Source organism: Triticum urartu, chromosome 3, assembly GCF_003073215.2.
Source record: "Triticum urartu cultivar G1812 chromosome 3, Tu2.1, whole genome shotgun sequence".
NCBI classification, from domain to species: domain Eukaryota; kingdom Viridiplantae; phylum Streptophyta; class Magnoliopsida; order Poales; family Poaceae; genus Triticum; species Triticum urartu.
This window is the reverse complement of record NC_053024.1, coordinates 609,185,067-609,257,155: the sequence shown is the minus strand read 5'-3', so window position 1 is coordinate 609,257,155 and position 72,089 is coordinate 609,185,067. Positions and strand designations below refer to the sequence as shown.

The 72,089-nt window shown below is 45.8% G+C and overlaps 1 protein-coding gene across 9 annotated transcripts; it reads left to right on the top strand.

The window, feature by feature from the left end:
* The first annotated feature begins 36,323 nt into the window (after nt 1–36,323).
* LOC125545321 (E3 ubiquitin-protein ligase BRE1-like 1) lies at nt 36,324–49,793 on the top strand. 9 transcript variants are annotated; one of them, XM_048709221.1, is made up of 19 exons: nt 36,324–36,807; nt 39,611–39,772; nt 39,854–39,941; nt 40,195–40,398; nt 40,508–40,675; nt 41,475–41,668; nt 41,754–41,837; nt 42,308–42,427; nt 42,516–42,702; nt 42,797–42,957; nt 43,050–43,121; nt 43,280–43,356; nt 43,650–43,844; nt 44,014–44,086; nt 44,162–44,248; nt 46,334–46,471; nt 46,550–46,752; nt 46,838–47,003; nt 47,186–47,567. In XM_048709221.1, the coding sequence occupies exons 1-19, from the start codon at nt 36,805–36,807 to the stop codon at nt 47,315–47,317; spliced, it is 2,514 nt and encodes an 837-aa protein (XP_048565178.1). In that variant the 5' UTR covers nt 36,324–36,804; the 3' UTR covers nt 47,318–47,567. The 9 variants fall into 9 exon arrangements, 6 of the variants coding, with proteins under 6 accessions (XP_048565178.1, XP_048565179.1, XP_048565181.1 ...); XM_048709219.1 differs by lacking the exon at nt 36,324–36,807 and adding an exon at nt 37,440–37,920; XR_007299992.1 differs by lacking the exons at nt 36,324–36,807; nt 46,334–46,471; nt 46,550–46,752; nt 46,838–47,003; nt 47,186–47,567 and adding exons at nt 37,433–37,920; nt 48,654–48,749; nt 48,930–49,327; nt 49,542–49,793.
* The last annotated feature ends 22,296 nt before the right edge of the window (nt 49,794–72,089 follow it).

The window sequence follows — 72,089 nt, the reverse complement described above, 5'->3', positions numbered from 1 at the left end:
AACTCCATATCTAATATCTGCAATTTCCAAGTGCTCTGTGAGGTGTACCTTCAGGAAGAGCCGACCGTGGAGCTGTTTAGAGAATATTTTTATCTGAACCGGCAAAATGAGTGCACCAATGGCCTTAGCTTGGAGCTTGGAGGCATCTCAATTCAGCGTCGGCAGGGCGCTGTCTTCCCCCTCATAGTCTTGCCAAGTCATCCCAAAGACTGGAATCAGACTTGGTTTTATTGTCAAGACACCTCACCAGCAAACGAACATCCCCTGCCGGGTTATCGCTCAGAGCGTCTTGACTCCAAATTTGCACTTCCTGAAAAACTCACTATTGCTGAACGCAAGAAGTTGATACCATCCATCAAAAGGATTAATGCTTTGTTGGGGAACGGGTTAACCGGAGTTGATCTGACCCGCTGCCGGATCTCATGGCGGGTTATCCCTCTAAGCCGTCGATCAAAATTGATGTACGAGTATGGTGGAGGCCCAGATGACTCTCTTCGTCACAGCTCCGTTCAGTTAACGGAAGAAGATATTGTTTCAATGTCAACCCTTCTGGTGAACGGAAAATACGAAGACTGGAGTATCGTCGGGTTAAACCCCTTCTGCAAGCTTAACCCGACGCCAAAAGTAAGGACACTCTGATCTCTCTCCTTTGTATTTTTTCCAGCCGTATTGTTTAATACTTGTATGACCTTTCATCTTGTTTTTACCTGTCTACATGCCAGATCTGATTTCTGGAAAGTTAAATATGACCACGAAGCTACCAAGAAAGCAAGAGCCGTCGCCATAAACGCCAAGAAAATGACCCGGAGGTCCAAAAAGAAGAAGAGCACCGCTGAAGATATGATGAAACTCGATGATACTTCTAAGTCGGAGGTAGCCCTTGACTCCCTTGGCCAACTTTTTAATAATCTTATTAACACTGATCATTACCAGGACAACATCGGGGCCAGTCAGGCCATGGAAGAAGAGGTAACTATTTCCTCCGACTCAGCCCATTTGCCAAGACAGAAACTTCGAGTCGTAACCCGGAAAGTAAGGTTTTCACACCCTTTGGCTTATCTGGACCCTCACTTTCTTTTGAAAAAGCAGCAACATGAGAGCCGCCGTCAAGCCCGGACCGAAGACGAACCGGCTATTGTTCTTCAACAAACTCCCCAAAAACGCCAGAATGAGGTTTATTTCTTTGTCTTCGACTTTCTGTTAATGGATGTCCTTCCTTGTATTACTTACTTTGTCTTATCTTTGCAGGAGGTATCTCGCTCTTCTGGCGACTCGTCTCAAACCCAGTTTCCGGCCTTCAAGACTGCCCCTGGGTAAGAAAAAAATCCTTTGGCTTCCGTGTTTTTTAAATTGTCTCTTTATACTGACAGTCCTATAATCTTTCACTTAGTGGCCAAGCTAAGTCTAAGAAGGCCAAGGTGACTAAACCGGCGGAAGGCCCGCCAGTCCTTGCTCCTGAACCGGCAAGGCCACCTTCTCCTCCATCAATTGAAACTCCAGAAGACCCGCCTGTCAATGCAGAAGCAAATCCTCCTGAGCCGTCGTTTGATGACACCATCGTGAGTCCTTCCGCAACTGGACCATCAAGCTCAACCAACCCGCCATCATTGTCTGCGCAAGACGTTTTGATCACCGGGAGCCGCTTTGTTGAGCCGGGGAATCCAACCGTGTTGGCTCGCCACACGGTGAAACAAGAGGCATTGGAGAGACAGAAAGTGCGCTTTGATGTTGCACATTATGATCATCTGAATGCCAACGATATTTTATCCGGCTATCTCAGCCATGTGCACTCCAGTTGTGACTCAGAGATCGAAATGGTCAAACAGTTGCAGCTGAAATATGAGGTATATTCTTCTGGCTTATCTATATTCCGCCAGCCCCCAAGTCTTCAGATTATGAGAGAACCGGAATGATCTGTAGACTTTATAATATAGACCAAGACTTTTACCTTTGAAACTTTTCTTGAATTTAATAAAATAGAACAAAGCTTCACCTGTAGTCCCCAAGGGCCGGTTCATTTTGATCATAAACAAGCCGGTACTTTTAAAATTGTCTTGTACCATATTCAAAGAACTTCATAATCCAGCTTAACCTTGAGAAACTTGCTGAATAGCATACATTAGCCCCCAAGTGCCAATTGTTGTTACTTTGTAAAGTACTTGGGACTTAAAGTATGTCTTTAGAGTCATAAGAAATTGTTTTAGCATACATTAGCCCCCAAGTATCAAGTGGTTTTTTGTAAAGTACTTGAGACTTGAATCTTGATTTTTGAACCTTAAGCGAAATCTTGACTCATCTGAGTACGTTTGTTGCAGAATGCCTTATCTGAACTGAACTCACAATTGACTGATGCGAAGACTCGGCTAGCAGGTCAGGAGGCAGAAATTAAGTCTGCTAACTCCAAATTGCAAATAAGTCTCTCTGAGACAGAAAATTTAAAGACCAGCTTCACTGCCAAGAAGAAAACCTGGGCAGAGGAAAAAACGCTTCTGACACAACGCGCCGAGAAGGCCGAAGCAGCGCTTGAAGAGGTTTCAACAGAGCTGAATGGTTTAAAGGGCCGGGTGTCTCAAATGGTGGCCGCCATCTTTGGTAAGCCGTCTGTCTTAGATCTTGTGTACTTTTTGCTGATCCGGAATATAAGCCGCCAGCTGACTTTGTTTATAAAATATGTGCAGGCCCACGAAGCAGGAATCTGAGCCAAGATCATGTGATTAAACAAAAGGCAGTGTATACCTTAGTGGAGCAACTGTATATTGGCGCACAACGGGCACTTGCCGCCATCTCTCCTACCAATCAAGGACCCAACCGGCTCAACGACGTCTTAAAGAAACTGTCAATCCTACCCGCCAGGTTTCAAGAAGTGAAGCGCTCCTGTGCGAGAGCCGGAGCTTTGACTGCCCTGAGCCACTCCAAGGCTTGGGTGCCAGATCTAGACCCGGCGGACGTGGCCAGAGGATATCCTACCGTTAAGGAAGACAGATCTCCCTTTGAGCAAGATGACTTCATGGCTTGCGTGCGCAGAGTCCGGCCTCAGGCGACTATTCTTGGATATGAAACCAACATCGACAAGTATCAGCCGGGTTTTGATGTTGAAAATAAGAAGATGGCAACTCCCTCATACAAGGTGACAGATTTAATCCCGACTGTTCGTGAAAATACATTTGCCCCGGAAGTTGCCCCGGGCGGCCTGATTGACGAAGAAGCAGAATTTGTCACCGTGAATGGTTTTGACTGGTCAAAACCCAGCTTCCAGTCAATAGAGGGTGGTGAACCGGCAAGGGAGGAGCAATAACCATCTTCATGGGCTTATAAAAGCCTTGTAATAGTTTAGCTGTGAAAACACTACATGCTTTGCTTATGCCATCGCGCATAAAACACTTGTATGTGATTTTGTGTTTCCTGATGTCAATATATGCATCATATTTATGGCTGTCCCTATAATACTTCAGCTCTGTTCCTGTAAATACAAGAGAAAAAACTGGCTTGGCAGCTTAGTACCGAACGGGTTAAAACACCCGGCTTATAGCCAATATGTTTACCATAATAGAAAACGGAAACATATATAAAAAGAGAACAAGGCTGAAACTAACCCTTTGGTTAATGCAACAGGGAATTGTGTATAAACAATAGCCATACTTGTACCTTTGATCCTTAGACCACCGGTTTAAATAACCCGGGTAATGAAGTTGATAACTCCATCTTTTTGAGAAGTCAATACTTCTGAATACTTAATGATCATCATACCTTGGTGGCTTCATTGTCAAATAGTCCAGCCGGCGAAAAAGACCATGCTAATTATTTGTGAAATTGAGACAACAAATAACTAAAAGGCAAATAACAGGTAATAAATACGATTTAACCTTGTATTTGAAGGTTGGGGGTTTCTGATTCGAATACGATCAGTAAACTGGACCAAAGGGGTTAAGCTAAGGTTTGAATACGACCATATAGCCCCCGGTGGCTTTGGCCTTGCGCCGATCAAGAGGGTACCGACAGCTATGTTCTCTTTGGTTCGAATACGACCTATGTTTGAACAGGAAGCCCCCAAATGACCTTGAGAGGTTTTTAACGACCCTGATTCGAATACGATCCAAGTCGGACCCAAAAGGGGTTAAGCTATGATTCGGATACGATCAAGAAGCCCCCTAGTGAGTTTGGCCTTGAGCCGATTAAGAGGGTTACGACAGCTATGTTCTCTTTGGTTCGAATACGACCTATGTTTGAACAGGAAGCCCCCAAGTGACCATGATAGTTGCAGCTAGATTCGAATACGATCATAAGCCGGACCGAAAAAAGGTTAGACTTGATTCAAATATGATCAGCTCCTTAATAGTCATTTGAAAATAAGAAATAACAAAGATGCGTAATCTTTGAAAAGAAAGGAGACCGATGGTCATGCTTTATTACTTATCATGGTATATACAATGTTAAAGTATGTACATGATGAGAGCCGGTGGCTAAGGTGTAATATGGCCAAAGTTGAGCAATGTTCCACGGCTGGCGGGTCTCCTCTTCCGACTTGAGTCTTTGTGCTCTCGAATGTCAATGAGGTAATATGACCCGTTGTTTAAGTTCTTGCTGACCACAAAGGATCCTTCCCAAGGTGGGGATAACTTGTGTGCATCTGACAGATCCTGGATGAGCCGGAGCACCAGGTCACCTTCCTGAAAAGTCCTGGACTTAACCCGGCGGCTGTGATAACGGCGCAGGTCCTGTTGATAAATTGCTGATCGAGCCGCTGCTAAGTCTCTTTCCTCATCTAACAAGTCAAGTGCATCCTGTCTGGCTTGTTCATTATTAGCTTCAACATAAGTCGCCACACGGCGCGAGTCATGACGGATGTCACTAGGCAACACTGCTTCTGCTTCATACACCATGAAGAAATGTGTGTAACCTGTAGACCTGTTAGGTGTGGTGTTGATACTCCACAGTATCGAGGGTAATTCCTCTACCCAACAACCCGGCGTTCGCTGCAAAGAAACCATAAGCCGGGGTTTGAGACCTTTTAAAATTTCCTGATTTGCTCTCTCATCTTGACCATTGGATTGAGGAGGAGCTACAGAAGAAACATCAAGTCGAATATGCTTATGTTGACAAAACTCCTCTATAGCCCCTTGGGATAGATTAGTGCCATTGCCAGTGATAATGCTGTGTGGAAAGCCAAAACGGAAGATCACTTTTTTCATGAACTGAACCGCCATGGCCGCATCACACTTACTCACCGGCTCTGCCTCAACCCACTTTGTGAATTTATCAACTGCCACTAAAAGATGTGTATTTTTATCCTTAGACCTTTTAAAAGGTCCCACCATGTCAAGCCCCCAGACCGCAAATGGCCAAGTGATTGGAATCATCCGGAGCTCTTGAGCCGGTACATGTGCTCTTCGTGCGAACTTTTGACATCCATCACATCTGCTGACTAGATCCTCTGCATCGGCGTGAGCCGTCAACCAGTAAAAACCGTGACGAAAAGCCTTGGCCACCAGAGATTTTGACCCGGCGTGATGACCACAATCGCCTTCATGGATCCCACGAAGTATTTCTTGGCCTTCTTCAGGAGAAACACACCGCTGAAACGCTTCAGAGACGCTGCGATGGTATAGTTCTCCATCAGAAATCGTCATTGACTTAGACCGCCGGGTTATCTGTCGAGCTAGGGTCTCATCCGCTGGCAACTCTCCCCGGGTCATGTAAGCCAAGAACGACACTGTCCAATCTGGGATGACATGAAGAGCCGCCACCAACTATGCCTCCGGGTCAGGAACGGCTAGATCTTCTTCTGTGGGTAACTTAACAGACGGGTTATGCAAAACATCCAAAAAGGTGTTAGGTGGCACCGGCTTACGCTGAGATCCCAACCGGCTTAAAGCATCAGCCGCTTCGTTCTTCCTACGGTCAATGTGCTCCACCTGATAACCCTTAAAATGCCCTGCAACAACATCAACTTCACGGCGATAAGCCGCCATGAGAGGATCTTTGGAATCCCACTTGTCTGATACTTGTTGAGCCACTAAATCTGAGTCGCCAAGACACCGGACCCGGCTCAGGCTCATCTCTGTGGCGACTCGAAGACCATGGAGCAAGGCTTCATATTCCGTTGCGTTGTTAGTACACGGAAACATCAGCCGCAACGCATAACAAAATTTGTCACCCTGAGGGGAGGTTAAAACAACTCCAGCCCCCGAGCCTTCCAGTTGTCTGGACCCATCAAAGTGAATAGTCCAATATGTGTTGTCTGGTTTCTCTTCCGGCATCTGCATCTCTGTCCAATCATTAATAAAATCAACCAGTGCTTGAGACTTGATCGCAGTACGTGGTACATACTTCAACCCATGAGACCCAAGCTCAATGGCCCACTTGGCGACTCGTCCAGTGGCTTCTCTGTTTTGAATGATGTCTCCCAAAGGAGTAGAGCTACCCACAGTGATTGGGTGACCCTGAAAATAATGTTTAAGCTTTCGGCTCGCCATGAACACCCCATATACGAGCTTCTGCCAATGTGGATATCGTTGTTTGGATTCAATTAACACCTCACTGACATAGTAAACCGGCCGTTGAACCGGATGCTCCTTGCCAACCTCCTTGCCCTCCACCACAATCGCCACACTAACAGCTCGTGAGTTGGCAGCTACGTATAACAACAGCGGCTCTTTCTCAACTGGAGCAGCAAGGACCGGCGGCTCAGCAAGCTGTGTCTTCAGATCTTCAAAGGTAGAGTTTGCAGCATCGTTCCAAACAAAATCATCTGTTTTCTTCATCATTTGATACAAAGGCATCGCCTTCTCCCCTAACCGGCTTATGAACCGTCTCAACGGCATTGATGGCCCTCTTGTGAAGCTTCTGGTCCCTCTTACATAAACTAGTGGTGAACACATGGTATTGCCCACTATTCAGCTGTTTTGGGTTGCTCTGATATCCGGACTGTTGCTGCTGATTACCTTGGCCGGGTTGCGGATTATATCCTCATTGGTTACCAGGATGGCCCTGACCGTGAAATCCTCCTCCACCTGAACCGGCGCCCGGGCCATGGAAACCGCCTCCACCTAAACCGCCACCTGGGCCGTGACCTCCATCAAACGCGTTTGAATTTTTAAACGCCTTCATGATTGTATAATCTTTCCAGGTGGCTGGCTTCTCCCGGGTGCTGTGCCTTGGACAAGGCTCATTCAATAGTTGCTCAAGGGTGGGACCTGACCCGCCCGACCGAGGGGGTTGCCTGCCCTTGCGCCGTTGATTTCCCCCCTGCGCATTGGTGTTAGCGGCAAACTCATCAGCCTTACGTTTATTACCTCCTTGATTTGCCGGGTTATGCTGGTGACCCTTGCCGTTGCCGTTCTTCTTTCCCTTCGCTGTATTTTCTTCGTCAGACACCGGGTCTTTGGTACTATCAGAATCAACATACTTGACGAGAGCCGCCATCAACTGGCCCATGTCATTGCAGTCACGCTTGAGCCTCCCCAACTTCTGCTTCAGAGGTTCAAAACGGCAATTTTTCTCCAACATCAAGACTGCTGAGCCGACATCCATCTTATCGGACGAATGTATTATCTTCTTGACCCGGCGCATCCAATGGGTTGTAGACTCACCGTCCTCTTGCTTACAATTAGTCAGGTCCACAATCGACATAGGCTGCTTACACGTGTCTTTGAAGTTCTGGATGAACCGGGCCTTCAACTCCGCCCATGAGCCGATAGAATTGGGTGGCAACCCCTTCAACCAAGTACGAGCTGTTCCATCCAACATCATAGTGAAATACTTGGCCATTGCTGTGTCGCTGACCTCCAACAACTCCATAGCCATCTCATAACTCTCAATCCAAGCCCCAGGCTGTAAGTCGGCCGTGTAATTAGGCACCTTACGGGGCCCCTTGAAGTCTTTTGGTAAACGCTCATTACGTATGGCCGGCACCATGCAAGGGACACCTCCGGTTCTTGTGGCCACCCCTGCCTCAACTAAGGTTGCCGGATAAGCCGGAAAGGTCTGATGAGCCGCCTGCTCTGCTGCCAGTTGAACCGCTCGCTCCGCCTCTTGCCGGATCCTCTCCTGATCCGCCAAGTTAATGGCTCCAGCCTGCACCAGCTCATACCTGTGCGGCCGGTTGCGGCGTTGAGCATTGCTTGACATGTCAGCTAACTCCATATGCCTATTGTAGCTTGGGCTCTGGCTCGGGCGAGGAGTTGAATGGATACTGTCTCGACTGTAGGAGTATGCATCCTGCTGTGCCAGAGCTGTTTGAAGGATTTCTCTCACCCTTCGTGTTTCGACTGCTGCCGGTGAGTCACCTACCATCGGGAGAGTCGCCAAACGAGCCGACGCTGCAATGAGGTTTTCCAAGGGATTGGAGAAGTGACCCGGCGGCGTTGGTACGTAATGAGGTGGAGCGGTAATTACATGAGGTGGTTCCATGGCACGCGATTGGACCGGCGCGCCGGGTGTCGTGATCCGGTTTGCCTTTGGCGGGTTGCTTCCCCCAGCTCCGGGCGTATGAAAAAGGTTTCTAGGATCGAGCGTCAGAGGTAGACGTGACTGAGTTTTCTGATGCCTTCTTCTCATGTCCTCGTTTGCCGCGTTCAGATCCACCGAGAGCCGGAAGGTCTCCGCTTGAAGCTGTTGAGCACGAACGTCCAAAGCCGCTCGCTCCACTGCCATCCTGACTTCCTCTGCGGCCAGATTTTCTTTAGCTTGCACCATCTCTTCACGTACGCGTGCCACCTCTGCGTCATGCTGGGCTTTATCCGCCGGCTCTACCACGGCAGTCAACAGAGTCGTCAGTTTATCCATGAGGTCCATTAGAATCTGAGCTGGGGGCGCGTGGGGTCTCCTGACCCGGCTGTGGCCGACCCGGTAGCTGTTGCCGCTGCTGCTGTGGAGTTCTGCCTGGGCTGTGTCCCTGCCATGAAGACTCCGGCCCAATTCGGCGGCTCAAGGGGGTCCGGAATACTGCTGCCATCTGAACAGCCCCCGAGCATGCCATCCTACAGCTGGTACAAAGAGTCTGTCTCGCCCGTTGATGATGCAGTGTCAGAACAGACGGCCGTCTCACCGCCCTCCACCGATCCTTCAGAGTATTCACCGCCATGGATGCAGCCTACGAAGGCATGCTTCACGACAGATTGAACACGGGTGGTCCTCGCGCGCTGAGCCGTTTCGACGAGGTTGGTGTGGACGTCTGGCTCAGGGCCTGACTCGCCGATCCGGCCGATGAAGACGTGAATTCCGCCGAAGGGGACCCGGCACCCGTACTCAATTGAGCCGGCCTCGGGGGCCCAGCCTTCGTCGTCGATGTAGAGCTTGTCGCGATAACTCTTGGTCATCTGGCCCACAGCGTATCCCTTGAGCCCTTCGAAGTTGCCCTTCAAGAACTCAAATCCACTGTGCGCTGGCCCCACGGTGGGCGCCAACTGTCGTGGAATTGTCACGACAGATGTCCTAGTGGAAGGACTTAGTCGTAGGGCCATCGCAACTAGGAAGTTTAAAGGGATTAATCGGGACAAAGGACACGAGAGTTTTTATACTAGTTCGGCCCCTTACGATGAAGGTAAAAGCCTACATCTAGTTATGTTGGTATTGCTGGGGTTTCGATCACCAAGAGGCTTAACTCGCCGGCTTGGTTATCGATCTCTTGTTTCTTGCCCTAAGCCGCCACCGGGTTGTCCCCTTATATACACGGGTTGACGCCTGGCGGCCTACAGAGTCCCGGCCGGCTCATAATCATGTCTGGCTCGGTGACTTCCTTTACATGCCTTTCTTTACAAGTCTTTCCTTACATACGGCGGTTTGCAATATTGGGCCTTAAGCCGCCTCTAGGCCTTTGGGCATTCTATAAGATTTGATAAATTATCATCTTAATGTTTACTGGGCTTCTTGTGTAACCCGCCATTGGGGCTGACCCGGCCCCTCTTGGACGGGTCATAACTGATAGCTATATCCCCAACAGGGTGTATTTTGCATATTTCAGAGTGGGGTTGCTGGCCAACTCATGTGCATGCATCCTGTCCCACTGAACGTGATCTAGTGGTCCAGAATAGACCAGTGCATCATATCACCATATTAGCCGTATCACCTGATGCATCCTGTCCCACTAAACGTGATCTAGTGATCCAGAATAGACCAATGCATCATATCACCATATTAGCCGTATCATCTGATGCATCCTGTCCCACTAAACGTGATCTAATGATTCAGAATAGACCAGTGCATCATATCACCATATTAGCCGTATCACCTGATATGCTCTCGAACCGGCAATCCGTCGAATCCGATTTGATATCTACTACAGCAGCCGTTGTCCTCGCTGCCTCACGCAAGCCGCCGTGCAATAGTTCAGCGGCGGTGACAGCTTTTCCAATCTGGGAACAAGCAGTCGTACAGGGCCTGACCAAAGCTGGCACGTCAAATCGATCATAATACTACTATTGGTCTTCTGGATCAAAGTCAGAAGCCATCCAAAAAGTCTCTATAAATAGGTTTGGCAGACTAAGATGAATTGGATTCAGACTACAGACTGGCTTTCCTTCTAACGCTAGACGCCGCGCTCTGAGACGACCGCAACCCGGACCTCATCGTCGCCGTAGCCGCCGTCTCCGCCTCAATGTGCCTTTTTCGCCTCGGATCCGCCTGCCGTACGCACTCTGACCCAGACTACGAGTCGCCCCGACCGCTGTCGCTTCGGACTCGTTCATCCTTGACCGCGTCCGAGCCGTCATCGCGCCACCTCCGTCCTGAGCCGCCGGTCGCCTTCATGGCGCGTCTGCTTCTGCTGTGGCCATGACCACACCCTGAGCCGCCGTGGTCTTCCTCTGAGCCGCCACGGAGTCGCCGCGGCCTCAAAACACCGCGCGTGTGTCTTCATGCTCGCCTGCGGGCGCCTCCTCCCGACCACCGAGTTCATTGCCCTGCAAGGCTTCTGCCATTGAGCCACTGCTTCAAGCCGCCGTCGACGGCCTCCTCCTTTTCTGCCTCGGCCGCTACGGCTCCTTTGCTCCAAGCCGCGTTGCAGCGCCGTCTCCTCCGCCGGCTCGCCATCTCTCTGTCCCTACCACAGGTCGCTGCTGCCGCAGCCTCGTCGAACGACGGCAAGCCGCCTCTGCTGCTGCCAAGTTACTGTCGTGGGTTTGCTGTGAGCCGCCAAGGTGCCTCCACCTCCAATGCGACGTGTTGCAGATCGCCGTCTTGAGCCGCTGCTGCCGTTGAGAGTCTTTGCCTTGCTTCGTCGGGTGCTTCGCCGGCGCCGGCCCTACACGTTGCCAAGCCGCCTTTCACTTAAAGCCGCCGAGGCTGTAATCCGCCGGAGGTCCCGTTGAGCCGCCGCTACTCTCCGCCTCTGTCGTGGTCTGAAGCCTTCGGGCCGGTCTGTACGGCAACTGAGTCGCTGCTTTGACCTCGCTCCACCTCTCGTTGCGGCCCATGCCGATCAAATCAAACGCTGTGGCCCGCCGCGGACGAGCCGCCCTGCCTTGAAGCCACTTCGCATCAAAGTTGCCTCCAAATACTGCAGCTGCGGCAGCTTGCCTCGGCAATTGCAGTTTCGCCAGGCCACCATTGTCAAGCCACTGCGGCGAGATGGCTTCATTCAGAGTCACCGTTGCTTGTTTGATCCCTTTGGATCCTGTGGTGTGACCCCATGACTGGCTACGACGGAACTTGTACAATCGGTCAAACATGAGAGCACCAAGTCAACATACATGCAAGCTTCATTGAGTCCTTCACGTGCTAGCTCCAAGGAATACACTACTCCCCTACGTGCCTTTATACAGTATATACCAACGAACGCATGCGCTGGCCAAAAATCAAGGAGATGGAGGCCGGCGTCTTCAGCATCTCCGCGTCCACAGCCGGCGCGTCTTCTACTGTTACAAAATCACCTGCTTTGAGCCGCCCTGTGGTTGGCTGGCCTCGTCTCTGCTCCTGCATCCTCGCCTGCTGGTTAAGGGAAGGATAGTCCTAGGGGTATATCAAACAACCTCACGCATATAAGAATGGTGTCAAATTCATATTCCTCGGTCCGTTTGCGGGCGTCAAAATCTTCCATAACCAATGCATCATTATTGAACAGCCATGATCCCTCCTCCAAGTCCTCCCTCTTCCCCGAACTATGGAATGTGTTGGGGATATAGCTACCAGGTATGACCCGCCCAGGAGGGGTCGGGTCATCCCTAATGGCGGGTAACAAAGGAAGCCCAGTAAAGATTCAAGGCAATAGTTTATTAAGGCTTATAGAAGGCCTAAGCCCAGAGGCGGCTTAAGGCCCAATATTGTAAACTGCCGTATGTAAGGAAAGACTTGTAAGGAAAGGCATATAAAAGAAGTCACCGAGCCGGACACGCTTTATGAGCCGGCCGGGACTCCGTAGGCCGCCAGGCGTCAACCCATGTATATAAGGGGACGGCCCGGTGGCGGCTTAGGGCAAGAAACAAGAGATCGATAGCCAAGCCGGCGGAGTAGCCTCTTGGTGATCGAAACCTCAGTAATTACAAACACAACTAGACGTAGACTTTTACCTTCATCGTAAGGGGCCGAACTAGTATAAAACCTCTCGTGTCCCTTGTCCCGATTAACCCCTTTAAGCTTCTTAGTTGTGATGGCCCTACGACTAAGTCCTTTTGCTAGGACATCTGCCGTGACAATTCCATGACAGTTGGCGCCCACCATGGGGCCAGCGCACGGTGGATTTGAGTTCTTGAAGGGAAACTTCGAAGGGCTCAAGGGATACGATGTGGGCCGGATGACCAAGAGTCATCGCGGCAAGCTCTACACCGACGATGAAGGCTGGGGCCCCGAGGCCGGCTCAATTGAGTACGGCTATTGGGTCCCCTTCGGCGGAATTCATGTCTTCATCGGCTGGATTGGCGAATCGGGCCCTGTGTCGGACGTCTGCACCAACATCATCGAGACGGCTCAGCGCACAAGACCTGCACGGACCCGACCCGCCGTAATGCGTGCCTTTGTGGGTTGCATCCATGGAGGTGAATACTCGGACGAGTCAGTGGATGGCGGTGAGACGGCCATGTGTTCTGATGCTACGTCATCAACAGGCGAGACGGTTTCCTTGTATCAGCTACAGGATGGCATGCTTGGGGGCTGTTCCGATGGCAGCAGTATTCTGGACCCCTCTGAGCTGCTGAATCGAGCCGGAGTCTTCATGGCAGGCACTCAGCCCGGGCAGAACTCCATGGCTGCAGCAGCAACAACCACCGGGTCGGCAGCGGCCGGGTCAGGAGACCTCGCGCGCCCCCCGGCTCAGATACTAATGGATCTCATGGATAAGCTGACGGCTCTGTTGACTGCCGTGGTGGAGCCGGCGGATAAGGTTCAGCATGACGCGGAGGTGGTACGGGTACGCGAAGAGATGGCACAGGCCAAGGAAAATTTAGCAGCAAAAGAGCTCAGGATGGCCGCGGAGTGGGCGGCTTTGGACGCTCGGGCTCAGCAGCTTCAAGCGGAGACTTTCCGGCTCTCGGTGGATCTGAACGCGTTAAACGAGGTCATGAGGAGAAGGCATCAGAAAACCCAGTCACATCTACCTCTGACGCTCGATCCTAAGAACCTTTTCCATACACCCGGGGCCGGTCCAAGTAACCCGCTGGAGGCAAATCGGATCACGACACCCGGAGCACCGGTTCAGTCGCTGGCCATGGACCCACCTCGCATATACCGCTCCGCCTCATTATGCGCCAACACCACCGGGTCACTTCTCCAATCCTTTGAAAAACCTCATTGCTGCGTCGGCTCGTTTGGCGGCTCTCCCGATGGAAGGTGACTCTCCGACAGCAATTGAAACACGAAGGGTGAGAGAACTTCTTCAGATGGCTCTGGCGCAGTAGGATGCGTCGAGACAGAATCCATTCAACCCCTCGCCCAAGCCGGAGCCCGAGCTATAGCAGACATATGGACTCAGCTGATATGTCAAGTAATGCTCAACGCCGCAATCAACCGCGCAGGCATGAGCCGGTACAGGCTGGAGCCCTTAATTTAGCGGATCAGGAGAGGCTCCGACAAGAGGCTGAGCGGGCGGTTCAACTGGCAGCTGAGCAAGCGGCTCATCAAACTTTTCCGGCTTATCCAGCAACCTCTGTTGAGGCAGGAGTAGCCACAAGAATAGGAGGTGTCCCTTGCCTGGTGCCAGCTATACGTAATGAGCGCTTGCCAAAAGACTTTAAGGGGCCTCATAAGGTGCCTAATTACATGAACGATTTGCAGCTTGGGGCCTGGATTGAGAGTTATGAGATGGCGATGGAGCTGTTGGAGGTCAGCGATGCAACAATGGCTAAGTATTTCACTATGATGTTGGATGGAACGGCTCGCACTTGGTTGAAAGGATTACCCCCCAATTCCATCGGCTCATGGGCGGAATTAAAAGCCCGGTTCATTCAGAACTTCAAGAACACATGCAAACAACCTATGTCAATAGTGGACCTGACTAATTGTAAGAAAGAGGAAGGTGAATCCACAACCCATTGGATGCGCCGGGTCAAGGAGATAATACATTCATCTGATAAGATGGATGCCGGCTCGGCAGTCTTAATGTTGGAGAAAAAATGCCATTTTGAACCTCTGAAGCAGAAGCTGGGGCGGCTCAAGTGAGACTGCAATGACATGGGCCAGTTGATGGCGGCTCTGGTCAAGTATGCTGATTCTGATAGTACCAATGACCCCATGTCTGATGAAGAGAAAACAGGGAAGGGAAAGAAGAACGGCAACGACAAGGGTCACCAGCATAACCCGACAAATCAAGGAGGTAATAAACGTAAGGCTGACGAATTTGTGGCTAACAGCAATGCACAGGGCAACAATCAACGGCGCAAGGGTAGGCAACCCCCTCGGTCAGGCGGGTCAGGTCCCACCCTCGAGCAACTATTGAATGAACCTTGTCCAAGACACGGCACTCGGGAGAAGCCAGCCACCCATCTGTGGAAGGACTGTACAATCATGAAGGCATTCAAAAATTCAAACATGTTTGATGGAAGTCACGGGCCTGGTGGCGGTTCAGGCGGTGGTGGTTTTCATGGCCAGGGCGCCGGTTCAGGTGGGGGCGGTTTTCACGGTCAGGGCCATACGGGTAACCAGGGAGGTTCTAATCCACAACCCGACCAAGAAAATCAGCAGCAACAGTCCGGACATCAGAGCAACCTAAAACAGTTGAATAGTGGGCAATACAATGTATTTACCACTAGTTTATGCAAGAGGGACCAGAAGCTTCATAAGAGAACTGTCAATGCTGTTGAGCCGGCGATTCCACGTTATTTGAGGTGGTCTGAACAGCCTATTATGTGGAGCAGAGAAGATCATCCTCCCCGGGTTGACAATCTGGGTCACTTAGCCTTGGTAGTGGCACCTCAGGTTGGTGGATATAAATTCACTAAAGTGCTCATGGATGGAGGCAGTAGCATTGCTACCTCTTTTAGCACTGCGTTGGTTTTCCCCGAAGAGGAAGGGATGATGCAGCAAAGTAGCGTAAGTATTTCCCTCAGTTTTTGAGAACCAAGGTATCAATCCAGTAGGAGGCTACGCGCGAGTCCCTCATACCTGCAGAAAACAAATAAATCCTCGCAACCAACGCAAATATGGGTTGTCAATCCCTATAGGGCCACTTACGAGAGTGAGATCTGATAGATATGATAAGATAATATTTTTGGTATTTTTATGATAAAGATGCAAAGTAAACTAAAGGCAAAGTAAATAGCAAAGTAAATAACTAAGTAGTAGGAGATTGATATGATAAAGATAGACCCGGGGGCCATAGGTTTCACTAGTGGCTTCTCTCGAGAGCATAAGTATTCTACGGTGGGTGAACAAATTACTGTTGAGCAATTGACAGAATTGAGCATAGTTATGAGAATATATAGGTATGATCATGTATATAGGCATCACGTCCGTGACAAGTAGACCGACTCCTGCCTGCATCTACTACTCTTACTCCACTCATCGACCGCTATCCAGCATGCATCTAGAGTATTAAGTTAAAAACAGAGTAGCGCTTTAAGCAAGATGACATGATGTAGAGGGATAGACTCATGCAATATGAAGAAAACCCCATCTTGTTATCCTCGATGGCAACAATACAATACGTGCCTTGCTGCCCTTACTGTCACCGGGAAAGGACACTGCAAGATTGAACCCAAAGCTAAGCACTTCTCCCATTGCAAGAAAGATCAATCTAGTAGGCCAAACCAAACGGATAATTCGAAGAGACTTGCAAAGATAACCAATCATACATAAAAGAATTCAGAGAAGATTCAAATATTATTCATAGATAGACTTGATCATAAACCCACAATTCATCGGTCTCAACAAACAAACCGCAAAAAGAAGATTACATCGAATAGATCTCCACGAGAGAGGGGGAGAACATTGTATTGAGATCCAAAAAGAGAGAAGAAGCCATCTAGCTACTAACTATGGACCCGTAGGTCTGAAGTAAACTACTCACACTTCATCGGAGAGGCTATGGTGTTGATGTAGAAGCCCTCCGTGATCGATGCCCCCTCCGGATGAGGTCCAGAACAGGCCCCAAGATGGGATCTCATGGATACAGAAAGTTACGGCGGTGGAATTAGGGTTTTGGCTCCTATTCTAACCGTTTGGGGGTACGTGGATATATATAGGAGGAAGAAGTACGTCGGTGGAGCAACAGGGGGGCCACGAGGGTGGAGGGCGCGCCTGGGGGGGGGGGGCAGGCGCGCCCCCCTACCTCGTGGCCTCCTGTTAGTTGGCTTGACGTAGGGTCCAAGTCTCCTGAGTTGTATTCGGTGAGAAAATCACGTTCCCGAAGGTTTCATTCCGTTTGGACTCCGTTTGATATTCCTTTTCTTCGAAACCCTAAAACAGGCAAAAAACAGCAATTCTGGGCTGGGCCTCCGGTTAATAGGTTAGTCCCAAAAATAATATAAAAGTGGATAATAAAGCCCAATAATGTCCAAAACAGTAGATAATATAGCATGGAGCAATCAAAAATTATAGATACGTTGGAGACGTATCAAGCATCAACATCCTCTACTATGAGACATTCCGTCGGATGGGATTGACTGATAAGAGTCTTAAGCAATCCAACACTGTTTTTCACGGTGTTGTACCTGGCAAGTTGGCATACCCAATTGGTAAGATTGAACTGGAAGTAGCCTTTGGGGATGAATATGATTCCAGAGCGGAGAAGTTAACTTTTGAGGTGGTTAAGATCAAAAGCCCATATCATGATCTGTTTGGACGGCCGGCTTACGCCAAGTTCATGGCTCGGCCGTGTTATGTATATCTGCAGCTCAAGATGCCGGGTTATAAGGGCACCATTACAATACATGGAAGCCGGAAAATAGCCCTAGAGTGTGAAGAAGGAGATGCTACATATGCTCAGCCTGTTTGCGCAACAGAGGAGTTAAAGTTTTATAAAGATAATGTTGACCCGGCAGACATGACGTCTTTAAAAAAAGCCAACAACGAAGCATGAACCGGTGTTGAAATTCAAGTCAGCTGATGACACCAAGATGGTTGATTTGTGCCCGGCGACTCATCCAAGCAGTTCATCATCAGTGCCAACTTGGGTCCAAAATAGGAAAGCGCGCTCATCGAGTTCATCCGTGAGAACCAAGACATCTTTGCATGGAAACCTTCTGACATGCCGGGTGTCCTGAGAGAACTCGCTAAGCACACTCTCAATATTGATCCGAAGTTTAAGCCGGTCAGGCAGTTTCTCCGACGGTTTAACGAGGAAAGGCGCAAGGCCATTGGAGAAGAGGTGGCCCGGCTCTTGGCGGACGGGTTCATTGTGGAAGTTTTTCACCCAGAGTGGTTGGCCAACCCGGTGCTTGTACTCAAGAAGAACGGCACCTGGCGTATGTGTGTGGATTATACCGATTTAAACAAAGCTTGTCCAGATGACCTTTTGCTCTCCCTCGTATTGATCAGATCATTGATGCTACGGCGGGTTGCGCGCGTTTGAGTTTTCTGGATGCTTATTCAGGTTATCATCAGATCAAGATGGTAGTTAAGAACCAGGAGAAGACAACCTTCATCACTCCGTTTGGAGCCTTCTGCTATGTGTCTATGCCTTTTGGGCTTAAGAGTGCCCAGGCGACTTATCAACAGTGTATGCAGAATTGCCTTCACAATCAGATTGGGCGCAATGTTCATGCTTATGTGGATGATATAGTGGTGAAGTCCAGAAAAGAGGAAACCTTAGTAACGTATCTGAAGGAGACCTTTGATAACCTCCGGGTCTACAAGATGATGCTTAACCTGGCTAAGTGTGTTTTTGGAGTCCCCGCTGGCGAACTCTTGGGTTTTTTGGTATCTAACAGGGGTATTGAAGCTAACCCGGAGAAAATTAAGGCAATCACCTCCCTAGCCAAACCGGTGTGCATCAATGACGTTCAACGGCTGGCGGGTCGCATCGCTGCTTTGAGCCGGTTCATAAGCCGGTTAGGGGAGAAGGCGATGCCTTTGTATCAGATGATGAAAAATATGGATGATTTCGTTTGGAGCGATGCTGCAAACTCTGCTTTTGAGGATCTGAAGAAACAGCTTGCTGAGCCGCCGGTTCTTGCTGCTCCAGTTGAGAAAGAGCCGCTATTGTTATACGTAGCCGCTAACTCACAAGCTGTTAGTGTGGCAATTGTGGTGGAACACAAGGAGGCTGGTAAGGAACATCCGGTTCAGCGGCCGGTTTACTACGTCAGTGAGGTGCTAATTGAATCTAAAAGAGATATCCACAGTGGCAGAAGCTCATGTATGGGGTGTTCATGGCAAGCCAGAAGCTCAAACATTACTTTCAGGGTCACCCAGTCACTGTGGTTAGCTCTGCTCCTTTGGGAGACATCATCCAAAATAGAGAAGCTACTGGATGAGTCGCCAAGTGGGCAATTGAACTTGGGTCTCATGGGTTGAAGTATGTGCCACGTACTGCGATCAAATCTCAAGCGCTGGTTGACTTTATTAATGACTGGACAGAGATGCAGATGCCAGAAGAGAAACCATACAACACGTATTGGACGATTCACTTTGATGGGTCCAGACAATTGGAAGGATCGGGGGCTGGAGTTGTTTTAACTTCCCCTCGAGGTGACAAGTTTTGTTATGTGTTGCGACTGATGTTTCCTTGTACTAACAACGCAACAGAGTATGAAGCCTTGCTCCATGGTCTTCGAATGGCCAAAGAGATGAGCCTGAGCCGGGTCCGGTGTCTTGGCGATTCAGATTTGGTGGCTCAACAGGTGTCAGGCAAGTGGGATTCCAAGGACCCTCTCATGGTGGCTTATCGCCGTGAAGTCGATGCTGTTGCATGACATTTTAAAGGTTATCAGGTGGAACACATTGACCGTAGGAAGAACGAAGCGGCAGATGCTCTAAGCCGGTTGGGGTCTCAGCGTAAGCCGGTGCCACCTAATACCTTTTTGGATGTTTTGCATAACCCGTCTGTTAAGTTACCTACAGAGGAAGATTTGGCCGTTCCTGACCCGGAGGCACAGTTGGTGGCGGCTCTTCACGTCATCCCAGATTGGACAGTACCGTTCTTGGCTTACATGACCGGGGCGAGTTGCCAGAGGATGAGACCCTGGCCCGACAGATAACCCGGCGGTCCAAATCAATGATGATTTATGACAGAGAGTTATACCATCGCAGCGTCTCTGGAGCGTTTCAGCGGTGTGTTTCTCCTGAAGAAGGCCAAGAAATACTTCGTGAGATCCATGAAGGGGATTGTGGTCATCACGCTGGGTCAAAGTCTCTTGTGGCCAAATCTTTTCGTCATGGTTTTTATTGGTTGACGGCTCACGCTGATGCAGAGGATCTGGTCAGTAGGTGTGATGGATGTCAAAAATTTGCACTGCGAGCACATGTGTCGGCTGAAGAGTTGCGGATGATTCCAATCACCTGGCCGTTTGCGGTCTGGGGGCTTGACATGGTTGGACCTTTCAAAAGGTCTAAGGATAAAAAGACACATCTTTTAGTAGCAGTTGACAAATTCACAAAGTGGGTTGAGGCGGAGCCAGTGAGTACGTGTGATGTAGTCACATCGGTTCAGTTCATGAAAAAGGTGATCTTTCGCTTTGGTTTTCCACACAGCATTATCACTGACAATGGCACTAATTTATCCCAAGGGGCTATGGAGGAATTCTGTCAACGTGAGCATATCCGGCTTGATGTTTCTTCTGTAGCTCACCCTCAATCTAATGGGTAGGCTGAGAGAGCAAATCAGGAAATCTTAAAAGGTCTCAATCCCCGGCTCATGGTTCCCTTACAATGGACGCCGGGTTGCTGGGTAGAGGAGTTACCCTCGGTATTGTGGAGTATTAACACCACCCTAACAGATCTACGGGTTATACACCCTTCTTCATGGTTTATGGAGCGGAAGCAGTGCTGCCTACTGACATTCGTCATGACTCGCCTCGTGTGGCGGCTTATGTTGAAGCTAATAACGAATAAGCCAGACAGGATGCGCTTGACTTGTTAGATGAGGAAAGAGACTTAGCAGCGGCTCGATCAGCAATTTATCAACATGACCTACGCCGCTATCACAGCCGCCGGGTTAAGTCCAAGGCTTTTCAAGAAGGTGACATGGTGCTCCGGCTCATCCAGGATCTGTCAGATGCACACAAGCTATCCCCGCCTTGGGAAGGACCCTTTGTGGTTAGCAAGAACTTAAACAACGGGTCATATTACCTCATTGACGTTTGAGAGCACAAAGACTCACGTAAGTCGAAGGAGGAGACCCGCCGGCCATGGAACATTGCTCAACTTCGGCCCTACTACACCTGAGCCATCGGCTCTCATCATGTACATACTTTGACGTTGTATATACTATGATAAGTAATAAAGCAGGACCTTTGTCCTTTTCCTTTTCAAAGATTATATATCTTTACTCTTTTTCATTGTTTAAAATGACTATTAAGGAGCTGATCATATCTGAATCAAGTCTAACCTTTTTGGTCCGGCTTATGATCGTATTCGAATCTAGCTGTAAACCTCATGATCACTTGGGGGCTTCCTGTTCAAACATAGGTCATATTCGAACCAAAGAGAACATAGCTGTCGTAACCCTCTTGATCGGCTCAAAAGCCAAACTCACTAGGGGGCTTCTTGATCGTATTCGAATCATATCTTAACCCCTTTTGGGGTCCGACTTGGATCGTATTCGAATCAGGGTCGTTAAAAACCTCTCAAGGTCATTTGGGGGCTTCCTGTTTAAACATAGGTCGTATTCGAACCAAAGAGAACATAGCTGTCGGTACCCTCTTGATCGACGCAACGCCAAAGCCACTGGGGGCTATATGATCGTATTCGAATCTTAGCTTAACCCCTTTGGTCCTGTTTACTGATCGTATTCGAATCAGAAACCCCCAACCTTTAATTACAAGGTTAATTTATATTGTTCACCAACTGTTATTTGTCTTATTTGTCTTATTGGTCTTTTATTGTCTCAATTTTAAACAATCAGCACGGTCTTTTCACCAGCTTGACTATTTGACAATAAGCCGCCAAGACATGATAGTCATCAGGCATACAGAAGCATTGACTTCTCAAAAGGACTGGGTCATCAACCTCATCACCCGGGTCATATAAACCGGTGGTCCTGAGGTAAAAAATATAGGTATGACTGTTATTTAGGAACAATTGTTTTCTGTATTAATCGAAGGTTGTTTCAACCTTGTTTATTTTTGCATCTATTTTCTGTTTCTTCTACTATGATAAACTATTGGTTATAAACCGGGTGTTCTGACCCGTTCGGTACTAAACCGCCAAGCCAGTTTTTTCATCTTTTCTACAGGAACAGAGCCGAAATATTATAGAGATAACCATAAATATGACGCATATGTTGACATCAGGAAGCAAAGAGTCACACACGGCGTCTTATGCACGATGGCATAGGAAAAATATGCAGTGTTTCAAAGCTAATTCTATTACAAGGCTTTTAAAATCCCACAAAGATGGTTCTCACTCTTCCCTCGCCGGTTCACCTCCTTCTGTCAATTGAAAGCTAGGATTGGACCAGTCAAAGCCGTTCACGGCAATGAACTCCGATTCATCATCAATCAAGCCAGCCGGATCAACTTCTGGAGCAAACGTGTGTTGACGAACCGGCGGGATAAGGTCTGCACCTTGTAAGAAGGAGTCGCCATCTTCTTATTCTCCAAATCAAAACCCGGCTGATATTTGTCAATATTGGTTTCATCTCCAAGAATGGTAGCCTGAGGTCGAACTCCCCTCACGCAAGCAATTAAGTCATCTTACTCGAATAGAGACCCGTCTTCCTTTACAGTCGGGTACCCCCTAGCTACATCCACCGGGTCTAGATCTGGCACCCAGGCTTTGGAGCGGCTCGGTGCAGTCAAGGCTCTGGCACAAGATCGTTTGACTTCTTGGGACCTGGCGGGTAAGATTGACAATTTTTTCAAGACATTACTGAGCCGGTTGGGTCCTTGATTGGCAGGAGAGATAGCAGCCAGTGCTCGCTGAGCGCCAGTGTACAACTGCTCCACTAAGGTATAGACCGCCTTCAGTTTAGTCACATTATCTTGGCTCAGATTCTTGCTTCGTGGGCCTGTGTATATTTTTTAAACAAGGGGTCAGCTGGTGGTTTATCTTACGGGTCAAAAGAAGGTATAAAAAGATCAGTATAGATGGCTTACCAAAGATGGCGGAAACCATTTGAGACACACGGTTCTTTAAACCGGTCAGTTCAGTGGTAACCTCCTCAAGAGCCGCTTCAGCTTTTTCAGCATGTTGGGTCAGCAGTATCTTTTCTTCCGCCCGGGATTTCTTTTTGGCTGTCAAGTTGGTCTTCAGTTTTTCTGTCTCAGCAAGACTTAACTGAAGTTTAGAGTCAGCAGACTTGATTTCTTCCTCTTGATCTGTCAGGCGGGTCTTGGCATCAGTCAATTGGGAACCCAATTCAGCTAAGGCGTTCTACAAAACATACACAGGTGTGTCAAGGTTTAAACTAAAAAGTTCAAGATTCAAGTCTCAAGTACTTTGTACTGCAAACCCACTTGACACTTGGGGGCTAATGTATGCCAAAACAATTTTTTATGACTCTAATATATTTCAAGTCCCAAGTACCTTACAAAGTAACAACACTTGACACTTGGGGGCTAATGCATGATATTCAGAAAGTCTCTCAAGATTAAGCCGGATTACAATATTTGTTGGGTTCGACATAAGACAGTTATGAAATTAAAGTACCGGCTCATTTATGATCAAGTGAACCGGCCCTTGGGGACTACAGGTGAAGTTTATTCTACTCTATTGGACTTCAGAAAAATCTAAAGGTAAAGCTTTAGTCTATATTATAAGTCTACAGATCATTCAGGTATTATCATAATCTAAAGACTTGGGGGCTGGCAGAATATAAGTAAGCCGGAAGAGCATACCTCATACTTCAGCTGCAACTGCTTGACCATTTCGATTTCCGAGTCATGGCTGGAGTGCACATGGCTGAGATAGCTGGACAATATGTCATTGGCGTTTAGATGGCTGTAATGAGAAATATCAAAACACACTTTCAGTCTCTCCAGGGCCTCTTGTTTAGCGGTGTGACGAGCCAACACGGTGGGATTCCCTGACTCAACAAAGCAACTTCCAGTGATCAGAACGTCCTGGACAGACGATGATGGCGGGTTGGCTGAGCTGGATGGTCCGGTAGTAGAAGGGTTAAAGATGGTATCGTCAGATGACGGCTCAGGAGGATCTAATTGAGCATTAGCAGCCGGGTCTTCTGGTGCTTCAGTTTGAGGGGGAGAAGGTGGCATGGCCGGTTCAGGTGCAAGGACTGACGGGTCTTCCGCCGGCCTAGTCACCTTGGCTTTCTTGGTCTTGGCTTGGCCACTAAGGAAGATGTTATGAAACAGTTAGTATAAAGATGCAGTTTGAAAGACACGGAGGAAAGATGATTTTTTCCTTACCCAGGGGCAGTCTTAAAGGCCGGGAATTGAGTCTAAGGCGAGTCGCCAGAAGAGCGAGACACCTCCTGCAAAGATAAAATAAAGTTAGTAATGCAAGGGAGAAGATCCATTAATGGAAAGTAAAAGACGAAGAAATAAACCTCATTCTGGCGTTTTTGAGGAGTTTGTTGAAGAACGGAAGGCGGTTCATCATCGTTCCAGGCCTAACGACGGCTTTCATGTTGCTGCTTTTTCAAAAGAAAGTGAGGGTCCAAATAAGCCAAAGGGTGTGAAAACCTTACTTTTCGGGTTACGACTCGAAGTTTCTGTCTTGGCAAATGGGCTGAGTCGGAGGAAATAGTTACCTCTTCTTCCACGGCCTGACTGGCCCCCGTGTCGTGCTGGCAATGATCAGTGTTAATAAGGTTATTAAAAAGTTGGCCAAGGGAGTCAAGGGCTACCTCCGACTCAGAAGTATCATCGTCAAGCTTCAACAGGTCCTCAACGGTGCTCTTCTTCTTCTTCTTAGACCTCCGGGTCGTCTTCTTGGCGGTTATGGTGGCGACTCTAGCTTTCTTGGCGGCTTCTTGGTCATACTTGGCTTTCCAGAAATCAGATTTGGCCTATAAACAAATAAACAAGATGAAAGGTCGTGCATGTATTTAAAACGGCTGAGAAAAATACAAAGAGAAAGAGATCAGAGGTTCTTTACCTCTGGCGCCGGGTTAAGTTTGCAGAAGGGGTTTAACACGACTTTACTGTAGTCTTCATATTTTCCATTCACCAGAAGGGTTGACATTGAAACAATATCTTCTTCAGTTAATTGAACGGAGTTGTGACGAAGACAGTCGTCTGAGCCTCCACCATATTCATACATCAATTTGGATCGGCGGCTTAGAGGGATGACCCGCCACGCAACCCAGCAATGGGTCAAGTCAACTCCGGTTAAGTCGTTCCCCAACAAAGCGTTAATCCTTTTAATGGATGGAATCAACTTCTTGCGTTCGGTGGCAGTGAGTTTGTCAGGGAGTGCAAACTTGGAGTCGAGACGCTCTGCGCGATAACCCGGCAGTGGCTTCTCATTTGCTGGTGAAGTGTCTTGACAATAGAACCAAGTCTGATTCCAGTCCTTGGGATGACTCGGCAAGACTATTAGGGGGGAAGACGTCACCCTGTCGACGCTGAATTGAGATACCTCCAAGTTCCAAGCTAGGGCCATTGGTGCACTCGTTCTGGCGGTTCAGATAAAAATACTCTCTAAAGAGTTCCACAGTCGGTTCTTCTTGAAGGTACACCTCACAGAGAACTTGGAAGTTGCAGATGTTGGATATGGAATTGGGGCCGATATCTTGAGGGTGGAGTTTGAAAAAGTGGAGGACATCTCTGAAGAACTTTGAGCTGGGTGGGGAAAAGCCACGGTTCATGTGGTCAGAAAAGACAATGACTTCACCATCTTTTGGATTGGGCCGTTCCTCGTCCGGGTCAGGTGCACGGTAAGACATAACATTCTTCCCTGGCAAAAATCCTATGGAGAAGAAGTCCTTCAAATTATCCTCAGTCACTGTTGAGGGAACCCAGTTGCAGATAGTCGGTGCTTTGGACGGCATGATGTTCAAAAGACGAACTGAAAAGAAAGCAACACGCCGGTTCAATTCAATGATAATGGTGAAATTAAGTGATGATGGTACAGGGGAGTAATGGCGGCTTAAGTAAGGGCTAATGTCATATAAGGAAAAGTAAGCCGACGCAATAAGCCGCCATTGTTGGGGAACGTAGCAGAATTTTAAAATTTTCTACGCATCACCAAGATCAATCTATGGAGTCATCTAGCAACGAGAGAGAGGAGTGCATCTACATACCCTTGTAGATCGTGAGCGGAAGCGTTCAAGAGAACGGGGTTGATGGAGTCGTACTCGTCGTGATCCAAATCACCGACGACCGAGCGCCGAACGGATGGCACCTCCGCGTTCAACACACGTATGGTTGGGGAAAACGTCTCCTCCTTCTTGATCCAGCAAGGGGGAAGGAGAGGTTGATGGAGATCCAGCAGTACGACGACGTGGTGGTAGAAGCAGCGGGGATCTCGGCAGGGCTTCGCCAAGCTCAGCGAGAGGGAGAGGTGTTACGAGGGGAGAGGGAGGCGCCAGGGGCTTGGGTGCTGCCCCCATGCGCCTCCCACTATATATAGGGGTGGAGGGGCTGGTTTCTTGCCTTCCAAGTCCATTGGGGCGTTGGCAAAGGTGGGGGAAAGAAATCCCATCATTTCCCTTCCCCACTGATTGTTATCCCCCCTTTTTAGGGATCTTGATCTTATCCCTTCGGGATATGATCTTATTCCTTCTAAGGGGGGATCTTGGTGCACCTTGACCAGGGGTGTGGGGCCTTGCCCCCACAATCCACGTTCATGTGGGTCCCCCCATGCAGGTGGGCCCCACTCCGAAACCTTCTAGAACCTTCCCGGTACAATACCGAAAAATCCCGAACATTTTCCGGTGGCCAAAATAGGACTTCCCATATATAAATCTTTACCTCTGGACCATTCCGGAACTCCTCATGACATCCGGGATCTCATCCGGGACTCCGAACAACTTTCGGGTTACCGCATACTAATATCTCTACAACCCTAGCGTCACCGAACCTTAAGTGTGTAGACCCTACGGGTTCGGGAGACACGCAGACATGACCGAGATGACTCTCCGGTCAATAACCAACAGCGGGATCTGGATACCCATGTTGGCTCCCACATGTTCCACGATGATCTCATCGGATGAACCACGATGTCGAGGATTCAATCAATCCCGTATTCAATTCCCTTTGTCCAGCGGTATTGTACTTGCCCGAGATTCGATCGTCGGTATCCCGATACCTTGTTCAATCTCGTTACCGGCAAGTCTCTTTACTCGTTCCGTAACACATCATCCCGTGATCAACTCCTTGGTCACATTGTGCACATTATGATGATGTCCTACCGAGTGGGCCCAGAGATACCTCTCCGTTTACACGGAGTGACAAATCCCAGTCTCGATTCGTGCCAACCCAACAAGACACTTTTGGAGATACCTGTAGTGTACCTTTATAGCCACCCAGTTACGTTGTGACGTTTGGCACACCCAAAGCACTCCTACGGTATCCGGGAGTTGCACAATCTCATGGTCTAAGGAAATGATACTTGACATTAGAAAAGCTTTAGCATACGAACTACACGATCTTTGTGCTAGGCTTAGGATTGGGTCTTGTCCATCACATCATTCTCCTAATGATGTGATCCCATTATCAACGACATCCAATGTCCATGGTCAGGAAACCGTAACCATCTATTGATCAACGAGCTAGTCAACTAGAGGCTTACTAGGGACATGGTGTTGTCTATGTATCCACACATGTATCTGAGTTTCCTATCAATACAATTCTAGCATGGATAATAAACGATTATCATGAACAAGGAAATATAATAATAACCAATTTATTATTGCCTCTAGGGCATATTTCCAACAGTCTCCCACTTGCACTAGAGTCAATAATCTAGGTCACATCGCCATGTGATTAACACTTACAGGTCACATCACCATGTGACCAACATCCAAGAGTCTACTAGACTCAATGATCTAGTTCACATCACTATGTGATAAACACTCAAAGAGTTCTGGGTTTGATCATGTTATGCTTGTGAGAGAGGTTGTAGTCAACGGGTCTTGCCATATTCAGATCCCTATGTATTTTGCAAAACTTTATGTCATATCGTAGATGCTGCTACCACGTTCCACTTGGAGCTATTCCAAATTGTTGCTCCATTATACGTATTCGGTATCTCTACTCAGAGCTATCCGGATAGGTGTTAATCTTGCATCGACGTAACTCTTTACGTCGAACTCTTTATCACCTCCATAACCGAGAAACATTTCCTTATTCCTCTAAGGATAATTTTGACCGCTATCTGGTGATCTACTCCTAGATCACCTTTGTACCCTCTTGCCAGACATGTGGCAAGGCACACATCAGGTGCGGTACTTCAGCATGGCATACCGTATAGAGCCTATGACAAAAGCATAGGGGACGACCTTCGTCCTTCCTCTTTCTTCTGCCGTGGTCAAGCTTTGAGTCTTACTCAACTTCACACCTTACAACTCAGGTAAGAACCCATTCTTTGACTGATCTATTTTGAACTCCTTCAAAAACATGTCAAGGTGTGCGTTCTTTGAAAGTATCATCAGGCGTCTTGATCTATCTCTATAGATCTTGATGCCCAATATGTAAGCAGCTTTATCCAGGTCTTCCTTTGAAAAACACTCTTCAAATAACCGTTTATGCTTTCCAGAAATTCTACATCATTTTGAATCAACAATATGTCATCCACATATACTTATCAGAAATGTTGTAGTGCTCCCACTCACTTTCTTGTAAATACAAGTTTCTAGCAAACATTGTATAAACCTAAAAGCTTTGATCACTCCATCAAAGCATATATTCCGATTCCGAGATGCTTGCTCTAGTCCATAGAAGGATCGCTGGAGCCAGCATACCTTTTAGCATCCTTAGGATCGACAAAACCCTTTATTGTATCACATACAACTTTTCTTACGAAAAACTGGTAAGAAAACTTGTTTTGACATCCATCTGTAAGATTTCATAATCGAAAAATACAACTAATGCTATCATAATTCCGACGGACTCAAGCATCGCTACGGGTGAGAAATTCTCATCGTAGTCAACTCCTTGAACTTGTGAAAAGACTCTTTCCCACAAGTCGAGCTTCATAGATGGTAACATTACCGTCCACGTCCGTCTTCTTCTTAAAGATCCATTTATCTCAATGGCTTGCCGATCATCGGGCAAGTCCACCAAAGTCCATACTTTGTTCTGATATATGAATCCTATCTCGGATTTCATGGCTTCTAACCATTTGTCAGAATACGGGCCCACCATCGCTTCTCCATAGATCGTAGGTTCATTGTTGTCTAACAACATGATGTCTAAGACAGGATTACCATACCACTTAGGAGTAGTACATATCCTTGTCGACCTACGAGGTTCGATAGCAACTTGATCTAAAGCTTCATGATCACTATCATTAACTTCCTATTCAACAGACGTAGGTGCCACAGAAAACATCTTTCTGTGTTGCATCATTCTCTGGTTGAAATAAAGGTTCGACAACCTCATCAAGTTCTATCTTCCTCCCACTCAATTCTTTCGAGAGAAACTCCTTCTCGAGAAAGGACCCGTTCTTAGCGACAAACAATTTACCCTCGGATCTGAGATAGAAGGTATACCCAACTGTCACCTTTGGGTATCCTATGAAGATGTGTTTGTCCGCTTTGGGTTCGAGCTTCTCCGGGTGAAGCCTTAAGCATCGCAGCCCCAAACATTAAGAAACGACAACTTTGGTTTCTTGCCAAACCAATGTTCATACGACGTCGTCTCAACGGACTTAGATGGTGTCCTATCTAAAGTGAATGCAGTTGTCTCTAACGCATAACCTCAAAATGAAAACGGTAGATTGGTATGAGACATCACAGATCGCACCATATCTCATAGGGTTCGATTACGACGTCCGGACACACCATTACCTTGTGGTGTTCCAGGTGGCTTCAACTGTGAAACAATTCCATAATGTCTTAAGTGATTGCCAAACTCATAACTCAGAAAATCCCCTTTTGATCAGATCGTAGGAACATGATCTTTTTGTTATGATGATTCTTAACTTCACTCTGAAATCGCTTGAACTTTTCAAACGTTTCAGACTTGTGCTTCATTAAGTAAATATACCTATATCTACTCAAATCGTCAGTGAAGATGAGAAAATAGCGATATCCACCGCACGCTTCAATTCTCATTGGATCACACGCATCAGCATGTATGATTTCCAACAAGTCACTTGCCCGTTTCATTGTACCTGAAAACGGGGTCTTAGTCATCCTGCCCATGAGGCCTGGCTCGCATGTGTCAAGCGATTCAAAATCAAGTGACTCCAAACATCCATCGACATGGAGTTTGTTCATGCATCTTTATGCCAATATGACCTAAGCGGCAATGCCACAAGAAAGTGGTACTATCATTATTAACTCTACATCTTTTGGCGTGAACATGTGTATTACCACGATCGAGATTCAATGAACCATTCACATAGGGTGCATGACCATGAAAGGTATTATTCATGTAAACAGAATAACCATTATTCTCTAACTTAAATGAATAACCGTATTGCAATGAACATGATCTAATCATATTCATGCTCAACGTAGACACCTGATAACATTTATCTAGGTTCAATACTAATCCCGAAGGCAGATGGAGCGTGCGATGGTGATCTCATCAACTTTGGAAACACTTCCAACACACATCGTCACCTCGCCCTCAACCAGTCTCCGTTTAGTCCGTAGCTTTTGCTTCAAGTCACCAATAATAGTAACTGAACCGGTATCCAATACCCAAGTGCTACCAGGAGTACTAGTGAGGTACACATTAATGACACGTATAAACTTTGAAGTTGCCAGCCTTATTATCTACCATGCATTTGGGGTAATTCCGCTACCAGTGACCGTTCCCCTTACAATAGAAGCACTTAGTCTCGGGTTTGGGTTCAACCTTGGGTTCCTTCACTGGAGCGGCAACTGGTTTACCATCCATGAAGTTTCCCTTCTAGCCCTTGCCCTTCTTGAAACCAGTGGTCTTGTTAAACCATCAACACTTGATGCTCCTTCTTGATTTCTACCCTTTACGGTCTTAAGCACCGCGAACAGCTCCGGGATCAACTCCATCCCTTGCATGTCATAGTTCATCACAAAGATCTAGTAGCTTAGTGATAGTGGCTAGAGAACTCTATCAATCACTATCTTATCTGGAAGTTTAACTCCCACTTGATTTAAGTGATTGTAGCACCCAGACATTCTGAGCACATGCTCACTAGCTGAGCTATTCTCCTCCATATTGTTGGCAAAAGAACTTGTCAGAGGTCTCACACCTCTCAACACGGGCATGAGCCTGAAATCCCAATTTCAGCTCTTGGAACATCTCATATGTTCTGTGGCGTTCAAAACGTCATTGGAATCCCGATTCTAAGCCGTAAAGTATGGTGCACTAAACTATCAAGTAGTCATCAGGATGTGTCTGTCAGGTGTTCACAACATCCATAGACGACGTTGTAGGGGTTTACATATCGAGCGGTGCATCAAAGACGTAAGCCTTCTGTGTAGCAGTGAGGACACTCCTCGGACTACGGACCTAGTCCGCATCATTGCTTACAATATCTTTCAACTTGGTCTTTCTCTAGGAACGTATTGAAACAGGGAGCTACAACGTGAGCTATTTATCTACAACATATTTGCAAAGACAATTTAGACTATGTTCATGATAATTGAGTTCATTTAATGAACTCCCACTCAGATAGACATCCCTCTAGTCATCTAAGTGAAACATGATCCGAGTCAACTAGGCCGTGTCCGATCATCACGTGAGACGGACTAGTCAACATCGGTGAACATCTTCATGTTGATCGTATCTTCTATATGACTCATGCTCGACCTTTCGGTCTTCCGTGTTCCGAGGCCATGTCTGTACATGCTAGGCTCGTCAAGTCAACCTAAGTATTTTTGCTGTGTAAATCTGGCTTACACCCGTTGTATTCGAACGTTAGAATCTATCACACCCGATCATCACATGGTACTTCGAAACGACGAACCTTCGCAACGGTGCACAGTTAGGGGGGAACACTTTTCTTGAAATTTTAGTGATCATCTTATTTAAGCTACCGTCGTTCTAAGCAAATAAGATGTAAAACATGATAAACATCACATGCAATCAAATAGTGACATGATATGGCCAATATCATTTTGCTCCTTTTGATCTCCATCTTCGGGGCTCCATGATCATCGTTGTCACCGGCATGACACCATGATCTCCATCATCATTATCTCCATCATCGTGTCTTCTTGAAGTTGTCTCGTCATCTATTACTTCTACTACTATGGCTAACGCTTTAGCAATAAAGTAAAGTAATTACACGACGTTTATGTTGACACGCAGGTCATAAATAAATAAAGACAACTCCTATGGCTCCTGCCGATTGTCATACTCATCGACATGCAAGTCGTGATTCCTATTACAAGAACATGATCAATCTCATACATCACATATATCATTCATCATTCATCACAACCTTTGGCCATATCACATCACAAAACACTTGCTGCAAAAACAAGTTAGACGTCCTCTAATTGTTGTTGCAAGTTTTTTTTACGTGGCTGCTATAGGTTTCTAGCAAGAACGTTTCTTACCTACGCCAAAACCACAACATGAATTGCCAATTTCTATTTACCCTTCATAAGGACCCTGTTCATCGAATCCGATCCGGCTAAAGTGGGAGAGACAGACACCCGCCAGCCACCTTATGCAACTAGTGCATGTCAGTCGGTGGAACCGGTCTCACGTAAGCGTACGTGTAAGGTTGGTCCGGGCCGCTTTATCCCACGATGCCACCGAATCAAGATAAGACTAGTAACGTCAAGCAAATTGACAATATCGACGCCCACAACTACTTTGTGTTCTACTCGTGCGTAGTAACTACGCATAGACCTAGCTCATGATGCCACTGTTGGGGAACGTAGCAGAATTTTAAAATTTTCTACGCATCACCAAGATCAATCTATGGAGTCATCTAGCAACAAGAGAGAGGAGTGCATCTACATACCCTTGTAGATTGCGAGCGGAAGCATTCAAGAGAACGGGGTTGATGGAGTCGTACTCGTCGTGATCCAAATCACCAATGACCGAGCGCCGAACGGACGGCACCTCCGCGTTCAACACACGTACGGTTGGGGAAGACGTCTCGTCCTTCTTGATCCAGCAAGGGGGAAGGAGAGGTTGATGGAGATCCAGCAGCACGACGACGTGGTGGTGGAAGCAGCGGGGATCTCGGCAGGGCTTCGCCAAGCTCAGCGAGAGGGAGAGGTGTTACGAGGGGAGAGGGAGGCGCTAGGGGCTTGGGTGCTGCCCCCATGCGCCTCCCCACTATATATAGGGGTGGAGGGGCTGGTTTCTTGCCCTCCAAGTCCATTGGGGCGTTGGCAAAGGTGGGGGAAAGAAATCCCATCATTTCCCTTCCACACCGATTGTTATCCCCCCTTTTTAGGGATCTTGATCTTATCCCTTCGGGATATGATCTTATTCCTTCTAAGGGGGGATCTTGGTGCGCCTTGACCAGGGGTGTGGGGCCTTGCCCCCACTACCCACGTTCATGTGGGTCCCCCCATGCAGGTGGGCCCCACTCCGAAACCTTCTAGAACCTTCCCGGTACAATACCGAAAAATCCCGAACATTTTCCGGTGGCCAAAATAGGACTTCCCATATATAAATCTTTACCTCTGGACCATTCCGGAACTCCTCATGACGTCCGGGATCTCATCCGGGACTCTGAACAACTTTCGGGTTACCGCATACTAATATCTCTACAACCCTAGCGTCACCGAACCTTAAGTGTGTAGACCCTACGGGTTCGGGAGACACGCAGACATGACCGAGACGACTCTCCGGTCAATAACCAACAGCGGGATCTGGATACCCATGTTGGCTCCCACATGTTCCACGATGATCTCATCGGATGAACCACGATGTCGAGGATTCAATCAATCCCGTATTCAATTCCCTTTGTCCAGCGGTATTGTACTTGCCCGAGATTCGATCGTCGGTATCTTGATACCTTGTTCAATCTCGTTACCGGCAAGTCTCTTTACTCATTCCATAACACATCATCCCGTGATCAACTCCTTGGTCACATTGTGCACATTATGATGATGTCCTACCGAATGGGCCCAGAGATACCTCTCCGTTTACACGGAGTGACAAATCCCAGTCTCGATTCGTGCCAACCCAACAGACACTTTCGGAGATACCTATAGTGTACCTTTATAGCCACCCAGTTACGTTGTGACGTTTGGCACACCCAAAGCACTCTTACGGTATCCAGGAGTTGCACAATCTCATGGTCTAAGGAAATGATACTTGACATTAGAAAAGCTTTAGCATACGAACTACACGATCTTTGTGCTAGGCTTAGGATTGGGTCTTGTCCATCACATCATTCTCCTAATGATGTGATCCCGTTATCAACGACATCCAATGTCCATGGTCAGGAAACCGTAACCATCTATTGATCAACGAGCTAGTTAACTAGAGGCTTACTAGGGACATGGTGTTGTCTATGTATCCACACATGTATCTGAGTTTCCTATCAATACAATTCTAGCATGGATAATAAACGATTATCGTGAACAAGGAAATATAATAATAACCAATTTATTATTGCCTCTAGGGCATATTTCCAACAGCCATGACTACAGATATTTGAGAAAGCAGATTCGGCTAAGTGTTGAGACAAACAAGTTTTCTAACTGCTTGATATTATTCCAGATCAAATGGCTATTCAAAATGGAAAAAATTCTAGACCTAAAAGTCTAGCGCAAATGAGTTTGTGAGCCCTAATGAGGCCTTTATACTGGGAAAAGGGATCTACTAGTATCAAGAGTAAGCACAAAACAACTACCGCACAAGCATATATCTCTTTTTGGATCAAGAAGAGGCTGTAGGGGAAGAACTACGAAGAAACTGCAATGAACTGCGAAGAACATGCAGAAACCTAGAAAGCCCTAATGCAGATCTGATGAGCAAGAAGGGAAACGCTTACAGCCACAGATCTTCCGCGAAGAGTCGCCGCCGTTCTCTCGACTGATTTCGGTCGATGCAGCGGCCAAAGTCGACGGAGGTGAGGTGCTCTCTGACGGTGGCGGAGCTCGAGCAGCAGCGGGGGTTGCGAGAGGAAGAAGACGAAGAAGAGAGAAGAATGAGAAAGACCGGGGCATGCCTATTTATAAGGGGATAAGCGAACAGGCGGGCGCAAAAATCGAGGAAGACTCGAATAATGATTATCCAACTAAACGGACGCCTCGATTCTCGGAAGGCATTAAAGAATAAAGATCCGTTGAGATATGATGTCATAATAGTTTTTCGTGTTTTCAAGAAATGACGTCATGGCGGGTTACAAAAATCTCTACGAAGAAAGGAAAATGGATCTTGTCTAAGTATTGAAGATTGACAAAGAACAATGTTCAGAGTCAACCTGGGGCCTAATGTTGGGGATATAGCTACCAGGTATGACCCGCCGAGGAGGGGCCGGGTCAGCCCTAATGGCGGGTCACAAAGAAAGCCCAGTAAAGATTCAAGGCGGTAGTTTATTAAGGCTTATAGAAGGCCTAAGCCCAGAGGCGGCTTAAGGCCCAATATTGTAAACCGCCGCATGTAAGGAAAGACTTGTAAGGAAAGGCATATAAAAGAAGTCACCGAGCCGGACATGCTTTATGAGCCGGCCGGGACTCCGTAGGCCGCCAAGCATCAACCCATGTATATAAGGGGATGACCCGGTGGCGGCTTAGGGCAAGAAACAAGAGATCGATAGCCAAGCCGGCGGATTAGCCTCTTGGTGATCGAAACCTCAGTAATTACAAACACAACTAGACGTAGGCTTTTACCTTCATCGTAAGGGGCCGAACTAGTATAAAACCTCTCGCGTTCCTTGTCCCGATTAACCCCTTTAAGCTTCCTAGTTGCGATGGCCCTACGACTAAGTCCTTTTGCTAGGACATCTGCCATGACAATTCCACGACAGAATGTGAACAAAAAGATGTTATCACCGAGACTCTTACAGTCAACTCCCCGCATCGGCCACCAAGCTTGTCCCAACGCTGCAACAATTCCGTCCGCAAACGCTGGCTTCTCGGAGAGTAGTTTGCCGAGTGCTTGTGGTTCCAGCACTCCTCCATTTCCTCCTCCATCCAATCTCGACTCTTTTCTTCTTCGCCCCCGACAACTTGAGTTTCTTCATCAGCCCCTCTACCTTGTCCATGCACGCCATCTTCCTTCTTACCCCCAATCACCTGTCTAGTGAGGAACAAGTGTATTACGACTGTACGCCTCTAGATCGTACAAAAGGTTTATGTGAATTTTGAATTTGCTAAACAAAAGGTTTATGGTGACTAGGGTTTGTTGGATGTGGAGTCTAAAACCAACGGAACTAGCGAATGTGTCTTCAACCTTTAGAACCCACACAATCACGAGGACGACAGTTGGCGCAGCTAGGAACACCAATCTCCAGCGGCAGTTGAATCTCCGACGAAGAAATCCTAGGGCGCGGACATAGTTGCCTAAGAAATCGCCACAGAACCAACCGCCACGCAAGGGGCGAAAACAAAACTGCTTAGGTTGTGTCACTTCGAGAGAAGAAGGGAGGGATTGCTAGTTGTCTAGTCTCCTACTTGGCTCCTCCAAGTTAGAGAATTCACATTGGTATGAGATATGTGGGTCCACGCTGCTGGGTAGTAAAATGAGAATCTGACTGATGCCCGAATGAAATGAGCTAGCTGATGAATATAGTATAGACACTAAAAAAAAAACCTAATCCACCAGCCTGCTTTTCTCGCCCCGAGCGCGGCCTGCGCCTCCTCACCCAGCTCCGCCGCCGGCGCCACCCGCCATCGACCTCCCCCCTCCCCTGCTCCCCTGCAGCAACCCGCCTCTCTTCACCTAGCGCCGCCACCCGTCGCCGGCCTCCCCCTCCCCCGCCCCCCCTGCAGCAACCCCGCCTCTCCTCACCCAGCGCCGCCGCCCATCGCCGGCCTCCCCCTCTCCAGCAACCCCCCACCCCACCACCAGCTCATCCCGCCTCTCCCCTACTCTTCAGAAACCCCTCCACCAGCTCATCACGCCTCTCCTCACCCCCTGCAGCTACTGCCACCCGGCGCCGCCTCGCCGCGCCCTGCATCTCTCCGCACCGTCCATCTCACGGCGCTCTTCGTCTCGCCGCTCCCCTAATGCCCTGCATCCGCCTCGGTGCTCCCTGTCCACCTGAAGCTCACCTCTGCATCCCCTCCTGAAGTTTGCTTTTCCCATGGTGAGTGAAACAAGTTTTTTTTACAAGATTGCTTGAATTATCTTCCGACTGATGCCAGAGCTAAATAATGTGCCACATCTCATTTTTTTCTCTCTGGAAATGATATGAAGCATATATAGTTAGGTAGATAGATTCTCATGGTGAAAGGTACATGGCGAAGCTTATGCCACTACATACTGCCTGTTATTTTGCACTATTCTTAATTAGAGTATTTGTTCCTATGAAGGAAAAAAAGAAGATGCTGTAGAAAATGACATGATTGCAGTCAAGAATTAGTAGTCAGGAGTCATCTGCAATTAGAACTAACTGGCTAGTGATCCGCTTTTAGAAGATGTCCCTTTTTGTTCATAATAGATTTTAATCTTTTTGGAAACTTGGTGGCGTTTGTACTATTGACCAGCATTGCTGACTCGTATGCACTTTCACACATTGCTGAGTTGTATGCAATTTCACCCTTTAGGTCTAACTAAGGCAAGAAGAGAAGTTGTGCACCAAACTTTGCAGTGAGATAAAATTGCAGCTGAACAAGTATGGGCATGCCAACCATTATAGTGGGACACGCATGCAAGGCGCAACTGGATTGCCAAAACCGACTTAAACAGACTTATAGCCCTAGGTAAAATGACTCTTTTTTCGCTCGCCGTCTCTTCCTCCTCCCCTCCCTCTTCCTCTCCAATCTCCAGAGCCTAGACTCTTCACACAGTACACGCATACGCACTGCACACCAAACTACCGCTAATTCTTACCCTCTCATCTCCTCGATCCGATCTGACCCCCTGTAATCCCAAATTAAGCCGCACAGTACAGTTACCAATTCCCCTCGGCTCCGTTCCGCGAGCAAAGCCTCACAAATTTGCTGCTTCTGATTGATCGCATGGTCGGGTAGGGTTTGGGTTGTAGCGTCGGGTTGGACTAGTGTTGTCCCGAGGATTGGTTCGGGTTTTTCTGAGTTTAGTGTACTCCGCATGCGGCGGATTGGACGAGGCGGGACAGCTGGTCAGGCTTGGACCTATGGGCAGCACCGGTGAGCCCGATCGGAAGCGGCGGCTCTCTGACTCCTTTGTATCTCCCGCCAAGCGCCCAGCGCTTCCGCCTTCCTCCGACGACAAGAAGGTATACGCCTCATTTGAAGTCTCTAAGTAGTTCACTATTGTTAAGGTAGGCAACTGTGTGTTGACTTGTTACTTCAACTGTTTTGATCGTGCATAAGGTAGTCCAGGTCAACGACCTTGCTAGGCAGTGGTGGATCTAGAATCTTGCCAATGTGAGGGCAAGGATGGGATATCATGGTTGAACGGCACAAAAATGGGCATAAATGTATATAAATATGCACTAGTAAAAGTAAATTTGCAAAAAAAAATTGTGGGGGGCATGGCCCCCACCACCCACCCCTAGATCCGCCACTGTTGCCAGGGTAGTTCATGAATCTATAGGAGCTTCTGAAATCTCAATAACAGTTATTACGTCACAAAGAGTCATTTTACCTAGGGCTACATGTCTGTTTAAGCCGGTTTTTGGCAATCCAGTTGCGCCTTGCATGCGTGTCCCACTAGCGGTTTGCATGTCCATACTTTTTCAGCCGCAGTTTTACCTCACTGTAAGGTTTGATGCGCAACTTCTTTTCTTGCCTTAGTTAGACCTAATTGTCTCGCTGTTAGATATACACCTCATTTAGAGTCTTTAGGCAGTCCGCTATTGTTCACGACGAGAAGGTACACTCCTCATTTCAAGTTGTCAAGTAGTTCACGCTTGCTTGCAGTAGGCTGGTTTGTAAAGGCTTGCTACTTCAATTTTATTTGTATCCTTTATTAGGTAGCTGAGTTCAGCGACATTGCCAGGTTAGTTCAGGAGCTTCTCAGATCGTAATATAAGTTCTTTTACCTGGCATATCCGATTTTACCGGATTGGTCAGCCTGCTTGCGTGCAGGATTTACCTTGGAGTGTTGCATGTGCAGCGTACTGACATACGCATGAATGGTTGTCAAATCCGCATTTGTCCAGTCATAACTTTATCTAACTGCAAAGTGTACTGTACAACTTTACATGTTGTCTCCCTTAGTTAGACCTAAAAAGTCTTGCTGAAATTGTTCAGGGCATGATTGGTGTTATATAGTAAAAGCCGTGTCGCCAGGACATTAGGTAGCTGGGGTCAGCGACATTGCCAGGTTAGTTCAGGAGCTTCTCAGATCGCAATATAAGTTATTTTACCTTGGGCATATCTGGTTTTACTGGATTAGCCAGCCTGCTTGCATTCAGGGTTTACCTTGGAGCGTTGCATGGGCAGCCTACTGACATATGCATGAACAGTTGTCAAATCTGCATTTGTCAATCGTAACTTTATCTCACTGCAAAGTGTACTGTGCAACTTTACATGTTGCCTCCCTTAGTTAGACCTAAAAAGTCCTGCTGAAATTGTTCAACACATGGTTGGTGTTATATATATGGTAAAAGCCGTGTCGCCATGGAAGCAAATCTAGCATGCATTTAGAGAGACGATTGAGGATACAATAACATGTACCTTTGCAAAAAATTGGATATAAATTGCTATTTGGTGTATGTTGCGATGTTTAGACCACCGTGCATATGGATGCACAAAACAGATATATGATCATTAATGCACTTCTATTATTTGCCATACTTTCTTCTGCAGATTTTGTTCTTGCATCGTTCATTACAGCAGTATTGCCAAGCCGTGCTCATAAACCGGATTTCCTTTGTGCCTTTTCTACACTGCAATTTTCATTAATTATTCTCTATATTTCTATATTTGGTGTTAACTTGTAACTTTCTTCCTGGTTGGCAGCTTGATTTCGCTGTACTTAAATACAGAAACCAAAAGCTTTCAGAACAGCTAGCAGTCCATAAGTTTGAGTACCATGCCCTCGAGGGTAAATTTGACGATCTCAAGCAGAAACAGAAGGCTCACCATGAGACCCAAGATTTAGCTAACAAGTCTTGGGAGCATGTAAGCTAAAACCAACCTTGTTGTTACTGCAAAATACCACAAGGCTTCCTTTTCTTTACGGTAAATGCTATACTTGAACAGCTTGTGAGAGATTTGAAGGCTACTTCTGTTTGCAAAAGTGGATTTCAAAATCCTTCTTGCAGTGCAGGTCCTAGCAACGTGTCTACAGGTATGACTTTCTTCTTACCTGAATTGATTTGATTGTCAGCTAATAATTATTTTTTTCTTCATGTATAAAAAGTTGTAATGGAAGCAGTGTATGTGTCTTCTCCACTCTTGTTAGGATCTGCATGAAGTTTTTTTTTTGCAATCTATGAAGCTTGCACTTTATTGTATTTGATTTATGTTGGTGGTTGTGAAATATCCTAAACTTAGATATTGTGCCAAATATTACAAGATTTAGTTTCTAATTTCTTATTCAGATGGCGCATGCATCCCAAAAGACAAGGACTTCCTTAGCAGACTTGTTGAGACAGGTGCCACAGAAAGTTCAGGTTGCCATTTGGAAAACCATGTACACTCGTCAACTACTGATGTGCTGCAGAATATATTGTTCTCATCAAATGATTCATGGCATGCAAATAAGAAGTCGCTGTTAGATCTCTTTGCGGCATTACCTGAAAATGGTTTGTTCTTCACATTTCCTTGGTAATATTTATTTATTAATTACAGCTAAAGGACTGAAAATTCCATACCCCTTTGGTAACATTACCTTTCTTTGTTTCTTCACTGCAGAGCGTAGTAGGGAACTGCGAACTACTGGTACTGAGCTGTCACTACAGCTTAATGATGCCATACAAGAACTTAGTGATCTCCACTTGAAACACAGGCGGTTAACAGAGAAGCACCACGAAGAGAGATTTTTAAACGCTCGAAGCAAAGCTGAACAGAAACGCCTTAAAGGTATCTTTGCTTAAACACGAGATGCTTTACGTACATAGATATGGCTACATACGACAGATTGTTAATGTCTTATTATATATATTATTTTGACATCTTTCATACCTGCCAATACCCTTCTGATATGCCGCTGCATCATGCTTTCCACCAAATCTATCAATATCTAACCACCCGCTCTCCTTAAATCCCTTCCCACCGACAATCCCTCGACGTGTTCCTACCACCATAACGTTCTTCACCTGTCTGCTGTTCTTGCCTCACGTAGTTGCTACCGCTTCCTACCTCTGGTCAGACATTGACATAGGAAGGTTTAGAGAGGATGAATGGAGATGAGAGGGACGAGAGGGGTCGAGAGAGGATATATAATAGACAGGAGAGAGTTGGAGAGAGATCAGAAGGAATGGAGAGATCTCAGCTGGATTGGGACAAAGAGGCGACTGGAAAAGAGGTCTGGATATGCGAGAGAGGCAGAGCCGGGGGTTCCCTCACTGGAAGCACACTGCATGCTGGACTGAGCCAGGATGAGATGTACTGGCTAGGTAGGAATGTTTATTTTGTTCTGCTAAGATTTCTGTACTTATGCAACAATAATACGCTGATCCTTGTTTTTGAGGATTATCGGATCACTTCAACCGTATTGCATACTAGACCAACCTAGTCACACAGTGGCCCTTCAGACTGATAAGACGTGAGGAACTATTTAGACAATGTTTGCACAGTATATATGTTCCTATGATGTTATTTGCAACTAGTGTTAAGGATCGTCAAATCGACTTGACTGAGATGTTTTTAACTTTTCAAGAGGAGTTGGCAAGTGCTGTTGCTGAGTTGGAAGAAAGCAACCACAAATTGGCAGTCCTCAAAGCACAGGGAGACCCTACACATGGTACTCCAATCTTATTTCCAACTTTAGGAAATAAAAGCTTGCCTGAGGATAATGTCAGAGACAAACAAAAGGAATTGCAGGATCTAGAGGCATGTCACAAGGAGTTTATGGTAAATATTAAGTTTTTTTTTTACCTTCCAGTGTTGCCTATGTTTGCTCTGAACCTAATGTAGCTTGCTCTGTTATTTGGATCAGGATCTGATTTCACAACGTTTGGTGGAAATAAGGAGACTTCATGAAGACAGAATTGAAATTTTGAACAAGTTGTCTACCTTCCAGGTTTGCACGCGGCTTGTTTAGGTGTGCCAATACCAAGTGAAGTAATGCTGTTCCACATTTTTTTAGTGTTGTTCCAGGGGTGATATGTAGTACTAGTATTTTCCACCCGTGCTTTGCTGCAGCTTTTTTGGATTTGCTTTCCTGCCAAGTACCAACACTAACGAAAGTAACCCTAGATTATCTGTAGTCTCCAGATGGTGACATACAGACGTTCAAAAAGAGATGTTTTTTTTACAAAATCTATATTTTTGTTTTTCCATCCTCTCAACTAAAAGATGCCTAATCAAGCATTGTTTAATTATTTTATCTGAGATTAATATTTTCTTTGAGTTTGATCTATTGGCTACTATTTCAATGATAACATGGCTTAATTGAGATTCCACGTTGGAGTCAATCTTAGAGTAAAGAAAGATGTGTTTCATAAAATATTCTTGCAAGCCTCACCTTCGTAATTTATTATTTATGACCAGAACACTTTGATGGATTTTAAGAGCATTTCTTCTTCAAAAGCTTTCCAAGTTCTGAAGGATCAACTCCAAAAGTCACAAGCAGAGTTGGACCACTGCCGAACACTATTAGAGAAATTACAGGTAGTCACTGCTCAGCATAATTTACATGTCATGTAGCAAAGAGCCTCAGCTATGTAATGTTTGGCTAAGCTTCTACTTGCCTTTTCAGGTCAATAAGGATAAAATGATATGGCAAGAAAGGGAAGTTAATGTAAAAGTTGATCTGTCTGGAATTCCTCATAGGGTATCTCTGAATTGTGAGTCAAGCATTGCAGTTTTAGAACAGAATCGGCAGAAAGTAGTTGATGAAAAGAATATGCTTGCGCTGAAACTTGAAGAATCTTCGAGAGAACCTGGTATGATGATTCTTATTTGACTTTGCTAACAGCATTGAGTTATTCTCTTCTGGCCATATCCAAATATAAATAAGTAAACACTTTCAATGTTCAGGTCGGAACCAAATCATATCAGAATTTAAAGCGCTGGTGTCATCACTGCCAGGAGAAATGGGTGCCATGCAAACTGAATTATCCAAGTACAAGGATGATGCTTCAGAATTGCATTCTTTGCGAGCCGAAGTTCACTCTGTTTCTGATATTCTGGCTAGAAAGGTAAATTTCTTTTTACGAGCTTGTTGAAGAAGTTTATGAGTGTTTTGTGACTGTTTCAGTTAAATTCAAGCTATTCATTTTGTGCTTTACAGGAGCACACTATCAACGAATCATTATGTAGATCTGCTCATGCTGGATCTGAGATAAGGGATCTACGATCCAGGGTACCGATACTAAAAAATTGCTGATTTAACTAGATTTTTTTTTGGATTCCATTGTCTTCACCAGCCATCAGGAAATGGCTTGTTTTAGTTAGTTTCTTTAATTTCCGTTCATGTTGTTTTTATGAATTCTTGAACCATTGAATTCACATGCTGTGTAGATTTGTGAACTAAGGCAAACGAATTGCGAGTTGAAGCTCTTTGTGGAAATGTATAAACGCGATTCTACTGATTCAAGGTGGTTTTATTACAGCAGAAATCTTTCATGAAACTACTTCTAAAATTTATCGTGTTCCACTATGTTTGTTCTCCTATTTAGTCTAGAGACCAGATCATCCGAAAAAATGTATTGAGCTTTTAAACGTTGTTTATTACTCACTCCGTAAAGAAATATAAGAGTGTTTAGATTACTACTTTAGTGATCTAAACACTCTTATATTTCTTTACAGAGGGAGTACGTACCAAATTCAGTTGTCCTACTAAAACAAACTTCTACTGTTCTGATGTCCACCCCTTATTGTTTTGTGACAGAGATTTGCTGGAGTCCAAAGATAGAGAATATTGTGAATGGGCTCATGTCCATAGCCTCAAATCTTCTCTTGATGAGAGTAGGCTAGAACGGCGTGTTAAGGCAGCCATTGAAGCTGAAGCAATGTCTCAGCAGAGACTAGCAAGTGGTGAAGCTGAGATTGCTGAATTAAGGGGGAAGATGGAGAGTGCCAGAAGGTACATTTTATTTATACTTATCCGATGTAGTTTCTCTACTGGATATTTGGAATCTCTACACTTTGCTGTGATATGACATCACATGTGTTGAAGTAGGCAGAAGCTGGATACGTCATCTATTTTTACTGGTGAAAAAGGTGCTTACTGGTGAATTTCCTGTGCGTTACAGGGATATTGGTAGTTTATCTGAATTATTGAAATCAAAACATGAAGAAGGTGAAGCGTACCTGTCAGAGATTGAGGTATGTTTCATCTCTACATCTTCGTAAAAATACAGAAAATCAGCATTCTAAAAATGCTTATTTTTGACGTTTCAGAGTATTGGGCAAGCATATGAAGATATACAAACACAAAATCAACAATTGCTACAGCAAATTATTGAGAGAGATGACCACAATACAAAGGTAATTTTATGGACTCAGTTGCTGTTCTGTGTTCATGTTGATGTATCCTTGTCTTCAACATTAATTAGTGTAATCTTAAACCACCCACTTATGTTCACGATGACTTTGGTTTCACTTAAAGCTTGTTTTTTACTTCAGTTCCCATAACTACATGCCAACAGTAACTTAAATATGCAACTAGAAGGTTTAGATTGCCACCATGATCTTATCCAGGTTTTCATGTCGGTAATGGTAATTTTGTCATGATACCCACCAGAGCATTATAATCTCCTGACATCAGATTAACAAAAAAGTAGAGCTGGAGCATCATATTTTTCTTTTGAGCATGGCGGATTAAACCCCTGGTTTATTTGTTGAAACCAGACATATTGGTACTAAACTTCAACAGAATTCTGTTTTGAGCATGGATAATTACTCAAATTGTGCTCTACATGCCAGATGATTTGTAACACAAATTAGCAGACTTTCAAGACACATAACCAAATAGCAGGCTTCAAGTTCCCTTCTGCGAGTATCAACTTAGGCTTGATTTCATGAGCACGCACGACCACTTACAAGCTGAATACAAGCTCGCTGGCCCAGTCCGCTAACTCCTTTGTGTTTACAAAACTGGACTAACCAAACCTTTTGTTTTGGTTCAGCATGGTTTTTTCTGGTTTGGTTTTTCGGTTTGGTATAGATATGCACCGCCCCAATGCCAGCCATGTGGACCCTGTGTGTGGCAGAATTAGTGTGGCATCCTTCCTCTTTGCTTTCTGAACCAGGACAACACAATAAACATCTTGTATCCTCGTCAATTCCTCGAGGCCATTGACCCCGCCCTAACCAAAGCTGTCAGCATCACTACTTGAGTTGATGCCTTGCCGTGAATCACCATGCTCACCTTCCTTCTGCTTGAAAATTTAGGACATTGCCTGCCTCTCCATCTGTGTAGCCTACCCTTCTCCATGCCGCTTCCTTCTGATCTGCAGCAGCTGTAAGGGAGAAGACGCGCTAGGATGGCATCCAAAGCATTCCCATACTGCTTGGAGAGGAAGGCAGACAAGAAAGAGAAGAGGATAGAGGAGGGAGGAAGATGGGAGAAAAGAGGAGATGCAAACGATATATATACTTTGAGCCAATAACCAGTGGCACCCAGACAGTTCCAGGCCACTTCGGCAGTGGGTTTTGATCCAGACTGAGATAAATCTAGGTGGCTGGAGAAATAAAAGGCAAGATGAGGGGGTTGACTGAGACAAGGCCGTGAGTCCAAGTCTCCAATACAATTGGCTATTTTCTATATCTATTTCTAAGGAACTGATCCTTCCTGTGCCAATCGTCTTTTATGGAAGTAACATGCCAATGCTGCGACTGTGGGATTAGTGCTGATCTCTTGTTGATGTGACAAACTGGTATGGTAATACTCCCTCCGTTCCGGTTTACTTGTCGTGGTTTTAGTTCAAATTTGAACTAAAACCACGACGAGTAAATCGGAACGGAGGGAGTAGATGGATAACACAAGCAAAGGTCAATGATGACTCTTGATTTGGTCGTGCAGGGAGCAGAAACTGGCATACTTTGCGCAAAAGCACAAGAATCTGTTCCATTTTCTTTGGCAACATCATCTTCCATGTCATTTTGTTGCCAGCTAGTCAGTTCGACTATTCTGCAACATACTATTTTATCACTTTATTTTTACTGACTGGTATGATGGTCTTTGCTTGAATAGTCGAACTGGCATGATGGTCTGTCTAAATGGTGAACACATGCTCAAGTTGGATGGAGCAATATCTTGAAAATAAGTAATGTTTTTGTTGTAGTCAGTCTGCCTACATTCCCAACTTCTGTTCAGCAACAAATGACAGCTACGGTTATACAACAGAGAGAAGGTGTGGTGCTACTGCTACATACTGAAGTTGTGTAGAAAACTTCAAATTATTAATGTGTGCGCATATTTGGCTGATTAATCAGCATAGCTTTCACAAGAAAAACCGACCATGGTCATTCTAGAGTCATGTTTATCTTTATTTGTCGGAGATAGAAATATAAGAATCTTTTTGAACAGTGACCTGTACTGCACCATCTTATGTTTACATGGTACTACAGATCTTTATGGAAGGCGTTAAGGTGAAACAGGCACAGGATACTTTGCATTTAGGGGTATGCAACCTGAACAGGAATTTACGGCAGGCAAAGAGCTTGATGAATCTCTACAAAGATAAAGTTGCCCAGTTAGACGACAAGGTAAATTTTAAGGCATAAAAGGGAGAACATCATATTTTAGGGAGTGCTGAACGCATGTTTTTCCTTGCCCATTTGCAGTTAAAAGTTTGGTCAGAGCAGATAGGGAGACTTTCAGAGGATGGACGGCGACATTCTGTATCTTCAGGCAATGCTCAACGAAAGCTGGTGGATCTACAGGGAGAGGCTCAACAATTGAGACCGTCAATGGATGAAGTACAAGCCAAGGTTGGGAGGAATCGACTAGAAGTTGCTGGGTTGCTTGTAGAACTAGAGAAGGATAGGTAATTGTTTACAGAGATTTATTCTCTCCATACTCCATGTGACTTCCAAGTTTCTTCGTGTCACAAGTTGAATGATGTTTTCCAGGTTTAGTAAGAGGAGAATTGAGGATGACTTGGAATCGATGTCAAGGAAAGCTAGTTCTCTTAGAGTGAAGACAGAAGCCTCGTCGTTGTTGGAAAAGGTTCATCAGGAGGTCAATGAGTACAGGGGAATATTGAAGTGCGGTGTCTGCCGCGACCGACAGAAAGAGGTGAATAGTGCTGCCTTCATTCCTACTCCCTCCGTTCCAAATTACTCATCGCATAAATGAATGTATCTAGAACTAAAATACATCTAGATGCATCCATACCCGCGACAAGTAATTCGGAACGGAGGGAGTATAACCTTGGCCACCATATCAAATCTGACAACTCGTTCTTCGGTGCCGTTTAGGTCGTGATCACCAAGTGCTACCATCTTTTCTGCAATGACTGTATACAGAAGTTGCTTCGAAACCGCCAGCGAAGATGTCCTTCCTGTGGATTAAGCTTTGGGGCCAATGATGTGAAGCCGATTTATATATGATGCTGCAGTGGGGTCATCTAGGACAAGTTACTGAAGTGCCGCTTGCTTGGTTCAGTGGAAAATGTAGCTTATCTTGCCAAATTTATGCAAAGAGGACCCATAGCATACTTTAGGTTGCAGGCACAATGCCCGTGGCTTGTGCTATGCCAGTGTGGCTTGCCGCTCCTTTGTAAAGCTTGTAATTTTCTTGTTGATGAAATAGCTGGTAGTCTTAGTTTGCATATACATTTTATTATTCTACTATTTGACATGTCAAGGAAAGGGGGTTAATGCAAAAATATACTCCCTCCGTTCCATATCAGTTTGTACTATATCAGAGGCAACTAATATGGAATAGAGGGAGTACCATATATTGCATGCTTGGAAAATCTAAGGCGCATATGTGTGCACCTTTCGCTACCCGTGCCGCGGCATCCCTCCCGGTGGGATTTCCCCCTTTGCCCTGTTTGGTTAGCCCTGCCTTGGTTTGGACCGGGCCCGAAACTTGGTCGAACAACCTCTTCAATTTCTCAATTTCTGTCAGCATTACAAATCTGGCCGGGTTTACACCTCGCATATTCCCTCCCAAACCATCGGGTTCCACCGGGGTAAAATCCTCTCCCCTACATCTTGTGAATTCTACCTGAATGTTGTGCCAAAAGAAAAAACCAAGGCACTTCTCCTAACCCTCTTGCTCGTGAATATGAGGCAGCGGTGGCTCAGGTGGGAGGGGTGGAGGCAGCGCAACGGTTCGGAGAAGATGGCGGCAGCGTGCTTCCTTGCTTTCTCCTCCCTTGGACGTGTTCAGGGTTTTCCTTGTTTTCTCCTCCCTCAGATGTGTTCATCGTCAGGAATTTCTATGGTTTTTGATGCAGATATCAACACATGATTTTCTCTTTGCTGAGAGCAGAGATTTAATTTGTTGTTGCGGAGAGCGCAAAGTTTTAATTTGTTTCTGCAGATAGCAGTTTTACTCTTATGAAAATTATAGTGTAACAGTCAGCCTAAGCCTAAACCTAGCTGTGTTGGAGATGCCTTGTTGTTCTGGGCCTAAAAGCAGCAAAAAATCTTCTATATCTAAATAGCTAGCACCCATTAACCTTCCATTTCTCTCAACATGTAAGCATTCAGCATGCACATGCATGAGAAAATGTCCACCACAACAGTTAGATAAATGTTTCTATTAGTTTTGGGTTTTGATGTTGTCTCTGATAATAACCATTTTTGGTTGTTTAGCAGTCAAATTGTAGATTTGCTGTCGCTGTTTAAACTTTTAAACTAAACATTTGCATTTTGTAGTTAGTACAAGGTTTTGTTCTGTGAAAAATGCTTTACTAATATATTTGTGCTTCTGCAGGAGACTCAATCTATACCTCCGTTTCGAGAGAAAAATAGCCTGAGAGGCAAATCTATGAAACACTATACTCTTACAACAGGTTATGCATGTGCAAAGGTAATTGCTCCTACCATCATGTTTAACATAAAACTGTATTAATTACTTCTGGATTTTGTTCACTTCTGTAACTTTTAATATTTCACATTAATGTTACACTCCCATCATGTTTAACATAAAACTGTATTAATTACTTATAGTATGACTGTATGAGACCCATTATGAGTTGTCTTATTACAGGGGTCTCTGTTCGAACGCAAGCCAGAGAATGCCTCTGCCACCATTAACTCCTTCACAGGGTTGGTTGCATAATTCCAATTGCTAGATATTTGTTGGCTCTTCGTCACTCTTAATTCCCTACCATCTTTGGTGGTTCCTGAAGCCTTTCTATCTCATGCTATTATTGGCATTTTTTGAGTTTGTACAAATATTTTCACAACTCTAGGAAATCTCGATGCCAAAAGAGCTGTTAGTCAGTTCTTATGCAATCGCCCATTTGCCTGATGACAACTTTTGAGTGCATGTAGCACCTGCCTGATCAGAAGAAACCATTCGTGAAAGAAGAACTCCAAAAGCTTGCCGCTGAATGGCCAACAAAGGTGATGAAAAGGCAGAAGAAAGATGACATGAAGAGGAAGGTGAGATTGATATAGACGATCTTTGGTTCCATTGTAGTCTGTAGCTCCTGGCAGGATTATTTTCACCTCGCGACTCTAGTCACTAGCTTATATACTCCAGCCTATATGTTCCCACACCGTTCTTCTAGTACGAAAGATCACTGGGTACCTGAAAAATACATTGATATCTGCATCCGACTAGTAACAAAATCCCTACATATTCCATGCAATGTAGGAAGCTTTGACCCCTCAGCCTGAAGCAGTGTACGAGAAGGAACACCGCTGCTGGATTGCTCGGCGCCAGTTATAAATCTTGCAAAGTTTGTTGCACTTTGCCATTTCTCATGTGTAATCCCAATCTACCATTTATTTTTTTTGCATTTGCAATTGGCCTCGAAAAATACCACTCTAATTGATCTGGCTGCTGAAGGAAGAAGATGGAGATATATCGTTATCCATGGAGAAGCTTAGAGAAATTTAAAACATTCAAGGCTGTCAGTGGTATTGGCATTCTCAAAATGTTTTCAGCTAGTACAAGAATAACAGGTGCAGGTTGTTGTGTTAATCATGCCGCTAACTCTCTCCTGTGTCAATCTAGTTGTAACGATTGTCTTGGGCTCTTGACATTGATATTTCTCTCGTGTTGCTCTTCCTGTAGGATCAAAGTTATCGACAAAGGGGGTGAATGAGAGATTTTAACAAATTCTTCAAAAATATGAAATACTTAGGTATACTGAAAAATAATGATGGCTATAAAGCAGTTCTGAGGAATTTTAGTCGTACGTGAAATAGAGAAACTTAGAGGCATGCAACAAAACTACCAAGTACGAATCAAAACGGTAGAATAGGAGTTGTGCATTTTGAATATCCAATTCTTCATACCGAAGAATAGAGGCAAAACGGTATGAATCATGCATCCACAAAAAGTAACAGGCCTGAACCATTTTAGGGCGATCCTTTTGTGCCATCGGATTTTCTTCACGAGGATTCCAGTTTGGTGACATTTTGTGCCGCGAATACTATATCTCGCTTACAGCGAGTATAGCAGCCATCTCGCCTGAAAAGTGCGGGCATATGGCCCCTTAGTGCAACTTGTTCGTGTCGCTATAGTTTGCTCTGCTCTAGTTTTTTAAGGATTTTTTTTACCTTTTCCTTTCTTTTTCATCTTTTTTTTTCACTCGTTTTCTTCCTTACTTTCATGGTTTTCACTGATTTTTTTTCTTTATTTCCTTTGGTTTTTTATTTCTTTCTTGGTTTTCTCCGGTTTTCTTGTTTTCTTTGTTTCTTTTTTTGTTTTCTTTGTTTTATTCTTTTTTTCCTTTTCTTTGTTTCATATTTTTTTCCTTTTTTAAACGCATATCTACATTTTTCTTACACCATGTACATTTTTCGTATACATCAAGAACATTATTTAAATACATGTTTAATAATTTTCTAAATACATGATTAATATTTTTTTAAATATATGTTTTGATGTCTATTGTTGTCAAATATATTGTTTTCATACACACTGCACAATTTTGGTATACATCTAAATATTTTTAATACACATGATTAACATTTTTAAAATATATGTTTTGATCTCTAATTTTTTTGTACACATTGTACATTTTTGGTATACATATGAAACGATATTTTTACACATTTTAACATTTTACAAATACATTATTAACATTTCGTTTTAATTATATGTTTTGATGCCTATTGCTTTCATACATATTTTACATATTTTGTATGTATTTTAAAAATATTTTTATACATATTTATCATTTTTCATATACATGATTACATTTTTAACTATAATTTTTATGTCTGCTTTTTTCGTACACATTGTAAATTTTTTGTATACAAACCAAACATTTTTATACACATTTTAACATTTTTCAAATACATTAATAACATTTTGTTTTCAAATATATGTTTTGATGCCAATTGTTTTCATACGCATTTTACATGTGTGGTATATTTCTAAAATATATTTTTATACATGTTTAACATATTTCATATACATGATTAACATTTTTCTAAATATAAGTTTCGATGTCTACTTTTTATATGCATCAGGAAAAAATATTAAACACGTTTAACATTTTTATTGAATTACATGAACATGTTGTACATAGTATAAACATATTTTAGATTTTTTTAAGTGGGTGAACATTTTTAAAATGACACAGACATTTTTTTAAAGCTATCAACATTTTTTAAGTTATGCTAGCAAAACAAATACACCCCATTAAGTTTTTTTGAGTTCTCCATTTTCCTTGAAGTAAGTATGATATTTTTCAGTTCAAAAATAAAAATAAAATTTTTAAAACGAGAAAAAGAAGAAAAAAAGAATGACAAGCAACTGTAGCGAACGAGCGAATGCAGCGAAGAGCTGATATGGTGGCCCACTATTACCTTTTTTCAGGCGATCACGTACCCGTTTTGTGCTGGCCATTTTGTTGTAAAAACAGGCCGGTAACAAATGGGCTAAGATGTGAGCCCATTTAGAATAGCACATCCGTAGCCTCAGTACTAAATCACCTCAAAAAAGAAAAAGGAAGAACAGTACTCTCTTGACTCTGAAGGTAGACTGTAGTATGTTCACATTAAAATTTAATGACTACACCTCACGTATCCCAAGGATTGGCCTCGCGCTGCCGTACTAAGCCCCGTTCGGATTCCCTCCCACTCCCCAACTCCGCTCCGGAGCGGAGTGGCATGCAGCTATAATCTGAGGAGTGGCTAGAATGGCGCTCCACGCGCTCCGCTCCGCAGTGGGGGAGTGGAGGGTTGCCGAACAGTGCCTAAACCTTTGTCTTAACATCATAACATAACATCATGCCAAACCAGACTTAGTGAAAGGCAACACTATCCTGGCAAGAAAGGCAATATGGCATATGTTGCATCGAAGAGACCTCAAAGCAGAACATTACTCTAGGTAGTTGCTGATATATATACCCATCTACTAGAAAGTAGAAAGCCAGCTGTTTCCTTCACGTTAGCTGAAGAGCTAGCGTAGCACCAGTAGGAAACATGGGCGGTAATAAAGAGTAAAGAGAAGAGATAAGGCGAATGAAAGGCAGGGGATCAATTAGTGAGAAGTAGCCACCGCTACCGCTACGCCCGCCGGCTCAGGTTAGGTTAGGTGCGGTGCGGATGGACGGGAATAGATGCCGGTCGACGTCAGGACGCAGTGTCTGCCGCCCGCAAGTCCCGACGAGCCCCGCCACCGGGTTGGATTGGCCGAGGCCATCATCGCCTCCATGATCACAGCTCAGATTCACTCGCCCGATGCCCCCTAGAAGCACTCCTAGGACGGATCGACGGCTTCGACTGGAAACGACGGCTACTGTTGTCATCCCGATCATGTTCCTCGGTACCCCTACTGCTACCACACCGTGCGTGCCTCTTCCACTGCCACCTGAATCCGGAGCCCCACTCCCGACTCCACAGCTGCACATCAGAAAGCGCAGAAACGCGGCGCTTTTCCAAAAGTTTCCAAAAGGACAAAGGCGCGCTTTCTAGCCCCGCCCCAGACCTTTTTCCAGGTTTTTCCAAGTCCAAAACCCTAGAAAACGGTGAAAACCCCCCTCCGGGAGCCCGAAGGTCAAAGCGCCGCACTTGTGGTTTGTTTACTCGTGACAGGCAGGCAGGCCGTGCGCCACGCCGCACCAGCCTGTTCCTGAGAGCTGCGAGACGCATCGTCGGAGAGAGTCTTCAGTCAGAGATGGGGGAAGAGCTTGCTGTGGGTGGGCCGGATGGGGATGGTTGAGCGGCAGAATCCGCCGGTGCCCGTCCAAAACCCCGTTAATAATGGGCGCCATGATTGCCCAGATCGGTCGACCGATCCGTCGTCGCTGCTGCTGCTGCTTGTGCTGCTCGTGCGCCTTGCTTTCGCAGGCCAACAGTGGCTCTCAGGCTCCCCATGCCGTATCCGCCTCGCACTGTGCCGCTGCCGTCGTACTCTACTCTACTCTACCCGCTGCCTGGCGCCTGGCGGGCGAGGCAGCGTCTGGGCCGGGGCATCCCGTCGCCCATGCGGCCAGCGCTCGTTTGGGCCCGCCGCGGCGAGGCTGGCGCTCGTTCGTTCCTTCCGGGAAGCCGGCCATCGCGGAACAGCGGGAGATGGACGCCCGGTCGCCGGCTCCACGGTGACACCCCATCGCTGATCCGCAGCAACAGTGACGTCGCCGGCGGGACGACGATGGGCACGAGGGCGGGCGCCCACCGCACGGATGTTCGTCCACACGCGCGATGCTCTGTCACGGTCCGCCTGTAGCACACCGCACGTCCGCATGAGCCGCGCATCCTGGCCGTTTGATCCCAGACCGCGACGCTCGACAGACACCGATCGGCCCATGTGCACGCTCGGGTCGTCTGGCGCGGAGACTCCCATCACGCCGCGCGCCAAGGCCCCCATCAGTCGTCTGCTTGGTGCTTTGCCCGTTGGAGCCGTCCGCTCGAGCGACCCCCGGCCTCTCTTCTCCACCGGCACCATCATTGGACATCAAGAGAAAACGGACGCTCAACCCATGGAGTCCAAGCACTCGAGACCGCATCGATTTTCCGCCGCTTGCTTCTGCCGCACTGCATGCGGTACAAGATTTTCATCACCTGCAAGCCTTCTCTCGTGTAATTATGCCCACCCCGACAGAGCACACATGGCAGTCGGTCGGTCGTCCCAGCCCGCAGAAGCGTCTGAGATAGCGTTCAAAATCTTTCATTGTATATGCGGTGATTTGTGAACAGTTTGTCAAAAGATTCGCGGCGTGGTTGCCGGTCGCTCTTGAGAGGGCAGACAGTGACGCGGGCCGATTGTAGTTAGAGGCCAAGCCGCCAAGGTGATGGGGATTTTTAATGGTGAGTCCCCGTAGGGCAATCTAGCCTACTGATTTTTCTTTTTTGGCTGAGAACATGCTCGACTTTGGTCTGTAGCTAGCTGTTAAATTAGTCGTCCTATCTTGATCGGTAGGCCTAAGACTATTGGCCATTGCGTCATAAGCCATTGAATAACTTGGCAAGCTGCATGGGCTCTACTCATTTCTAAGTCGGACGACCATGCGGCCATTCCACAAATCTTCCTCTCCTTTGTCGTTTCGTTCTTGGAGAGTCGTCATGTGTGCAATCGCTATATAAGTTACAAAAGTGCATCATCTCTACTCTTATAAAAAAACAGAGTTGATGATGATGGTGTGCCTGTCATCCTGCAATATAGATCGTCCGAGATATATCTTACGCGTAGGAAGAAAAATTATGGCAAAGTTTGTAAAACGATAGCCGCACCCCTCTCCACATTTGTAGATAAGGCATTTCCTTGTTCATCCTTATCTCCCACAAGATAAACTACTCATATAAATGCACCTTGATGTTCCGTGCAACGCACGGACATCTTGCTAGTAATAATACGAATGTTGCCGAGGCACTGCACCAACTAAGAGTTCCCATAGAGTACTCTCCAAAATTTCTTGCAGGCCAGCCCCGCTTATCATTGATTACAACGTTTCTTCCCCAATTCCCCACCTAAAGTTGCAACTAAGGGCATCTCTAGCAAATCCGGTATGCGCCCGTCCATCAAAAACAGTATAAGGGCGCATGTAAAACTTTTTTGCGGCACTGTGAACCCTCCGGTGGAACAGGTCCAGTAAACTTGTCTAGCAAATGTTTTGAGGGACGTGTTTACGAATTCTGTTCCGTGTCAGGGGCCCGCGGTACCGCAAAAAAAGAACCATAGCACAAATTTTGACAAGTGTTTGCATTTGAATAGATGAAAATGATTATATATACATCACCAGTTCATTACATCCAAAATCATGCACAACATACGAGATAGCAAGTTTAATCTTACGAATATATGATCAAACAAAACAAAAGATGCTCAAATGATCATCGGTCATGGATAAATCAAGCAACATCTACATTGTTGTGAAGATCGTCACCACCGCCCATAGCACCATCATCTTCATGAACTTGGACCGGAGAACGAGCACCACCACAACCATCTTCAACTTGGACCAGAGAACGAGCACCGCCGCCGCCACCGTCATCCACATGGTTTACCGAAGCATCAACCCCACCTCCACCATCATGGCCGAAACCAACACCACCTCCAAACGCACCTCCACCATCATTGCCGAAGCCACCACCCCCTCCACCACCTCCAAACCCAACACCACCACCCTTGGCACCAACACCCCCAATGCTGAGCCCTCCACACCCTTCACCACCCCCAAACCCAACACCACCACCATGCCAAAGCCACCTCCACCAACATTGTCGAAAGCAAAACTCTCTCCAAACCAAACACCACCAGCGGCCATAAGATTTTGAAGCTCCATCTTCCTCCGGCACATGATCTTCGTTCTTTTCATCTCCTAAAATTCTCTTGTCTTTGCATCCATACCCTTCGGGTTCATCATCATTAACCGGTCCTCCTCGACGGTCCTCTCGTCCTTCCTCTTTTGCTCCCCTAGGGCGATCTTGCACTCCTCGAAGGCACACAACTTCTCCCACTTCTCCTCCTCGTGCTTCCCTTTCTTTGTGGCCATGGCCACTTTAGCATCCCAATGCTTGGATAACAATGCCTCTTTCATCTTCACCATCTCACCAATTTGATCCCTCAAAGTGATTGCCTTGGCTGTCCTCTTGACTCTTGCTTTCTCCTTCTTGTTTCCATCCAGTTTGTCTTTGATTCTTCCTCCTCTTGGTGCATCATCATTATCATCATCATCCTTATCTTTGAATTTGATGCCTTTCTTTGGGGGACATTATTTGCCTCTCAACCTCCACTTCTTACTATCCCGGAGCTATCGCCAACAATGATGAAGATTGAACGACCGACCGTTGATGCCCGGGGTTTGCTTGTAGTACTCATTGGCGATGCGATCCTACACACAAACATTGAGATAAGTATGAGCTCATACTCTTCATATCAACACGGCCAAAGACATCAAGATGAAGAAATACTCACATAATCATCAATAGTGACGCCAATTGGAGGTGCATTCCGCAGTTGCTCCAAGCACCCACTCCAACGGCCACAATTTTTGTTGATGATATCCCAAGTGACTTCAAGGTTCGCCTGGAAGGAATGACATCATTTGGTGATATTTGTTCTTGATTCTTTGCCAATAATTTCCATAGCTTTGACCTACTGGTACTTCTTGAGTTTGCGTTGGTTTTCCCTTAAAGAGGAAATGGTGATGCATCAAAGTAGAGATAATTTTTTTCCTCGGTTAGAGAACCAAGGTATCAATCCAGTAGGAGACAACGCACAAATCACCAATACCTGCACAAACAATCAAACAACTTGCACCCAACGCGATAAAGGGGTTCTCAATCCCTTCACGGTCACTTGCAAAAATGAGATCTGATAGAGATAGATGAAACTAAACAAACGATAAAGTAAATATTTTTGGGATTTTTTGGTTAATAGATCAGAAAGTAAAAGATTGCAAAATAGTAGATTGGAAACTAATAAGATGGAAAATAGTAGACCGGAAACTTATATGATGGAAAATATACCCCGGGGGCCATAGGTTTCACTAGAGGCTTCTCTCAAGATAGCAAATAATACGGTGGGTGAACTAATTACTGTCGAGCAATTGATAGAAAATCGACAAGTTATGACAATATCTAAGACAATGATTATGAAATATAGGCATCACGTCCGTGTCAAGTAGACCGAAACGATTCTTCATGTACTACTATTACTTCACACATCGACCAACTCCTGCCTGCATATAGAGTATTAAGTTCATGAAGAACAGAGTAAACACATTAAGTAAGATGACATGATGTAGAGGAATAAATTCAAGCAATATGATGTAAACCCCATCTTTTTATCCTTGATGTCAACAATACAATACGTGCCTTGCTGCCCCTACTGTCACTGAGAAAGGACACCGCAAGATTGAACCCAAAACTAAGCACTTCTCCCATTGTAAGAAAAACCAATCTAGTTGGCCAAAGCAAACTGATAATTCGAAGAGAATTACAAAGATATTAAATCATGCATAAAAGAATTCAGAGAAGATTCAAATAATATTCATAGATAAGATGATCATAAATCCACAATTCATCGAATCTCGACAAACACACCGCAAAAGAAAATTACATCGGATATATCTCCAAGAACATCAAGGAGAACATGGTATTGAAAATCAAAGAGAGAGAGAGAGAGAGAGAGAGAGAGAGAGAGAGAAGAAGAAGAAGCCATCTAGCTACTAGCTATGGACCCGTAGGTCTGAGGTAAACTACTCACGCTTCATCGGAAGGACAATAGAGTTGATGTAGAAGCCCTCCGTGATCGAATCCCCCTCCGGCAGGATGTTGGAAAAGCCTCCTAGATGGGATCTCACGGAAACAGAAGGTTGCGGTGGTGAAAAAGTGTTTTCGTGGCCAAGCCGTCAAGGTGAGGGGGATTTAATAGTGAGTGCCCGTAGGGCAATCCAGCGTGCAATTTTTTTTCTGGCTGAGAACATGCTCGACTTTGTTCCGTACCTAGCTGTTAAATTAGTCGTCCTATCTTGATCGGTATAAGACTATTAGCCATTGCGTCATAAGCAATTGAATAGCTTAGCAAGCGGCATGGACTCTACTCATTTCTAAGTTCGGACGACCATGCGGCCATTCCACAAATCCTCCTCTTGTTTGTCCTTTCGTTCCTGGAGCAACTCTAGTAGAGTTGTCATGTGTGCGATCACTATATAAGTTACGAAAAGCGCATCATACTATTATGAATGTTGTCGAGGCACTGCACCAACTAAGAATTCTCATAAAGTAGTCTCCAAAATTTCTTGCAGGCCGGTCCCGCTTATCATTGACTACAACGTTTCTTCCCCGATTCCCCACTTAAAGTTGCAACTAAGAGTATCTCTAGCAAATCAGCTATACGCTTGTCCTTCAAAAACCGTTTAAAGGCGTCTAGAAAACTTTTTTACGGCACCGGGAACCCTCCAGCGGAACAGATCCTGTAAACCCATCCCGCAAATCGCCTTCTTCCTCGCGGTCTTCGCCCGCACACCAGACGGGTCGGTGGAAGGGGTCTTGTTCCTCCCGCCCGCGGCCTTGATGGTGGAACCGGGGCGGGGCCAAAAAAGGGTGGTGCCGCGCCGGCTGCCTCCCTTGGACGAGGTGGCTTCCCCTCTGCTTCCTCTTGTTGGCGGCGGCGGAAGGAGTTGGGGCGGTGCCAGCATGATCGGCCATGGGAGCCATGGGTGGACGGAGGGACGGCGGTGGTGGTGGCGGCGGCGGCGCGGGAGGCGAGAAGTGAAGCGTCCGGAAGTTGGTTCGCGCCAAGGGAAAGGGGAGTCGGCAAAAATAAGGGTAATCCCGTAAATATGAAGGTAATGAGCCGACGGATCCGGGATCCCACCAAATTTTTCTCGGGACGATCAAATTCACTGCTGCTTCTGAGAGTTATCTGACACCTGGCTGACACCATCGCCACCAAGGCCCTGTCCGTCTAACCGATCATCTGATCTTAGCCACCATGACCTTCTTCATAGCTGCCAACACCAAAATGACCATATCGGCGATTATTATGTCAATTGAGGCTATTTGACAACTCTGCTACAGTTGCTCTTGGCAATGTGCACACAGTTTCAGACTGAAGAATTGGACTAGCACTAATAGGAAAACTAGACACATCCCTTCTAGGGACAATAGAACCTTTACCCGCTGGGCAATAGCCAAGCCTGTTTGCTTCTTCTTGGTAGAAGAACACTGAAGGTGATGGCTGACGTGAAAAGAATCAAAGAAGAAGCCAAGCAATATGTGTCATGCTTGTGAATCAATTTATTGCATCCATCACTCGACATGATGACATGGCCGGACTGATGCTTGTACTAACAATAATTTCACACACGAGAAATGGGCCACGTTGTGAGTGAGGTAGGACGGCCCAATAATCCAACTTGTCGTCCCCAGTTAAGAGGAAAAAAAACTAGTAAAAAAACCACGATCGAAGGGCAAAAACAGCCGGGCCCATGTGGTTCTTGCACCAAAAGCTCAAGACATCCTCTAGTAGGCAGAGACTGAACTGACAGCGGCTGTTAAACGTCAAGTTTTGGATTGCTGTCAACCAAAACCCAAGTCCCAAAGCCTGATCATCTCTACATCTACATGTGCACCGGGCTCCAGTTACCGTCACTTTACTAGATCCACCATTAGCTCTTGCTTCCCGGAGGGTTGGTTTCCACGGTAGGATTGAGTTCTCACATCCCCTCAATCAAATCCTGCTGCCGCTTGCTTGTATGCATGGCATGCTTGCAGAGGAATGACGACGCAGGTCTGGTGCATTTCCACTACGCGCGCGCTTTCTTGCCTCAGTGGGCATAAACGTTTTCACCATCACTCACCCGATGGCATCAGATACCTTGGGCTAGCTTGGAGGATGTTATGTCTGGTTTCGAGGAATTATGTGACGGCCACTGTATGGCTATCCTGGCGTGGAAGTAGGCCTCTTCGTACAGAAATAGTAGAGCTTTTTACGCGGATGGTGAAGTTCCACATCAAAAGCGGGGTTATCTTCCGTCGGATTTGCATCGGAATATTTGGAGTTCCTCTCAGGGATGGCAGTACATATTCGGCATATTTGGCCGGCATTTCCTCTCATTTTCCTTGTCCTTTTCCGCACATATATTCCTCACGAAAACAAACGCCTTTTCGCGCTACCATGGGCCTCCTCAAGTACTACGTATTGAACGTCGGAGTAGTTATGAGTGCATGTAATGCACGTGTGTCAATCTCGGCCGTCCACCAGATCGGCTCCGGTTGCGGTTAACGAAACTAAGAAAGATGAGCCGGCACACACCACACACCCGCACTATGACGCCGGCATGACGGCCACCACCACCGCATATCCTCGATCGCCGGCGCAGCGAGCAGCACGGGGTCGTGGACCGGCCCATCGCCTCCCGTTTCGGTGCGCCGGTGCGCCCTAAAACACGTACATCCACCGGGCTAACGCAGCCTGATTGGCCATTTACACGACTTTATCCACCCAACCCCCGAGCCTGTGGAGCCACTGGGTAGGGCGGTGTGTTCGTAAGCCGCGCACGTATCGACCCGTCTCACCGCGCGCTTTGCTGCTTTGGCTTAGCCTGTAGCGTGCCCTACCGGGCACTACGGACCAAAGAAAGACGATCCCAGATGGATACTAGACTCCGCTGGATGTAGGTAGAGTGCGCCGCGCCAGGCCAGTGGGGGTGACATGTTCTTGTCCGGTGAGTGCAAGCAATGATGGTCCGTCGTCCAAGCCATGGCGGCATCGGGATCCCCCAGGGGCAGACAGGAGGGAGACAGGCTATCGTAGTGGAGCTGGAGCTGGAGCGGATGGTGTGCTGCGCTGCGCTGTGCGTGTAGTACTAGTAGTATTTGTTTTGTTTGGATCGCCGTCGGCATTGGCGCTGCCGCTGCATGCAGGGTGCAACTTGCATGCTGCAAGCGTGCGGTGTGGTGTAGTGTAGATAGGTAGCTTCACGCATGGCCATCGTTTGCGGTCAATCTTGTGGTGTCTTCTCACCTCACCTCCCCACCCACACACACCCACACTACCTCGCCGCTAGTGCATGTGTGTGTGTGTGTGTGTGTGGTAGTACCGGCAGGCAGCGGCGATGTGCACCGGCGAGCAAGCTTTTGGCCGGGTGGGGAGGGAGGAAATCTAGGCACCAGCTTGAGAAGCCTTTTGGAAAGTGCGTGGTGGAAGTGGAACTGGGAGGAGAATCATGCGGATCTTCCCTCAAGGAAATAAACTGCGCTGTGTCCCCCGGGAGCAAAGTGATCTTTGGATGGCTGTGTCGCGGGCGCTGGTCCATGTAAAATGGTTGCCTCTCTGGAGTACACGGAATGATGGCATGGTTCAACTCCTCATGATTTCCTTTTGTTGCATGTTCACAGGTCGCCGTTTGCCTGTAATTTCATGCTTCCGCGTGCGTGTCGGAGCCGCTGGTTCTGAGAGTGAGAGCGAGAGGCACCTGGAAATATTTTGATCTGACGTGGTGGTAGGAACGTGAAATTCAGTCGATGGATCTCCGAATTAAGGTTGGTGGACGGTCGTCCGTAGAAAAGGCGCGAAACGGAGGGTGTCTTTTATTTTTTTGCTTTTCTTCAGGCAGGTCATGTCCTGAAAATCTCTCTGAATAAAGTCAAGTCCTGAAAACACATTCTCTTCTGATTCGCTGGAGTACTAGCAGAAGTAGCTCCTGAGTCTACCGAGCCCGTGGGCTTTTGTGTAGCTACGGCCTAGAGAGAAAAACAAGGGCAACTGGCCAGCTGCATCCAGGCATGCACAGTGAGCAGGCGTGCATGCAGGATGCAGGTGGCGCTCATCCGAAAGTCATTCCATGTAGCCCGGCCGTGTAACAGAGTCTAGTTAATTTACTTAATTTACTAGACTCTTGACTTTCGGCCCGGTAATTTTTCTTTCGATATACTCCTACTATCAGGCCAGACCTAGGTAGAGTAGGGTATATGCTTGGGTAGAAGTCCTAGCCCCTACAAGCTCCGGGGGGAGACTGTACTACACACAAGAAGTACGTACGTCCCAAAAGTCCACCATGCGCGGCCCGTTCGTTACGCAACAAAACAAGAAAAACACAGGGATAGCGTCCACTGTGCGCGGGCCATGCATGCATGGCGCGCTCTGTCCGCACCGGCACCGCACAGCGCGGGGCGAGCGCAGGACGTGCTGCTTCGGCCGGATGCCGGATGCATGCACCCGCGCATGCATGCATGCACGCCAAGGCCAAGAAGCCTGGTCCAATGGCCCCTGCCATGCCATGCCGCCCATATGGACGCGCGGCCATGCCGATGGACCGCAGAGAGAGGCGGGCGACGACTTCCGCGCGCGCGCGGCGCTGGCTGCGCGCTGTCCAAGACAAGGGGGGGGGGGGGGGCGAGGTCGCCGCCCCCGCCTCCGCGTGCACGTGCCGTGGCTATGTCCGAGAAGATCGCGCGGCTCGCAAGCGCACGCACGTACGGCGAGAAGCCCGGTCGGTTGCGGGGCGGCGTACTAGCCAGCAGACCGAAGCTTGGCTTTGCAGTTTACCACGGCGAACTCCAGCCGGCTGGTTGGCTTGTAGAATACGTACATACCATGGGCGCCGCCTCCATGCCCAGCCTGGACCTGCTTGGCCTTCCTTGGCACGTCCGTCACACCCACCGAGCCGCAGCTCAGGTCGTTGGCACGGGCCTTGTTTAAACAGGGTTGTAGACAACGCAAAGTGCCGATTCCTTCCCCTGGGAGAAAAGAACACGAATCCATGCATTCCATGGGCGCAGCATGTGTGACACGCAGTCTGCTGCTGGATGCCGCGCATTCTAAAAAACCAAGAAAAACCACGAGGCCGGCCAATTAAAATGCATGTTCAGGGGGGGAAAGAGAGAAGATGATTTAAAAGAACTACTAGTGTATTCCTCAAAGTATCTGATTCCCTGAAACATCTTGGTCGCCCAATTTTCTATGAGCAACACCGCAGAGACAGTAGACAGGTAGTCAACTTCTGCTGCTCAACGGCTAGATGCTCGTGCGAGGTCAACTCCAGCTCAAACTCCCCGGGAAAAGAACAAAAAAATAACTCCAGCACAAACTCATCTACATTCCGATTACAAGTTTACAACGGGCTACTAATCTGGTCAACAAGTAGAGTACGTACGGCGGATTAATCGCATGGCATAGCTTTCTTTAGTCATGAACCTAGCTATGGATCGCATATTGGTCTACCGACTTTAGTTCCCATACGAAATATGTCAGTGCTGATCTGGTCATTAATGCACTGGCGGGTTTTGCTGGTTACATTTTCAAACTGCATGGCCCGAATGTATATATTCCGCGGATTCATCAGACACCAGTTGACCCCCGATTAAGATGAGATCCCAGTTGCTTACACTTCATCCGTTCCAACGTTCACAACAATCAACGGAAAGTGACCCATTCCACGTGCAACTTGGCGAGCAAGCAAATTCAAACAGGTTGTACAGAAAAAGAATCTCGATCATTTGCTGTAGTAGTATTTTATCACTTGGCTTGGTCGTTCATTACTTCGAATCCACTGCAGAGAAGAGGCAAAATGGTCCAAACTCAAATACGATCAAATTATTTGTTGCTTCACTTGTTGTGCATGGGGTACCACGCTACACACCGCAAGTAGCCAAAAGCAACTCCCTTAAGCTGATTGGTGGGACGGCTCTGAGCCAAATGCAATATGCACGTATTTTCTTCTTGCGGTCCTACGTATGTACGCAGGCAGATCCACCAAAACTGTGAAGCAACCGCACGTGTATACTAGTATATCTGAGCATTTGGATAAGATATGATATACCACGATGATCTCTCGCCACCTACTGCCGCCGTGTAGTGCCCTGAAACTAAGGAAGCTGGCCGCCTCAAATGATTCATCCAAGTATGATAATCTCATTTAAAACCTCCCCTTTTGCATTGCTTGCATCCGCAAATTCTCCGGCTAACATGTACTTGAGATATTTTCAAATTGAAGACGGGTCGCTCTTTGAGTCTTTGCTTGCACAAGATAGCCGTAGGCAAGTGGCAATTTAAATGCCAAGTGGCCTCCGTTTATTCACCAGACATGTTCCTAACCCTCAGTTTTGGCAGTTTTCCACTAAAAATATATAGGTCTTCGGTAGGTTTAAAAAATCGTAATACACCTACGGGAATATTATGAATGCCCATGTGTTGATGATAAGATGGCTGTCTACTCATGATGAGCTGCCAACTACTACTTCCACTTATTATTGTACGGTGTACGTTTAACTTGAGCGACGCAATCTGTATTAGCAACGAACATTTGATAATCTCAAGTGGACAATTTTTGGGGACTAGATCTACATAGAGCAACCCTAGCAGAGCCATAAAAAGGCAGCCTCCATAATCATTACGAATGCACTCCATAAATTCATGGAGGTACAAGAGGCAACGCAAAATTGAGAGTTTTCATATTTGTTGGCTCCATGATCATGGAACACATCCCAAATCACTAAATCCTCCATCAAAGTTGAAGAAGGACAGTGAAAGTGCAACTAATCACCGGGTAGTTTTGGTAATCCTTAACAGCATATACATCATTGAACTAATGCCTACTCAAGGAATATTCCAGGAAAGTTCAATTAGGAATGACAATGAGATATGAATGTGGACCCATCAAATGCAAAGGACAAAGCATTGACAAAAGCTTCAAGACCCTACCGTTTTAGTTAAGTGATCAACGATCATAGGAAAAACCAATGCTATTAAAAAGGGATGATGTTTTGGTCATGACTCATTTGCTCAAGTGCTTAGAGATATTGCTTCAAAAACTCAACCACACCCTCACATTCCCACCTGTCCAAAACCCTAAAGTCAATCTCAGTCCCACCGTTACACATCTTCCCGGACCACCGAGATACACTTGACAGAGCCACTGCCTAAACCCCAACGACTCGGTCTCACTGAGATGACATTCAGAACCAACGAAGTGCGCGCGCCAACCTTCTATAACTAATCAACTTCACCTCGAAATTCCTGAGTGGTTTCAATCTGTGTCACCAAAGTGTGGAAAGTACTTAGGTCATCGTCCATCGGTCTCATCGAAATGCCTAAAGTTCAAACCTTTTGCACTGGTCGGTCTCACCGAGTGTTTTCACCCGGTCCCCGCCGAGTTGCGCATAAAGGTGTGTAACAGTTAGATTTTTGGTGATGGCTATATATACCCCACCCGAGTTGCTGGAAACTACCACTTCCCATATACATTTTCTGAGAGTGAACCACCTACACTTGTATTGAAACCAAGAGGATTTCAGTTTGACCTTTGATCCTTGATTTTTGGCCCCCTCAAATTGCTTTTCATTCCAATCTTTCTCCTAATACCATGCCAAATCGAGTGATTGAGTGTTGAGGACACTATCTTTCGAAGGACAAGAGCAAGGAGTTCATCATCTACAACAAACATCTGTTACCTTTTGGAGAGTGCTGTCATCTAGATTGGTTAGGTGTCACTTGGGAGCCTCCAAATCTTGTGGAGTTGAACCAAGGAGTTTATAAGAGCAAGGAGATCGCCTACTTCGTGAAGATCTACTCCGAGTGAGGCTAGTCTTTCGTACATGGAAGCCATGATGGCATAGACAAGGTTCCTTCTTCGTGGACCATTCGTGGACGCAGCTGTTAGCCTTCGTGGGTTGAAGTCTCCATCAATGTAGACGTACGATAGCGCAACATATCGGAACCACGTCACAAATCACCGTGTCTGCATTGCGTTTGATTTTTTTGATCCCCCCCATTTTGTTCATATGCAAAGTCTTTACTTTCCACTGCCAACTATCTAGACTTGCATGTGTAGGGTGTTGCTTGACTTGTGTGACTTCCTAAAACTTGCCAAGAACTAAAATTGGGAAAAGTATAGGTTTTTATTTTGTCAAGTAGTCTAATCACCCCCTCTGGACCTACTGACAATCCAACAAGTCGTATCAGAGCCTTGGTCTTAATTGATTTGGTTTAACCACCAAAGAGAGTATGGCATCTAGTGAGGTAAATTATCACCGTAGATGTCCATATTTTGATGGTACAAACTTTGCTAGTTAGAAGTATAAGATAAAAATGCATATCCTTGGTCATAACCCTGCTGTTTGGGTTGTTGTTCGTCTTGGCTTGCAAGGTGCATTCTTTGAAGATGGAAATGAACCAGATCATGAAGCAACCATGAAATAATTGATTGTGTTGCAATACAATGCTCAAACATGTGTCATTCTCTTCAATGATTTGTGTCTCCGTGATTCAAACAAGATCGCCTTGAGAATGCAAAGGAAATTTGCGATAGGTTGATATGCATGAAGGTACTGAGTCCAGCAAGGAATTCAAGTTGGATGTGTTTCAAATTCAACTTGATAAGTTCAAGATGAATGATGGTGAAGGAGTCGTGGAAATGTATTCTAGGCTCACTATCATCACAAATGAGATTGTCGGCTTAGGAAGTGATGGGATGACCAACAAATTCATCAGCAAGAAGATCCTTAGAGCCTTGGATGGAAAGTATTATATAGTGTGCACATTGATCCAAATGATGCCAAATTACAAAGATCTCAAGCTCACAGAAGTCATTGGAAGGATTGCCACGCATGAAATGCCACTGAATAACAAAGAGGAGCTCCAGAACAAGTCTAGTGGTGCTTACAAGGCTTCAAGTGATGCTCCAACAACTTCAAGTGACAAGCTTGTGTCCAGTGTAGAGATAAGCCTCATGGTCAAGAACTTCAACAAACTCTACAAGAGTAGAGGCAAATAAATGGAAACTCCAACTCAAGACATTATGAGAAAAGATCTTAATGTCGTGACCGAAGTTGCTAATTGTGAAAGACCCAAACACTTCTCAAATGAGTGCATGGCACCTCTCAAGAAAAGAGATGAGTCACCTCTTAGAGAGAGAATCAGTAGAGAAGATCGATATGAACGAAGACCTTCTCGGAGAAATAAGGATTCGGAGAGGAAAGACAAGTCCACCAAGAGCTACTCAAGAAGAAGACTCCAAAATCGTGTTGGTGAATGGATATCTGATGCGGCTTGAAATACGTCGGTATTTCCCCAAAGAGGAAGGGATTATGTAGCACAACTACGGTAGGTATTCCCCTCAGTTATGAAACCAAGGTATCAATCCAGTAGGAGGACTAAGAAACACTATGTAAACGAAATGTCGGATTCAGGGCTTCGCTAAACCAAGGAAGGTTCGAACTTTCGGGCGTGTGCGAAGAACTCAACCTCTTCAGCCAACCAGTTCGTCGCCCCCGCGGCCTAGCTTGATGAACAAGGAAGAAGATGGACACAACAGTTTACCCAGGTTCGGGCCACCTTGTGTGTAAGACCCTACTCCTACTTTTGGGTGGATTAGCCTCACGAGGGGCTGAGGATGAACTAGTACAGGGGAAGAAAAACCTCGCGAGGTCTGTTCAAGTGAGGGAAATATTTGAGGAGGTTTTTGATGGGGATCCCCTCTCTCGGTGGTGGCTAGCCTATATTTATAGTGGCCTCGGTCCTCTTCCCCAAAAGCGTAGGCGTGAAGGGATTCCACAGTGGCCAGTTTGAAAGGGGACAAGTAGTATATCTTATCCTGACGAAAGGTGGTCTTCGCCTGCAAAGCCTATGTTCGTGACGCTACGGTGGGCTCGGCGATCACATCAGTCCTGGCGGTCTTGGTCTCGTTCCACGGGAATGGGAACCTTTGGGCGATTCCTCGGGACCTGCGCATGTGCTTGCCTCCTTAGCACCAAAGAGGAAACCTGCTGCTCTGCGCCAGCTGGCGCCCGCCTGGCCTTTATCGTCATGGCTTGCGTCACCTCAACCTCATGAGGTGGGAACCTGCGTAGAAATCTCCGCTCCTCGGGAGCCACCCTGGGGAGGTCGCTCCCTCCGGAGGTCTTGATGTCGCCCGCCTCGCGAGGCTTGGCCCCTCATGAGGGTCTTGTCTTTAAGGGGTTGTAGATGGAGCCACGCTGTGGGCCACATGTAGGCAATTCTGGGTACCCTGATTCCCAGAACACCGACAGTACCTGCACACAAAAAACAAATACTTGCAACCCGACGCATATAAGGGGTTGTCAATCCCTTCTTCGGGTAATGGCGCCAAAAATTGTCAAGTCGACGGGATAAAATTGTGATAGATCGGATAAATTGATCTCGAATAAACACGAAGTAAAAGATGCAAATAAAAAGTGCAGGTGGGTATTTTTGGGTTTCTGGAATAATAGATCTGAAAATAAAAGTGAATAAAAATATATCTCAAAGCAAATATGATAAAGAATAGACCGGGGGCCGTAGATTTCACTAGTGGCTTCTCTCGAGAAAAATAGCATATGGTGGGTAAACAAATTACTGTTGGGCAATTGATAGAATTTCAAATAATTATGACGATGTCCAGGAAATGATCATTATATAGGCATCACATCCAAGATTAGTAGACCGACTCTTGCCTGCATCTACTACTATTACTCCACACATTGACTGCTATCCAGCATGCATCTAGTGTATTAAGTTCATGGAGAAACAGAGTAATGCAATAAGAACGATGACATGATGTATACAAGATCTATTCATGTAGGAATTGACCCCATCTTGTTATCCTCAATAGCAACGATACATACGTTTCATGTCCCCTTCTGTCACTGGGATTGAGCACCATAAGATCGAACCCATCACAAAGCACCTCTTCCCATGGCAAGAAAAATCGATCTAGTTGGCCTAACTAAACCAAAGATTCACAGAAGAAATACGAGGCTATAAGCAATCATGCATATAAGAGATCAAAACTCAAATAACTTTCATGGATAAAATAGATCTGATCATGAACTCAAAGTTCATCGGATCCCAACAAACACATCGCAAAAAGAGTTACATCAAATAGATCTCCAAGAGACCATTGTATTGAGAATCAAAAGAGAGAGAGAGAGAGGAAGCCATCTAGCTGCTAACTACGGACCCGAAGGTCTATAATGAACTACTCACGCATCATCGGAGAGGCACCAATGAGGACGAACCCCTCCATGATGGTGTCTAGATTGGATCTGGTGTTTCTGGAACTTGCGACGGCTGGAATTGTGTTTCGTCGACGCCCCTAGGGTTTTTGGATTTTCGGGGTATTCATAGAGCAAAGAGGCGGAGCGGGAGGCGGTCGATGTGGGCACAACCCACCAGGGCGCGCCTAGGCCCCCTCTAGGTCGGTTGTGCTCCCCTCGGAGCCCCCCTCTAGTACTTCCTTGGCCCATCGCGTGTCTTCTGGTCCAGAAAAAATCTTCAAAAAGTTTCGCTCCATTTGGACTCAGTTTGGTATTGATTTTCTGCGAAGTAAAAAACAAGCAAAAAACAGCAACTGGTACTGGGCACTATGCCAATAGGTTAGTCCCAAAAAACCATATAAAGATGCTATAAAATGATTTAAAATATCCGAGAATGATAATATAACAACATGGAATGATAAAAAATTATAGATACGTTGGAAACGTGTCAGCATCCACAAGCTTAATTCCTGCTAGTCCTCAAGTAGGTAAATGATAAAAACAGAATTTTTGATGTGGAATGTTGCTTATCATGTTCATCACATATTCTTTTATTTTGTAGCATGGACATTTGGACTTTTATATGATTCAAAGAAATAGTCTTGTTTTGACATGAAGATTTCAATACTTAAGCATATCAACAAGGAACCATGTCTTTCAAAATATCAACACTAAAGCAACTTATACCTAGCCCATTATGCTCAATCATTGATCCATTCATGAAACACACTCGCATATTAGCTACACCCAATGCTCAAGTACGATCATGGTGCCCCTTAGTTGGTGCTTTATAAGAGAAGATGGAGACTCAAATAAAAATAAAAAATTGCATAAAGTAAATAGAAAGGCCCTTCACAAAGGGAAGTAGGGATTTGTAGAGGTGCCAGAGCTCAAAGCGGAAAAAGATAGAGATAAAACATTTTGGGTGGCATGCTTTTCCTGTCAACGAAAACGATCGAGTAGTTCCCAATACTTTCCATGCTATATATATCATAGGCGGTTCCCAAACAGAAAATAAAGTTTATTCCTTTTTCCACCATACTTCCACATTCCACGGCTAACCATATCCACGGGTGTCGTCCATACCAACACTTACCAAGGAATTTATTATTTGACAACATAAAGTAAATTCATTTTTCATTTCGGGAGTAGGCATCCCTAATACCTTTGCCGTACTCTCGTGCAATGACAAGTGAATAAACACTCATCTTGAGAGTAACACATCTAGCATGGAAAAATATCAGCCACCCCCTACCGTTTCATGACCGGTACGAGCACACAAAAAGGAAATTTATTTCAAAAATTAGAGATGGCACATACAAATTTGGTTAGAATGGCACGGAAATACCACATAGGTAGGTATAGTGGACTCATATGGCAAAGCTGGGTTCAAGGATTTTGGATGCACAAGTAGTATTCCCACTTAATACAAATGAAGGATAGCAAAAGATTGAGAAGCATCCAACCAAGAAACGAAAAATCTCATAAGTGAGCATTAATCATAACTAACACCTAATAATGCACCACAAGTAGGATGTAATTTCATTGAATATCTATTGACTTTCATTCTTGCATAGGGAATCACAAACCTCAACATCAATATTCTTACTAAAGCATAATTACTCATTAACATGACTCACATATCACTATCATCATATCGTAAAACTATTACAAAGAATCAAGTTTATTTTGTCCAATGATCTTCATGAAAGTTTTTATTATATCCCTCTTGAATATCTATCACTTTGGGACTTATTTCATATGTTGCTTTTGATAGCTCAAACAAATCTAAGTGAAGAACATGAGCATAAAAATTTACTTCTCTCAAAATAATATAAGTGAAGCATTAGAGAATTTCTTCAAAATTTCCTAACTCTCAAATAAATCTATGTGAAGCATGAGAGCATTTATTCAAAATCATTAAAGCACACCGTGCTCAAAAAGATATAAGTGAAGCACTAGAGCAATTCCATAGCTCAAAAAATTTAAGTGAAGCACATAGAGCAATTCTAACAAATCATAGCATAATTTTGGCTCTCTCAAATAGGTGTGTCTAGCAAGGATACTTGACTCAAAACAAATAGTAAAAATAGCAAAGACTCATATAATACAAGTCGCTCCAAGCAAAACTCATGATATGTGACGAATAGAAATATAGCTCCAAGTAAAATACCGATGGTCGTTAGAAGAATGAGGGGATGCCACTCGGGGCATCCCCAAGCTTAGTTGCTTGTTCCTCTTTGGATAATAACTTGGGGTGCCATGGGCATACCCAAGCTTAGGCTCTTCTTACTCCTTATTCCTTCATCCATCATGATCTCACCCAAAACTTGAAAACTTTAATCACACAAAACTCAACAAAACCTTCGTGAGATCCCTTAGTATAACAAAGCAAATCACTACTGTAAGTATTGTTGCAAACCCATTCATATTTTATTTTTTCATTATATCTATTGTATTCCAACTTTACCATGGCTTATACTCTCAAATACAAACCATAGATTCATCAAAATAAGCACACAACACAAAGAAAATAGAATCTGTCAAAAACAGAACAGTCTGTAGCAATCTGAAAAGATCGAATACTTCTGTAACTCCAAAAATTCTGAAGAATTGGGAAAACATGGGAAATTTGTATATCAATATTATATACAAATATCAGGATTTTATCGCGCTTCTGTGATTAATTAACATTGTTTTACTGGGCGAAAAAATTTCTGTTTTTCAACAAGATCGAATCAACTATCACCCAACATGATCCCAAAGGCTTTGCTTGGCACAAACACTAATTAAAACATAAAAAACACCACCATAATAGTATATAATTGTGCAAACACTCAAGAACAGAAAGAAAAGGACAAAATAAATTTTATTCATTGGGTTGCCTCCCAACAAGCGCTATCGTTTTATGCCCCTAGCGAGGCATAATGCATAGATCTAAGTATTGTCATTTGTACTTTTGGCATTTTTTGTAAGGGCTTTCTTAAACCAGGGAGGCTCTTTACGCTTCCCTAAATTCTGAGGAAAGGAACCCATCTTGAGATCTAAAATATCCAATCGTTTATTGCAAATAGTAATCAAAGTATTCATGTAATTGAGGTTTCCACTAATATGTTTGAGAGGTTCATTATATTTTTGCAACTCGACCATATTTTTATGCAAATCACTCAACTTGTCTAAAATTTGGACCCCTTCTTGAGTAATAGAAATCCCATTTTTGGTTGGTGGGATTCCCAAGATTCCCTCTACGATCTCATAAGCA

Excerpts from the sequence above, each read along its gene's own strand:
- LOC125545321 (XM_048709219.1), top strand. The coding sequence starts at position 37,819 with ATGGGCAGCACCGGTGAGCCCGATCGGAAGCGGCGGCTCTCTGACTCC. Across the intron at positions 39,773-39,853 it reads CTAACAAGTCTTGGGAGCAT|CTTGTGAGAGATTTGAAGGC; the intron begins GTAAGCTAAAAC and ends ATACTTGAACAG. Across the intron at positions 42,958-43,049 it reads CTGATATTCTGGCTAGAAAG|GAGCACACTATCAACGAATC; the intron begins GTAAATTTCTTT and ends TGTGCTTTACAG.